Source organism: Hyla sarda, chromosome 2 (genome assembly GCF_029499605.1).
Source record: "Hyla sarda isolate aHylSar1 chromosome 2, aHylSar1.hap1, whole genome shotgun sequence".
Lineage (NCBI taxonomy): Eukaryota > Metazoa > Chordata > Amphibia > Anura > Hylidae > Hyla > Hyla sarda.
Genome location: NC_079190.1, coordinates 475,965,217 through 476,037,305, shown reverse-complemented (window position 1 = coordinate 476,037,305; position 72,089 = coordinate 475,965,217).

Sequence of the window (72,089 nt, the reverse complement as noted above, 5' to 3'; positions counted from 1 at the left end):
TTTAGTGGGTATGCCAGCATGTACGTGTCCTACAATTAACAAGGTGTGCAGTGTGTATTTTTAACCATAAAATAATAGAGTTGTTATATAATACATTTTTTCTATAATTAACATTAAGCTTTGTGGTGTCCCGGTACAGGACCTATCCTGTACCATCCTTAAGTCCCCTCAGGAAGAGTCCCTTAGGTTCATAGGGCTCTCCTGCAGGGCTCCCCTCTTGTCTTATAAATGCAGTGTATATTCATTATGTGTATTAATTGTTTATATGTATAAAGTTGTACAGTTTGTATAAAATGTATAGGACCTTCATTGGTCATGTGATCTACTGTCATGTGATATACCCAGAGTTCCATCGGCACAGGAACCCCAGGCATTAGCAACCAATGGGCTTTAGTCCAGCCCCCTAGTATATAAGTGGCTGTAGTCTCCATACTCTCTTATTTCTTGGACTCAAAAGGAAGCACAAAGTCCTGTATACTGCAAATTCATCTCATCTAGACCAAAGCCAAAAGAAACACAACCACTTCTAAAACATGAGTTACAATTCTCTCTACAAATCCAGTGACTACTCCTCAGCTAAGGAATATATCAGTAGCACAGTGGTCTACCTAAATATCTCAATAATAACAAGTCCAAGCAAACCTGTGAGGTATCCTGTGTCCCGGTTGCCTCTGAAGGAACTGCATAATTGTAAAGACTGTTCCCTAAACAAGTAAACGTTCCAGTTTATTTAGAATCCTTGCTGTGGACATTCCTTTATTACAAACCGTTCTTGGGTTGATTGATGGCGATTACCATACCAGAATAACCACATCCTGGCGTCACGAACACTAAGGGGTTAACAACATCTTGCTCCCAGGGTTTATACAACCAGACCCTGTTACATACTGCTACACCCCAGTCACCACATCTCAATGTAGTAGCAGCAACAGTGAGATAATGTAGAGTATGTATAACCATTGCAGACATCATGCATACCATACAGTGGGGATCAAAAGTTTGGGCACCCCAGGTAAAAATTTGTATTGATGTGCACAAAGAAGCCAAGGAAAGATGGAAAAATCTCCAAGAAGCATCAAATTACAGATTAGACATTCTTATAATATGTCAACAAAATTTAGATTTTATTTCCATCAATTACACTTTCAAAATAACAGAAAACAAAAAAATGGTGTCTGCAAAAGTTTGGGCACCCTGAAGAGTTAATATCTTGTACTGCCCCCTTTGTCAAGTATCACAGCTTGTAAACACTTTTTGTAGCCAGCCAAGAGTCTTTCAATTCTTGTTTGAGGTATCTTTGCCCATTCTTTCTTACTAAAGTTTTCAAGTTCTTTGAGATTTCTGGGCTGTCTGTCACGCACTGTTCTTTCAACATCTATCCATACATTTTCAATTATGTTGAGGTTGGGAGATTGTGAAGGCCATGGCAAAACCTTCAGTTTACGCCTCTTGATGTAATCCCCCGTGGATTTCAAGGTGTGTTTAGGATCATTATCCATTTGTAGAAGCCATCCTCTATTTAACTTCAGCTTTTTCACAGATGGCATCAAGTTATCATCCAAAATTTGCTGAAGTTTTATTGAATCCATTTTTCCTTCTACTCGTGAGATGTTCCCTGTGCCACTGGCTGCAATACAACCCCAAAGCATGATTGATCCTCCCACCCATGCTTAACAGTTGGACAGAGGTGCTTTTCATTAAATTCTGTTCCCCTTCTTCTCCAAACGTACCTTTTGCTCATTCCGGCCAAAAAGTTCAATTTTAACCTCATCGATCCACAGAACTTGTTTCCAAAACGGTCAAACGCTAATTTTTGTGGTGAGGATGTAAAAGAGGTTTTCTTCTGATGACTCTTCCATGAAGACCATATTTGTACAAGTATGTTTTTATAGTGGAATAGTGTACCACAACTCCAGTGTCTGCCAGATCTTTCTGGGTTTTTAATTGTTTTTCTCACAATCCTGCGAGCTGTTCTGTTTGATATTTTTTTGGTCTTCCAGATCTTGTTTTAACTTCCACTGTTCCTGATGACTGCCATTTCTTAATTACATTCCGAACAGAGGATATTGACATCTGAAAACGTTTTGCTATCTTCTCATAGCCGTCTCCAGCTTTGTGAGCATCAACTATTTTCAGTTTCAGATTTCTAGACAACTGCTTAGAAGAACCCATGGTGCTGATTGTTGGGGCAAGGTCAGATGAGTCTGGGCATTTAAAACCTTTGAGATTCACATCACCTGGTCTTCCCAGATGATGATTGAGAACAATCCATGACACTGGCAGGTCTCAGCTGTGCAAAGGGGGCAGTGCATGCTATAAATTCTGCAGGGTACCCAAACTTTTGCAGACGCCATCTTTTTGTTTTCTGTTATTTTGAAAGTGTAAATGATGGAAATAAAATCTAACTTTTGTTGACGTATTATAAGAATGTCAAATCTGTAATTTGATGCCTTTTGGAGATTTTTCCATCTTTCCTTGGCTTCTTTAATACAAATTTTTACATGGGGTGCCCAAACTTTTGATCCCCACTCTATATAGCAGTCAAATGTCAGTAAGATTGTCAGTCAGTCAAATATGATAGTACTAATAATATGTGCATAGTCACTAGAGATGCATAATAATATGTAGGTATATCTCTATAAAAAAAAAATAATAAAAATAAATAAAGGTATTGTTGTAAAATGTAAAAGTATTGTTACCATATTCATGGCTGTGTTCTTAAAGGGGTACTCCGCTGCCCTGTGTCCGATGCTCCGCTTCCCAGCGTCCGGAAGTTTATTGTTCCGGACGCTGTGTGCGGGCTTCCGTGTTCAGGGCTGCCCCTCGTGACGTCACGCCCGCCCCCTTCGTGATGTCACGCCCTCCCCCTCAGCGAAAGACTATGCGAAGGGGGGCACGATGGCCATCATGCCCCCTTCCCATAGACTTTCATTGAGGGGGCGGGCATGACATCATGAAAGGGGCGGGCGTGACGTCACTAGGGGCAGCCCTGAACACAGAAGCCCGCACACAGCGTCAGGAACAATAAACTTCCGGACGCTGGGGAGCGGAGCTTCCGACACAGGGCAGCGGAGTACCCCTTTAAGGAACCTTGTCTCAACCATTAAATGGTAAATTATATCCAGCAAGTACTAAAATTAACCAATATCCTCCTGTTCCCAAGTTACAGAGCATGTATGGACATTTTAATGTGTACTGAAATTGGACGTTATAGTTAAATGCTTCAGGACTACATTCGGCCCAATGGCCATTTCGCTCCTCTCCCTAAGGGGACAGACGTTGAGGGCGACTTTCATTAAACAAGGGGGTTTGAGGTGTCCCGGTACAGGACCTGTCCCCTCAGGAAGAGTCTCTTAGGTCCATAGGGCTCTCCTGCAGGGCTCCCCCCTTGTTGTCTCATATAAATGCAGTGTATATTCATCATGTGCATCTATTATTCATATGTATAAAGTTGTAGTTTGTATAAAATGTATAGGACCTTCCTTGGTCATGTGATCTACTGTCATGTGATATACCCAGTGTTCCATGGGCACAGGAACCCCAGGCATTAGCAACCAATGGGCTTTAGTCCAGCCCCCTAGTATATAAGGGGCTGTAGTCTCTATTCTCTCTCTCTTATCTCTTGGACTTAAAAGGAAGCACAAAGTCCTGTATACTGCAAATTCATCTCATCTAGGCCAAAGCCTAAAGAAACACAGCCACTTCTAAAACGTGAGTTACAATTCTTTCTACAAATCCAGTGACTACTCCTGAGCTAAGGAATATATTAGTAGCACAGTGGCCTGCATAAATATCCTCAAAACTACAAGTCCCAGCAAACCTGCAAGGTATCCTGTGTCCCGGTTGCTTCTGAAGGAACTGCATAATTGTAATGACTGTTCCCTAAACATTTCAAGTAAAAGTTCCAGTTTATTCAGAATCCTTGCTGTGGACATTCCTTTATTACAAACCATTTCTGGATTGGTTGACGGCGGTTACCATACCGGAATAACCACATCCTGGCGTCACGAACACTAAGGGGTTAACAACATCTTGCCCCCAGGGTTTATACAACCAGACCCTGTTACATACTGCAACACCCCAGTCACCACATCTCAATGTAGTAGCAGGTAAACTCAGACTTACAAGTGGGTTGAGTTCAGTTCACATTGGGTGAGATATTAAAAAATTACTGTAATTTCTGTTCCAGCGATATTAATCACACCATTTTTTTCTCCTCACATTTTTAAAGGTCTCTTGTGCTGCTTTTAAAATATTTACCCCTTAAGGACGCAGGGCGTATCCATATGCCCCCATTTCCGAGTCCTTAAGGACTCAGGGCATATAGGTATGCCCTGCGTTCTTCCAGCTCCTGCCGATCGCTGGGCATGGACCGGGATGCCTGCTGATATCGTTCAGCAGGCATCCCGGCATATTGCCCAGGGGGGTCCAGAGGTCCATTCAGATGTGCGATTTGTGGTTATTCCGTGTCAATTGGGTCTCTGGTGACCCGGTGACCCGGAAAAAAAGGGTGAATGGGGCTGTCCGAGACAGCCCCATTCCCCCTTACTCTGCAGGAGTGAGGTGGCATGGGTGCCACCTCACGATCACGTGATTGATCGGTCGAAGCAGCAGCAGGATTGGGCCCGGCGGCAGGATACAGTGCGGCGGTCCCGGCGGCAGGATACAGCAGGAGGTGAGGCCTGTTCACCTCCTGATGTTGCTTAGCAACAACTCTCGGCATGCAAAGCCAAAGGGAATGCTGGGAGTTGTAGTTTTGCAACAGCTGGAGTTCCAACTACAATTCCCAGCATGCCCTTTGGTAGTCTGTGCATGCTTGGAGTTGTGGTAATGCAACAGCTGGAGGCACATTTTTTCTATGAAAAAGTGTGCATCTAGTTTTTCATAACTACACCTCCCAACATGCACAGACTACCAAAGGGTATGCTGGGAGTTGTAGCAATGTGCCTCCAGCTGTTGCAAAACTACAACTCTCAGCATGCCCTTCGGCTGTCAATGCATGCTGATTGTTGCAGTTTTGCAACAGCTGGAGACACATTGGTTGTGAAACATAGTTTGTTACCTACCTCAGTGTTTTGCAACCAGTGTGCCTCCAGCTGTTGCAAAAATACAACTCCCAGCATATATGGTCTGCCAGTGCATGCTGGGAGTTTTTCCAAATTTTCCATCGCAGCTCAAACTTACTGTAAATCTCCGCCCATGTGAATGTACCATAAAAACACTACACAACCAATGCCGTTACTGAGACATGGTTTAATGAATGGAATAACTGGGACATATCCATACCAGGGTACTCTTTATACAGAAGAGACAGAGAAGGCAAGAAAGGAGGAGGAGTGGCCCTGTATGTGAAAGATAGCATAAAATCTAACCTAATACAAGTTAGTGAGGAAACCACAGAGTCAGTTTGGGTTACGTTGCAGTTTGGTAACCATGCAGTAACTCGTGTAGGTGTGATATACAGACCACCTGGCCAAGTTAAAGAAGTAGATGATCTACTAGTTGAAAAAATATCTAAAATGACAATGAAAGAAGTTATCATTATGGGAGACTTCAATCTTCCGGATATAAACTGGAAAACCAAAATAGCTAGTTCTGCCAGGAGTACAAATATTCTAAATTACCTACTGGGATTATCTCTACAACAAGTGGTTGAGGAGCCAACGCGGAAGGAGGCCATTTTGGATTTGGTTTTCACAAATGGGGATTTGGTATATGATGTTATTGTTGGCGAAAGCTCTGGATCTAGTGATCACCAGTCAGTGTGGTTTAATATAAGAACAGTGAAGGAGTCACACCACACAAAAACAAAAGTTTTAGATTTTAGAAAAACAGACTTTTCAAAAATGAGATTAGTCATAAATGAGTCCCTATCAGACTGGAACAAATTACATGGAGTTCAGGAGAAATGGGACTACTTAAAAGACGCTTTATTGAAGGCAACAGAAAATTGTACAAGACTTGTCAGTAAAAGCAGAAAAAGGAAGAGACCACTGTGGTACTCAGCAGAAGTGGCCAAAATCATAAAAAACTAAAAACTAGCATTTAGTAATTATAAAACAACCAGAGCAATGAAGATAGGGAATTCTACAAGACTAGGCAGAAAGAGACCAAGCAAGTTATAAGAACTTCTAAAGCACAGGCAGAAGAAAAACTAGCTCAGTCTGTGAATAAAGGGGATAAGACATTCTTCAGATATATAAATGAAAAAAGGAAATCAAAAAAAGGAATAACTAAATTAAAAACAAAGGAAGGAAGGCATGTAGAAGAGAATAAGGGGCTAGCCGACTGCCTTAAGTGAAGACAAATAAATCACAGGGGCCTGATGGGATACACCCAAAATTATTAAAAGAGTTTAGTGGTGAGCTAGCAAAACCGTTAGCAGATTTATTTAACCAATCAATGGTAACAGGAGCCGTGGAAAGATTGGAAATTAGCAAATGTTGTGCCCATTCACAAGAAAGGTAGTAAGGAGGAATCAAGCAACTATAGGCCAGTAAGTCTGACATCAATAGTGGGGAAATTAATGGAAACCCTACTAAAGGATAAGATTGTGGAACATCTAAAATCCCATGGATTGCAAGATGAAAAACAACATGGGTTGACTTCAGGGAGATCATGTCAAACAAATCTTATAGATTTTTTTTGACTGGGTGACTAAACTAATAGATGGCGGAGGGGCAGTAGACATCACATATCTAAATTTTAGAAAGGTTTTTGACACTGTCCCACATAGAAGACTTATCAATAAACTACAGTCATAGAGCTTGGACTCCAATATTGTTGAGTGGATTAGGCAGTGGCTGAGTAACAGACAACAGAGGGTTGTAGTCAATGGAGAATATTCAGAGCAAGGTCTTGTCACCAGTGGGGACCTCAGGGATCTGTACTGGGACCAATATTGTTTAATATCTTCATTAGCGATATTACAGAAGGTCTCGATGGTAAGGTATGTCTTTTTGCTGATGACACAAAGATATGTAACAGGGTTGATGTTCCTGGAGGGATCCGCCAATTGGAAAAGGATTTAGGCAAACTAGAAGAATGGTCAGAACTCTGGCAACTGAAATTAAATGTGGATAAGTGCAAGATAATGCACCTGGGGCGTAAAAACCCTCAGGCAGAATATAAATTATTTTACACTGCCCTGACCTCAGTATCTGAGGAAATTGATTTAGGGGTAATTATTTCAGAAGACTTAAAGGTAGGAAGACAATGTAAAAGAGCAGCAGGAAACGCTAGCAGAATGCTTGGCTGTATAGGGAGAGGTATAAGCAGTAGAAAGAGAGAAGTGCTCATGCCGCTGTACAGAACACTGGTGAGACCTCAATTGGAGTATTGTGCGCAGTACTGGAGGCCGTATCTCCAGAAGGATATAGATACTCTAGAGAGAGTTCAGAGAAGAGCTACTAAACTAGTACATGGATTGCAGAATAAAACTTACAAGGAAAGGTTAACTCCTTAAGGACCAAGGGCGTACAGGTACGCCCTTGGTCCTGCTCTCCTGATATAACGTGGGGTTACACAGTAACCCCGCGTCATATCACGGCGGGCCCGGCGTCATAGTGAAGCCAGGACCCGCCTCTAATAGCGCGCAGCGCCGATCGTGGCGCCGCGCGCTATTAACCGTTTAGCCGCGCGCTCAGAGCTGAGCCGTGCGGCTAAAAGTGAAACCGAAAGTGGCCGGCTAGCTCAGTCGGGCTGTTCGGGATAGCCGCGGCTAATCGCGGCATCCCGAACAGCTGACAGGACAGCGGGAGGGCCCCCACCTGCCTCCTCGCTGTCCGATCGCCGAATGACTGCTCAGTGCCTGAGATCCAGGCCTGAGCAGTCATGCGGCAGAATCGTTGATCACTGGTTTCTTATGAGAAACCAGTGATCAATGATGATCAGTTTGTGCAGTGTTATAGGTCCCTATGGGACCTATAACACTGCAAAAAAAAAGTGAATAAAGATCATTTAACTCCTCCCCTATTAAAAGTTTGAATCACCCCCCTTTTCCAATAAAAAAAAAACACAGTGTAAATAAAAAAAATAAATAAACATATATGGTATCACTGCGTGCGGAAATGTCCGAATTATAAAAATATATCATTAATTAAACCGCTCGGTCAATGGCGTGCGCGGAAAAAAATAGTGCATTTTTGGTCACTTGTTATATCATTTAAAAATGAATAAAAAGCGATCAATAAGTCCTATCAATGCAAAAAAATGGTATCGTTAAAAACTTCAGATCACGGCGCAAAAAATTTGCCCTCATACTGCCCCACACGGAAAAATAAAAAAGTTATAGGGGTCAGAAGATGACAATTTTAAACGTATTAATTTTCCTGCATGTAGTTATGATTTTTTCCAGAAGTCCGACAAAATCAAACCTATATAAGTAGGGTATCATTTTAATCGTATGGACCTACAAAATAAAGATAAAAAATGTAGTACGTAGAAACGGAAGCCCCCAAAAGTTACAAAACTGTGTTTTTTTTTTCAATTTTGTCGCACAATGATTTTTTTTTTCGTTTCACCATAGATTTTTGGGCAAAATGACTGATGTCATTACAAAGTAGAATTGGTGGCGCAAAAAATAAGCCATCATATGGATTTTTAGGTGCAAAATTGAAAGAGTTATGATTTTTTAAAGGCAAGGAGCAAAAAACGAAAATGCAAAAACGGAAAAACCCCCGGTCCTTAAGGGGTTAAAGGACCTTAACATGTATAGTTTGGAAGAAAGAAGAGACAGAGGGGATATGATAGAGACTTTTAACCCCTTAAGGACCGAGCCCTTTTTCACCTTAAGGACCGGAGCGTTTTTTGCAATTCTGACCACTGTCACTTTAAACATTAATAACTCTGGAATGCTTTTAGTTATCATTCTGATTCCGAGATAGTTTTTTCGTGACATATTCTACTTTAACTTAGTGGTAAAATTTTATGGTAACTTGCATCCTTTCTTGGTGAAAAATCACCAAATTTGATGAAAAAAATGAAAATTTTGCATTTTTCTAACTTTGAAGCTCTCTGCTTGTAAGGAAAATGGATATTCAAAATATATTTTTTTGGGGTTCACATATACAATATGTCTACTTTATGTTTGCATCATAAAATTTATGAGTTTTTACTTTTGAAAGACACCAGAGGGCTTCAAAGTTCAGCAGCAATTTTGACATTTTTCACAAAATTTTCAAACTCGCTATTTTTCATGGACCAGTTCACGTTTGAAGTGGATTTGAAGGGCCTTCATATTAGAAATGCCCCATAAAAGACCCCATTATAAAAACTACACCCCCCAAAGTATTCAAAATGACATTCAGTAAGTGTATTAACCCTTTAGGTGTTTCACAGGAATAGCAGCAAAGTGAAGGAGAAAATTCAAAATCTTCATTTTTTACACTCGCATTTTCTTGTAGACCCAATTTTTTAATTTTTACAAGGGGTAAAAGGACAAAATGTTTACTTGTATTTGTAGCCCAATTTCTCTTGAGTAAGGACATACCTCATATGTCTATGTTAATTGTTCAGCGGGCGCAGTAGAGGGCTCAGAAGGGAAGGAGCGTCAAATGGTTTTTGGGGGGCATGTCACCTTTAGGAAGCCCCTATGGTGCCAGAACAGCAAAAAAACACATGGCATACCATTTTGGAAACTAGACTCCTCAGGGAACGTAACAAGGGGTAAAGTGAACCTTAATACCCCACAGGTGTTTCACGACTTTAGCATATGTAAAAAAATTATATATTTTTTACCTAAAATGCTTGGTTTCCCAAAAATTTTACATTTTTAAAAAGTGTAATAGCAGAAAATACCCCCCAAAATTTGAAACCCAATTTCTCCCGATTCAGAAAACACCCCATATGGGGGTGAAAATTGCTCTGCTGGCGCACTACAGGTCTCAGAAGAGAAGGAGTCACATTTGGCTTTTTGAAAGCAAATTTTGCTCTGGGGGCATGTCGCATTTAGGAAGCCCCTATGGTGCCAGAACAGCAAAAAAAAAAACACATGGCATACCATTTTGGAAACTAGACCCCTCGGGGAACGTAACAAGGGGTAATGTGAACCTTAATACCCTACAGGTGTTTCACGACTTTTGCATATGTAAAAAAATTTTTTTATTTTTTACCTAATATGCTTGGTTTCCCAAAATGTTAACATTTTTAAAAAGGGTAATAGCAGGAAATACCCCCCAAAATTTGAAGCCCAATTTCTCCCGATTCAGAAAACACCCCATATGGGGGTGAAAATTGCTCTGCTGGCGCACTACAGGTCTCAGAAGAGAAGGAGTCACATTTGGCTTTTTGAAAGCAAATTTTGCTCTGGGGGCATGTCGCATTTAGGAAGCCCCTATGGTGCCAGAACAGCAAAAAAAAAACACATGGCATACCATTTTGGAAACTAGACCCCTCGGGGAACGTAACAAGGGGTAATGTGAACCTTAATACCCTACAGGTGTTTCATGACTTTTGCATATGTGAAAATTTTTTTTTTTTTTTTACCTAAAATGCTTGGTTTCCCAAAATTTTTACATTTTTAAAAAGGGTAATAGCAGAAAACACCCCCCAAAATTTGAAGCCCAATTTCTCCCGATTCAGAAAACACCCCATATGGGGGTGAAAAGTGCTCTGCTGGCGCACTACAGGTCTCAGAAGAGAAGGAGTCACGTTTGGCTTTTTGAAAGCAAATTTTGCTCTGGGGGCATGCCGCATTTAGGAAGCCCCTATGGTGCCAGGACAGCAAAAAAAAAAACACATGGCATATCATTTTGGAAACTAGACCCCTCGGGGAACGTAACAAGGGGTTAAGTGAACCTTTATACCCCACAGGTGTTTTATGACTTTTGTATATGTAAAAAAAAAATTATTTTTTTTACCTAAAATGCTTGTTTTCCCAAAAATTTTACATTTTTAAAAAGGGTAATAGCAGAAAATACCCCCCATAATTTGTAACACAATTTCTCCCGAGTACGGCGATACCCCATATGTGACCCTAAACTGTTGCCTTGAAATACGACAGGGCTCCAAAGTGAGAGTGCCATGCGCATTTGAGGCCTAAATTAGGGATTGCATAGGGGTGGACATAGGGGTATTCTACGCCAGTGATTCCCAAACAGGGGGCCTCCAGCTCTTGTTAAACTCCCAGCATGCCTGGACAGTCAGTGGCTATCTGGCAATACTGGGAGTAGTTGTTTTGCAACAGCTGGAGGCTCCGTTCTGGAAACAGTGGCGTACCAGACGTTTTTCATTTTTATTGGGGAGGGGGGCTGTGTAGGGGTATGTGTATATGTAGTGTTTTTTTACTTTTTATTTTATTTTGTGTTAGTGTAGTGTAGTGTTTTTAGGGTACAGTCACACGAGCGGGGGTTCACAGTAGTTTCTCGCTGGCAGTTTGAGCTGCGGCAGAAAATTTGACGCAGCTCAAACTTGCAGCCGGATACTTACTGTAATCCTCCGCCCATGTGAGTGTACCCTGTACGTTCACATTGGGGGGGGGGGACATCCAGCTGTTGCAAAACTACAACTCCCAGCATGGACGGTCTATCAGTGCATGCTGGGAGTTGTAGTTTTGCAACCGCTGGAGGCTCCGTTTTGGAAACAGTGACGTACCAGACGTTTTTCATTTTTATTGGGGAGGGGAGGGGGGCTGTGTAGGGGTATGTGTATATGTAGTGTTTTTTACTTTTTATTTTATTGTGTGTTAGTGTAGTGTAGTGTTTTTAGGGTACAGTCGCACGGGCGGGGGGTTCACAGTAGTTTCTCGCTGGCAGTTTGAGCTGCGACAGAAAATTTGCCACAGCTCAAACTTGCAGCCGGATACTTACTGTAATCCTCCGCCCATGTGAGTGTACCTGTACATTCACATTGGGGGGGGAAACATCCAGCTGTTGCAAAACTACAACTCCCAGCATGTACGGTCTATCAGTGCATGCTGGGAGTTGTAGTTTTGCAACAGCTGGAGACACACAGGTTGTGAAACACGGAGTTTGGTAACAAACTCAGTGATTTGCAACCAGTGTGCCTTCAGCTGTTGCAAAAGCTACAACCCCCAGCATGTACGGACAGCGGAAGGGCATGCTGGGTCTTGTAGTTATGCAACAGCCGGAGGCATACTACATTGGCTGGGGATGCTGGGGATTGTAGTTATGCAACAGCTGGAGACACACTGGTTTACTACTTAACTCAGTGTGCCTTCAGCTGTTGCAAAACTACAACTCTCAGCAGTCACCGACAGCGAACGGGCATGCTGGGAGTTGTAGTTATGCAACCACCAGATGCACCACTACAACTCCCAGCATGCACTTTAGCTGATTGTGCAAGCTGGGAGTTGTAGTTACACAACAGCTGAAGGTACACTTTTCCATAGAAAGAATGTGCCTTCAGCTGTTGCAAAACTACAAGTCCCAGCATGCCCATAAGGGCATGCTGGGAGTTGTGGTGGTCTGCCTCCTGCTGTTGCATAACTACAGCTCCCAGCATGCCCTTGTTGCATGCTGGGAGCTGTTGCTAAGCAACAGCAGGAGGCTGTCACTCACCTCCAACGATCCAGCCGCACAGGTCAGTCCCTCGTCGTCTCCGCCGCCGCCGCTGCTCCTGGGGCCCCGATCCCAACAGGGACGCCGGGGATCGGGGTCCCCAGCACCGGGGGTCGTCTTCCCGCACCCGCTCACGTCCTCCGGAAGAGGGGCGGAGCGGGTTGCGGGAGTGACACCCGCAGCAGGCGCCCTGATTGGTCGGCCGGTAATCCGGCCGACGAATCAGGGCGATCGTGAGGTGGCACCAGTGCCACCTCACCCCTGCTGGCTCTGGCTGTTCGGGGCCGTCTCTGACGGCCCCGATCAGCCAGTACTTCCGGGTCATCGGGTCACTGGAGACCCGATTGACCCGGAATCTGCCGCAGATCGCTGGACTGAATTGTCCAGCGATCTGCGGCAATCGCCGACATGGGGGGACATAATGACCCCCCTGGGCGATATGCCGGGATGCCTGCTGAACGATTTCAGCAGGCATCCGGCTCCGTCTCCCCTCTGGCTAGTGGTGGGGGCCGGAAATGCTCAGGGCGTATCCATACGCCCTCGGTCCTTAAGGACTTGGAAACGGGGGCGTATGGATACGCCCTATGTCCTTAAAGGGTTAAATACATAAAGGGAATCAACAAGGAAAAGTAGGAGAGCATATTTTAAAGAAGAAAAACTACCACAAGAGGACATAGTTTTAAATTAGAGGGGCAAAGGTCTTTGCATTAATATCAGGAAGTATTACTTTACTGAGAGAGTAGTGGATACATGGAATAGCCTTCCTGCAGAAGTGGTCGCTGCAAATACAGTGAAGGAGTTTAAACATGCATGGGATAAGCATAAGGCTATCCTTCATATAAGATAGGGCCAGGGACTATTCATAGTATTCAGATTATTGGGCAGACTAGATGGGCCAAATGGTTCTTATCTGCCGACACATTCTATGTTTCTATGGTTCTACAAGAACATGCGAGTGTAAAAAATGAAGATTTTGAATTTTCTCCTTAACGTTGCTGCTATTCTTGTGAAACACCGAAAGGGTTAACACACTTTCTGAATGTCAGTTTGAATACTTTGGGGGGTGCAGTTTTTATAATGGGATCATATATGGGGTATATCTAATAAGAAGACCCCTCAAACGCACTTCAAAACTGAACTGGTCCCTGAAAAAATTTTGTGGAAAATTGGAAAATTGCTGCTGAACTTTGAAGCCCTCTGATGTCTTCCAAAAGCAAAAACATATCAAATTCATGATGCAAATATAAAGTAGACATATTGTATATGGGAATCAATATATAATTTATTTGCAATATCCATTTTCCTTAAAAGCAGAGAGTTTCAAAGTTAGAAAAATGCAAAATTTTCAACATTTTCATGAAATTTGGGGATTTTTCACCAAGAATGGATGCAAGTAACAATGAAAATTTACCACTGTGTTAAAGTTGAATATGTCGCGAATAAACAATCTCGGAATCAGAATAATCAGTAAAAGCATCCCAGAGTTATTAATGTATAAAGTGACAGTGGTCAGAATTGCAAAAAAGGGCTGAATCCTTAAATGGGTACTCTGCCCCTACACATCGTATCCCCTATCCAAAGGATAGGGTATAAGATGTCCGATCGCCGGGGTCCCTCTGCTGGGGACCCCCGGGATCGCCGCTGCGGCACCGCACTATTATTACTGCACAGAGCGAGTTCACTCTCTGCGTAATGACGGGTGATACAGGGGATGGAGCAGCGTGACGTCACAGCTCCGCCCCTTGTGACATCACGGCCCAATCCCTTAATGCAAGTCTGTGGCAGGGGGTGCCCATAGACTTGTATTGAGGGGGCGGGTCGTGACGTCACGAGGGGGCGGAGCCGTGACATCACGATGCTCCATCCCCTGTATCACCCGTCATTACGCGCAGAGCAAACACGCTCTGTGCAGTAACAATAGAGGTGTGGTGCAGCAGAGATCCTGGGGGTCCCCAGCAGCGGGACCCCGGCAATCTTCCATCTTATCCACTATCCTTTGGATAAGGGATAAGATGTCTAGGGGCAGAGTACCCCTTTTAGGTGAAAAAGGGCTCTGTCCTTAAGGGACTAAAATATGTGAGAGTTCTTTTTCGCAACCCTTTTTTTTTCCATCAAAATTGCTGAGTTTGGCACCAAATTTTGAATCATGGAAAATTCTGGCGGAGCATCTCATATAATATTCCATGATTACCAGTGCCCATATAAGCAATTACTATAGGAATACAACATGTCGTGGGGTTAAATGTGAGTGCAAGTGCAGTGACCATAAAACATTTATTTATTTAGTTTTAGCAGTTTGGGGACAGGGGGGGGGGGGGTTAACTTTCGGTTTCCCCATCCTGCCCACCCACAATAGGTGGGTCAGAACGGGGAAACCGTCAGGGACCGTCACCGAAGTCCACTTACCCATCGGTGGCAGCAGCGGGCAGCGATCGGCGGCAGAAGAGGATGGCGGTACGGCTCCCTGGATCCTACGGAAGCTGGTGAGTTGCCTAGCAATATCTGGAGGGCCACAATTTGGAGATCACTGTGCAGTGGTCTCTAAACTGTAGCCCTCCAGATGTTGCAAAACTGCAAATCCCAGCGTGCCCAAACAGCTGTCTTGGCATGCTGGGAGTTGTAGTTGCGTACCTCCAACTGTTGCATAACTGTAGGGTGGGCCATTTATATGGATACACCTTAATAAAATGGGAATGGTTGGTGATATTAACTTCCTGTTTGTGGCACATTAGTATATGTGAGGGGGGAAACTTTTCAAGATGGGTAGTGACCATGGCGGCCGTTTTGAAGTTGGCCATTTTGAATCCAACTTTAGTTTTTTTCAATAAGAAGAGGGTTATATGACACATCAAACTTATTGGGAATTTCACAAGAAAAACAATGATGTGCTTGGTTGTAATGTAACTTTATTCTTTCATGAGTTGTTTACAAATTTCTGACCACTTACATAGTGTTCAATGTGCTGCCCATTGTGTTGGATTGTCAATGTAACCCTCTTCTCCCACTCTTCACACACTGATAGCAACACCGCAGGAGAAATGCTAGCACAGGCTTCCAGTATCCATATACACTGCTATATACTACTATATACACCGCAGGAGAAATGCTAGCACAGGCTTCCAGTATCCGTAGTTTCAGGTGCTGCACATCTCGTATCTTCACAGAATAGACAATTGCCTTAAGATGACCCCAAAGATAAAAGTCTAAGGGGGTCAGATCGGGAGACCTTGGGGGCCATTCAACTGGCCCACGACGACCAATCCACTTTCCAGGAAACTTTTCATCTAGGAATGCTCGGACCTGACACCCATAATGTGGTGGTGCACCATCTTGCTAGAAAAAACTCAGGGAACGTGCCAGCTTCAGTGCATAAAGAGGGAAACACATCATCATGTAGCAATTTCGCATATCCAGTGGCCTTGAGGTTTCCATTGATGAAGAATGGCCCCACTATCTTTGTACCCCATATACTACACCATACCATCAATTTTTGTGTTCCAACAGTCTTGGAGGGATCTATGCAATGTGGGTTAGTGTCAGACCAATAGCGGTGGTTTTGATTGTTAAAGGGGTACTCCACCCCTAGACATCTTATAGCGAGATGTCTGATCGCGGGGGTCCCGCCGCTGGGGACCCCCGCAATATAGCATGCGGCACCCACCTTTTTTCTGCTCGGGAAGCGCTGGAGGGTCTGAGTCCAGACCATGGGAACAGAAGTTTGTGATGTTATGACTCCTCCCTCATGTGAAGTCACGCCCCGTCCCCTCAATGCAAGTCTATGGGAAGGGGCGTGACGGCCATCAGGCATCTTATCCCCTATCCTTTGTATAGGGGATAAGATGTCTAGGGGTGGAGTACCCCTTTAACTTCACCATTCACATAAAAGTATGCCTCATCACTGAACAAATCTTCTGCGTAAACTGAGGGTCCTGTTCCAATTTTTGTTTTGCCCATTCTGCAGCACCTGAAACTACGGATACTGGAAGCCTGTGCTAGTATTTCTCCTGCGGTTTTGCTATCAGTGTGTGACGAGTGGGAGAAGAGGGTTGCATTGACAATCCAACACAATGGGCAGCACATTGAACACATTTTAGAAGTGGTCAGAAACTTCTAAATAACTCATGAACATTAAAACCAAGCAAATCATTGTTTTTCTTTTGAAATTCGCAAAAAGTTTGATGTGTCACATGACCCTCTTTCTATTGAAAAAACAAAAGTTGGATTCAAAATGGCCAACTTCAAAATGGCCGCCATGGTCACCACCCATCTTGAAAAGTTTCCCCCCTCACATATACTAATGCGCCACAAACAGGAAGTTAATATCACCAACCATTCCCATTTTATTAAGGTGTATCCATATAAATGGCCCACCCTGTACATCTCCCAGCATGCCCTTTGGCGATCAGTACATGCTGGGAGTTGTAGTTTTGCAACAGCTGGAGGCACAATGGTTGGAAAATACTGAGTTAGGTAACAGTACCTAACTGAAGGTTTTCCAACCAGTGTGCCTCCAGCTGTTGCAAAAGTTCAACTCCCAGCAGGCACGGTCTGTACAGGGTACATTCACACGGGCGAGTTTACAGTGAGTTTTCCGCTTCAATAAAGAAAAATGAAAAATGTATCGTATGGCAGTGTTTCCAAAACGGAGCCTCCACCTGTTGCAAAGCAACGACTCCCAGCATTTCCGGACAGCCAAAGACTGTCCAGGCATGCTGGGAGTTTAGCAACAGCTGGAGGCACCCTGTTTGGGAATCACTGGCGTAGAATACCCCTATGTCCACCCCTATGCAATCAATAATTTAGTCCTCAAATGCACATGGCGCTCTCTGACTTTGGAGCCCTGTCGTATTTCAAGGAAACAGTTTAGGGACACATATGGGGTATTTCCGTACTTGGGAGAAATTGCAATACAAATTTTGGGGGGCTTTTTCTCCTTTTACCCCTTATGAAAAGGAAAAGTTGGGGGCTACACCAGCCTGTTAGTGTAAAAAAATTTAAATTTTTACACTAACATGCTGATGTTGTTACGCCTAGCGCTCCGGGTCCCCGCTCCTCCCCGGAGCGCGTACGGCGTCTCTCTCTCCGCAGCGCCCCGGTCGGTCCCGCTGACCGGGAGCGCTGCACTGTCATGGCCGTCGGGGATGCGATTCGCACAGCGGGACGCGCCCGCTCGCGAATCGCATCCCAGGTCACTTACCCGTTCCCGTCCCCTGCTGTCATGTGCTGGCGCGCGCGGCTCCGCTCTCTAGGGCGCGCGCGCGCCAGCTCCCTGAGACTTAAAGGGCCAGTGCACCAATGATTGGTGCCTGGCCCAATTAGCTTAATTGGCTTCCACCTGGTCCCTGACTATATCTGACCTCCTCCCATGCACTCCCTTGCCGGATCTTGTTGCCCTTGTGCCTAGTGAAAGCGTTTTGTGTGTCCAAAGCCTGTGTACCAGAACTTCTGCTATCCACCCTGACTACGAACCTTGCTGCCTGCCCCGACCTTCTGCTACGTCCGACCTTGCTTCTGTCTACTCCCTTGTACCGCGCCTATCTTCAGCAGCCAGAGAGGTTGAGCCGTTGCTAGTGGATACGACCTGGTCACTACCGCCGCAGCAAGACCATCCCGCTTTGCGGCGGGCTCTGGTGAAAACCAGTAGTGACTTAGAACCGGTCCACTAGCACGGTCCACGCCAATCCCTCTCTGGCACAGAGGATCCACCTCCTGCCAGCCGGCATCGTGACAGTAGATCCGGCCATGGATCCCGCTGAAGTTCCTCTGCCTTATATCTCTGATATCACCACGGTGGTCGCCCAGCAATCCCGACAGATCGCCCATCTAACCCACCAGCTGTCGGAAGTGTCCACCATTGTGCAGCAACTTCAGTCGCAACTTCTGCAGCAATCATCTCCTCCGCCAGCTCCTGCACCCCTTCCGCAGCGAGTGGCCACTCCTAGCCTCCGCCTGTCCTTGCCGGACAAATTTAATGGGGACTCTAAGTTTTGCCGTGGCTTTCTTTCGCAATGTTCCCTGCACTTGGAGATGATGTCGGACCAGTTTCCTACTGAAAGGTCTAAGGTGGCTTTCGTAGTCAGCCTTCTGTCTGGAAAAGCCCTGTCATGGGCCACACCGCTCTGGGACCGCAATGACCCCATCACTGCCTCTGTACTCTCCTTCTTCTCGGAAATTCGAAGTGTCTTTGAGGAACCTGCCCGAGCCTCTTCTGCTGAGACTGCCCTGCTGAACCTGGTCCAGGGTAATTCTTCCGTTGGCGAGTACGCCATACAATTCCGTACTCTTGCTTCTGAACTTTCCTGGAATAATGAGGCCCTCTGCGCGACCTTTAAAAAAGGCCTATCCAGCAACATTAAAGATGTTCTGGCCGCACGAGATACTCCTGCTAATCTGCATGAACTCATTCATCTAGCCACTCGCATTGACATGCGTTTTTCTGAGAGGCATCAAGAGCTCCGCCAGGAAAAAGACTTAGATCTCTGGACACCTCTCCCACAGTCTTCATTGCAATCTGCGCCTAGGCCTCCCGCCGAGGAGGCCATGCAAGTGGATCGGTCTCGCCTGACCCTGGAAGAGAGGAATCGCCGTAAGGAAGAGAATCTTTGTCTGTACTGTGCCAGTACCGAACATTTTTTGGTGGATTGCCCTATCCGTCCTCCACGTCTGGGAAACGCACGCTCGCACCCAGCTCTCGTGGGTGTGGCGTCTCTTGATGCTAAGTCGGCTTCTCCACGTCTCACGGTGCCTGTACGGATTTCTTCTTCAGCCAGCTCTTCCCTCTCAGCCGTGGCCTGCCTGGACTCTGGTGCCTCTGGGAATTTTATTCGGGAGTCCTTGGTGAATAAATTCCGCATCCCGGTGACCCGTCTTGTCAAGTCACTCCACATTTCCGCGGTCAACGGAGCCAGGTTGGATTGCACCGTGCGTTTCCGCACGGAGCCCCTCCTAATGTGCATCGGACCTCATCATGAGAAAATTGAGTTTTTGGTCCTCTCCAATTGCACTTCTGAAATTCTCCTTGGACTACCCTGGCTTCAACACCATTCCCCAACCCTGGATTGGTCCTCAGGGGAGATCAAGAGCTGGGGTACCTCTTGCTTCAAGGACTGCCTTAAACCGGTTCCCAGTACTCCCTGCCGTGACCCTGTGGTTCCTCCTGTATCCGGTCTCCCTAAGGTCGTTATGGACTATGCCCGCCTTAAGAAGTGCCTCTCCCCCCCTCCCAGTCCAGTCAGTCAAGCCTCGGTGCCTCCTCGTGGCCCTCGTCCTGGTGTCACACTGCCCCGTGCCAGGCCTCGCCCTCTGCCCTCCCTCCCCATTCCCACTCCTGCTGTACTGCCTGCCGTTGAGGAATCCCTCCATCCTTTCCCGGTGTCCTCATTCCAGGGGGGGCAGTTCCCGGACAAAGAGAAGGGGAGACCTAAGGGGGGGGGGTACTGTTACGCCTAGCGCTCCGGGTCCCCGCTCCTCCCCGGAGCGCGTACGGCGTCTCTCTCTCCGCAGCGCCCCGGTCGGTCCCGCTGACCGGGAGCGCTGCACTGTCATGGCCGTCGGGGATGCGATTCGCACAGCGGGACGCGCCCGCTCGCGAATCGCATCCCAGGTCACTTACCCGTTCCCGTCCCCTGCTGTCATGTGCTGGCGCGCGCGGCTCCGCTCTCTAGGGCGCGCGCGCGCCAGCTCCCTGAGACTTAAAGGGCCAGTGCACCAATGATTGGTGCCTGGCCCAATTAGCTTAATTGGCTTCCACCTGGTCCCTGACTATATCTGACCTCCTCCCATGCACTCCCTTGCCGGATCTTGTTGCCCTTGTGCCTAGTGAAAGCGTTTTGTGTGTCCAAAGCCTGTGTACCAGAACTTCTGCTATCCACCCTGACTACGAACCTTGCTGCCTGCCCCGACCTTCTGCTACGTCCGACCTTGCTTCTGTCTACTCCCTTGTACCGCGCCTATCTTCAGCAGCCAGAGAGGTTGAGCCGTTGCTAGTGGATACGACCTGGTCACTACCGCCGCAGCAAGACCATCCCGCTTTGCGGCGGGCTCTGGTGAAAACCAGTAGTGACTTAGAACCGGTCCACTAGCACGGTCCACGCCAATCCCTCTCTGGCACAGAGGATCCACCTCCTGCCAGCCGGCATCGTGACAGATGTTTCCCCATACTTTTTATTTTCACAAGCGGTAAAAGGAAAAGCACGGAAATACCCCATATGTGGGTGTAAAATGCTCTCAGACGCACAACAAGGCTCAGGAGTGAGAGCCCATTTGAGGCCTAAATTGGTGATTTGCACAGGGGTGGCTGATTTTACAGTGGTTTTGACATAAACGCAAAAAAATAAATACCCACATGTGACCCCATTTTGGAAACTACAACCCGCACAGAACATAAGGGGTATAGTGAGCCTTAACACTAAAGAATTTTCATTAAAGTTGGATGGGAAAATGAAAAAAACAAAAAAAAATTCACTAAAATGCTGGCATTACCCTAAATTTTTCATTTTCACAAGGGAAAATAGGAAAAAAAGCCCCCCAAAATTTGTTCTTCTGATTAAGAACATACCCCATATGTGGATGTGAAGTGCTCTGCGGGTGAACTACAATGCTGAGAAGAGAAGGAGTGTCATAGGGCTTTTGAAGATAAATTTTGTCCGGAATTGAAGGCCACGTGTGTTTACAAAGCCCCCATAGTACCAGAACAATGGACCCCCCCCCACATGTAATCCCATTTTGGACACTACACCCCTCATGTAATGTAATAAGGGGGTACAGTGAGCATTTACACCCCACAGGTGTCTGACAGAATTTTGGAACAGTGGTCCTTGAAAATGAAAAATGCATTTTTTCATTTGCACAGCCCACTGTTCCAAAGACCTGTCAAACGCCAGTGGGGTGTAAATGTTCACTGCACCCCTTATTAAATTCTGTGAGGGGTGTAGTTTCCAAAATCGGTTCACATGTGGGGGGTCCACTGTTCTGGCACCACGGGGGGCTTTGTAAACGCACATGGTCCCTGACTCCCATTCCAAACAAATTCTCTCTCCAAAAGCTCAATGGCGCTCCTCCTCTTCTGAGCATTGTAGTGCGCCATCTCCAGAGATCTTGAGACCAGAGAAGTAGATTGTCGATATTACTGATCAGTATTAAAAATCAAAAGATAGCTATTAACAGTTATAATTTAATAATGGGAATAAGTATCTCCTCCAATAAAAAAATTAATTCCCCCTCTTCCCATTTTACAAATAAAAATTTGTAAAAAAAATAAAATAAATCAACATATTTGGCATAACAATGTCCAGAAAAGTCAGAATTATTAAAATATAGTGTTAATGATTCCATATGGTGAACGGCATAAAACGTAAAAATAAAAAAAGTCCAATGCTGAATTGTGATCACATCCCAGAAAAAAATAAAATAAAAAAAAGTCAGCAAAAATCACATGTACGCAAATGTGGTACCGACAAAAACAGCAAATCACAGATTAAGTGCCAGTACAAGCATAACCATATGAATAAAACATGTCCAGGGGTTAAATGTGAGTGCAGGTGCAGTGAACATGAAAAATTCAGGACAACAGGTTTTCATTTTTGCGCTTAAGTTTTTTCCTCCTCACCTTCTTAAAATCATAACACAGACTCCTATAAGGGCTGTTTTTTTGCGCCACATATTGTACTTTGTAATGACATCAATCATTTCACCACAAAATCTACAGCAAAACGAGAAAAAAAATATTAGTGGGGCAAAATTGGAAAAAAAACAAACACCATTTTGAATTTTTTTTTAGGGACTTCCGATTCTACACAGTGCACTTTTCGGTAAAAATGACACCTTGTTCTTTAGATCCATACAATTAAATTGATATCCAGCTCATTAAGGTTTGATTTTGTTTAACATTAAAAGTTATAACTTTTTGCACCAAAATTAGTACGTTTAAAATTGTCCTCTTCTGACCTCTATGACTTTTTCCTTATGCAGGGATGTATACGGAAAAAAATTAGCCCTCGTACAATTTAAAACGTACTTACATTGTTCAAAAAGTTTGATTTTTTTTTTTAAACAGTACAAAAAGAGTAAAGCGTGTACCCAAACATTGACCCACAGTATAAAAAGAACATGTCGGTGTTATCATACACTTCACTGTGTAAAAATAAAAACTCTCAAAAGTTGCAAAATTGCCGTTTACTTCTCAATTTCCTGCCGCAAATAATATATATACATTTTTATAGTACCATATATTCTATGTTAAAATTAAAGGTTTCATTACAAAGTACAGTTGGTCGCAAAAGAAACAAACCCTCATATTGGTCTTTAGGTTGAACATTTTAAGATTTATGGCTCTTAGAAGGGGAGGAGGAAAAATTTTAAACATAAAAATGAAAATTTCCTGTGTCCTCAAGACCAAAAAGGGCTGTGACCCGGAAGGGGTTAAAGCTGTAATCTTCAAATCCTTTGTAAACCCCCAGTATATAACTGTACATAGTGTAAGTAAAGTACAGTACAGCCATTACAATGGATACACATACACGTGATGTCATCTGCTGTGACATCACACATCAAAGAGACTTTCTCCAGGGTAGAATCCAATCCCTAACACTTATTTCCTCGGTTCGGCGGGTGAACACGTTCTCCTACTAGACCTGCGCTTATTTTGCAAATTGAAGAGAATTTTGTCTATTTAGGCAAAAGGATCCTGTAGGGACGGCGACCATGAAGCTAAGAGGTAGGAATAATGAAAACTTCCAAAATTTCAGTTTATAAATGGATTTAACATGAATGTATTAGTGTAAAGTTAATATAGTAGAGTTCTGAATGCTTGGAGCGGGCGGTGGGGGTCGTGACATCACGGCCACGCCCCCTCAATGTAAGTCTATGGGAGGGGGTGTGGTGTGATGTCACGAGGGGCGCGGCTGTGACATTACGACCCTGTCACCCAGTGTTCTGAATAAAGGCTGGGTGCTGCACAGAGATCGCTGGGGTCCCAGCTGCGGGACCCCGGCGATCAGACATCTTATCCCCTATCCTTTACATAGGGGATAAGATGTCTAGGGGCAGAGTACCCCTTTAAGTTTCTTACAGCAATTGGGTAAAGGTTTTTACTCCTGTGAGAAAAATGATTTTGTGTGAACACACACACACAGACATATATATATATATATATACATAAATACATGAATGAATATAGGTCTAATATATTGTATCCTGTCGCTATTTTGCAGATATCCCAGTTCTCTCTGTGCCTGTCGTGTGTCTCATACATTACGTGACGAGTTTCCTTTGGCGGTATACTAACCTATATCATTATAAGGTCACTCCACCATATTATGAGATCCATAAAATACCTGGGAAGAAGATTAAGCACCGTGGTCAGCGAGCAGATGTGGCTATTGACATGGCTTTAGGTGACAATTCAGACCCACATGAATCCAGGCACAGCGATCATGTGACAGTCACCATGGCGGATAACCAGATGGATTTACCAACAACCTCTGAAGATGCCTCGGAGCCCAAAGTGTCTTGGCTGCAGCGGACTTGGCAATATGCTAAAAGCAAACTGAAGTGGCCCCATTATGTATCCAATGTTTGGGTTGGAGCATGGGCCATGGCCAACCGCACACTAACCGGCATGATGACCACATTCAAGATGCCATTTTACTTCCTACATACAAAGCTAAGAAGTATTACAGCAAAGGCCATTGACGATCAATGTGAACCAGTTTAACAAGACGGCTGATTGGGTCACACAAGATCTACATATGGTTGGGGGTGGGGGTGGGGAGGAGCCCGAAATGCAGCCACCTCCACGTGGTGGGCTCTGGGTCACTTGATACATTAACAAGTGAGCGAGGAGCTGCATAATTCAAGGCACATTTCCCATATAGGACATACAGCTTGTAATGGAGACAGAAGATATTGTCCACATGGATTTTGCACATAAGTGGGAAAACAAGCCCCCCTATTGGATGATTAAGGAATCAGAGATCTGTAGAAGGGGAGAGGTGGATTCCCAGGAATGGAGGATGACAATATAACTCTAGCATAATATCTCTGGATGAGTGGATATGGTAGAAACAATATCATTATTTTAATTACTATTATTATTAACCCCTTAACTCTTTGCGGACCCAGGGCGTATGGATACACCCTGGGTTTTTGATCGTTAAGTACCCAGGGCGTATACATACGCCCATGGGAATTCAAGTCCCCGCCGCGCACCGGTTGGGGACTGAACCGGGATGCCTGCTGAAATCATTCAGCAGGCATCCCATGCAACATGTCGCCAATTCTGGGTCATACGGGTCTATGGTGACCCGGAATATAAGGGGGATATCGGTTGTCCGAGACACCCACGATCCCCCTGAAGGAATAGGAGTGAGGTGGCAGGGGTGCCACCCCTCCTATCCCTACTATTGGTCATCAAGAAGCGACAACCAATAGCAAATCGGGGGCGGGGGGTTAACTTTTGGTTTCCCTGTTCTGCCCACCCACAGTAGGCTGGGCAGAATGGGGAAACTGACAGGGACTGCCGCCGAAGTTTAATTACTCATGGGCGGCGGTAGCAGGCGGCAATCGATGGGGGTGATCGGCGGCAGAAGAGGAGAAAGGCGATGCGGCTCCTTGGATCCTACGGAAGCTGGTGAGTTGCCTGGCAACATCTGGAGGTCTACAGTCTGAGACCACTATACAGTGGTCTCTAAACTGGAGCCCTCCAGATGTTGCAAAACTACAACTCCTAGCATGCCTACACAGCAGTTTGCTGTCTGGGCATGCTGGGATATGTAGTTTTGCAACATCTGGAGGGCCACAGTTTGGAGATCACTGTACAGCGATCTCTTAAACTGTGACCCTCCAGCTGTTGCAAAACTACAAATCCCAGCATGCCCTTTGGTGATCAGTACATGCTGGGAATCGTAGTTTTGCAAAAGCTGGAGGCACACTGTTTGGAAAGTACTGAGTCAGGTCACAGAACCTAACTGAAGGTTTTCCAACCAGTGTGCCTCCAGCTATTGCTAAAGTACATCTCCCAGCATGCATGGACTGTCAGTGCATGCTGGGAGTTGTAGTTTTGAAACAGCTGGAGGTTTGCCTCCCCATGTGAATGTACAGGGTACATTCACATGGGCGAGTTTACAGTGAATTTTCTGCTTCAAGTTTGAGCTGCGGCAAATTTTTCGCCACAGCCCAAACTCCTAGTGGGAAACTCAACGAAAACCTCCGCCAGTGCGAATGTACCCCAAAAACACTACACTACATAATAAAGGGTAAAACACTACATATACACCCCTTACACTGTCCCCCTCCCCCCCAATAAAAATGAGAAACTTATCGTATGGCCGTGTTTCCAAAACAGAGCCTCCAGCTGCTGCAAAACAACAACTCCCAGCATTTCCGGACAGCCACTGACTGTCCAGGCATGTTGGGAGTTTAGCAACAGCTGGAGGCACCCTGTTTGGAATCACTGGCGTGGGGGTCTTTTTCTCCTTTTACCCCTTATGAATAGGAAAAGTTGGGGGTTACACTAGCCTGTTAGTGTAAAAAAAAAAAAAAAATGTTTACACGAACCTGCTGGTGTTGCCCCCTACTTTTTATTTTCACAAGCAGTAAAAGGAAAAAAAGACCCCCAAAATTTGTAACGCAATTTCTCCTGAGCACGGAAATACCCCATATGTGGCCGTAAAATTTTCTGCGGACGCACAGCAGGGCTCAGGAGTGAGAGCGCACTATGTACATTTGAGGTCTAATTTGGTGATTTGCACAGGGGTGGCTGATTTTACAGCGGCTCATTTTGGAAACTACACCCCTCATGGAACGTAACAAAGGGTACAGTGAGCCTTAACACCCCACAGGTGTTTGAAAATTTTTCATTAAATTTGGATGGGAAAATGAGAAAAAAAAACTAAACATAATATGCTGGTGTTAACCTAAATTTTTCATTTTCACAAGGGAAAATATGAAAAAGCCCCCCAAAATTTGTAACCCCATTTCTTCTGAGTAAGAACATACCCCATATGTGGATGTAAAGTGCTCTGCGGGTGAACTACAATGCTCAGAAGAGAAGGAGCACCATTGGGCTTTTTAAAGATAAATTTTGTCCGGAATTGAAGGCCACGTGTGTTTACAAAGCCCCCATAGAGCCAGAACAATGGACCCCTCCCACATGTGACCCTATTTTGGAAACTACACCCCTCACATAATGTAATAAGGGGTACAGTGAGCATTTACGCCCCACAGGTGTCTGACAGATTTTTGGAACAGTGGTCCTTGAAAATGAAAATTGTAATTTTTCATTTGCACAGCTTACAGTTCCAAAGATCTGTCAAACGCCAGTGGGGTGTAAATACTGGGTCTTCAATTTTCTACTTAAACTTACAGCTATTCCTGTGAAACACCTAAAGGGTTAGCAAACATTCTGAATATAATTTTGTACACTTTGATGGGTGCAGTTTTTATAATGGGGTAATTTATGGGGTATTTCTAATATGAAGACCCCTCAAATCCACTTCAAATCTGAACTGGTCCCTGAAAAATTCAGATTTTGAAAATTTTGAGAAAAATTTGAAAATTGCTGCTGAACTTTGAAGCCCACTGATGTCTTCCAAAAGTAAAAAAAAAAAAAAACATGTCAACTTTATGATGCAAACATGAAGAGATTGTATATGTGAATCAACATATAATTTATTTGGTATGTCTATTTTCCTCACAAGCAGAGAGCTTCAAGGTTAAAAAAAAGCAACATTTTCAAATTTTGGAATTTTTTACCAAGAAATGATGTAAGTATCGACGAAAACTTACCACTATGATAAAGTAGAATATGTCACGAAAAAACTATCTCTGAATCAACTTCATAAGTAAAAGCATCCCAGAGTTAGTAATGCTTAAAGTGACAGTGGTCAGATGTGCAAAAAATGCTCTGGTCCCATCCACCGTCCTCAGAAATAAAAAAAGTATTAAAAACATACTATGCCGCACCATGAATATCCGTACTCTGGGGGCTTTTTTGCTCAATTTTGAGCCCACATTTTGTGACGTTGTCAGACCAGAGAAGTAGATTGTCGATATTACCGATCAGTATTAATTGATCGTCCTAATCAGCGAGTACTTGCCACGTTAGATGAGCCGGCTCGTCCTGAAGCTAAACTGTCACAGCATGTAAACATGGAAACATGCTGTGACATTGAAGTGACTTCAGCTTTCATAGACAGCTGATCATCACAGACATCGTCCGCGGGTCTCCCCATGGCTGGCCTGGCCCCCTGATTGTTGTGATTGGTCAATCAATCCAGATTGACCAATCACAGCAGAGGCAGTTGAAAAAAACTGCCTTTCACAGCTCCGATCTCCTCAGTGTAGGGAGATCTGTGAGGAGATTGGAGCTGTGTGAGCTCTGTGTGAAATAAAACATCAAACAGACCCCTATAACCCCCCCATACCCATCCTAGTGCTCCTGTCTAGGGGACATCAGCTGTCTTGGACATCTGATTGTCACCATGCAGTGATTTCTGTAAACTGTAAGCCTCCTTATGTTGCTAAACTACAACTCCCAGCATGCCCAGACAGCTGTTGGCTGTCAGGGCATGCTGGGATTTGTAGTTTTGAAACATCTGGAGGGCCACACTTTGGAGATCACTGTGCAATGATCTCTAAACTGAGGCCCTCCAGATGTTGCAAAACTACAACTCCCAGCATGCACGAACAGCAAACTGCTGACTTGTCATGCTGGAAGTTATAGTTGCGTGTGTGGTAAGTCTCAGGGGTAGGGGTAGTACAGTCAGGGATTTGATTTGGTATATCAGGGGTTAATGATAACCCTATAGTTGGTGACGCCAGGCTGAGGGCTTGTATGTTGAGATGACTCTCCGGCCTATCGCCGCCCTTCCCAGTAACGATAGGTGCATAAGAATAAAGACTGAAGGTCCACAGAGTCCTAGGGACTCTGGCTATGGGGACCTATAAACAGGTACCGTATAGGATGCGGTACCGGGACACCACACGCAGTGGCGTCTCCAGCTTTCAAATTTTGGGGGGGCACACTGGGGGCCAGGACAAAAGTAGGGGGGGCAATTATAACAACACCACATTTATACATTGCACGTGCAAATTATATCCAAGCCAAGGGCAGCATCGGGGGACCATGAAGATCTCATTGACTTTAAAGGCAGCTTCAGCAGGTGTCTACGTGGAGAAGAAGTGACATGTCACTTATTTTTTGGCCAGTTCCCTGTCAAACATTAACATAAGTAATATATGTGTAGATAGAAGCGTGCTGGCACTACCTGTATTGTGTGGTTCACAAAAAATACGTTGGTCCTATAATCCGGACTCTAAAGTATCAGACAGCACAGGCTTGTAATATGGTGGTGCTCACGTAATATAGGTAAAGACAGTTCATCCAATCACAATGATGTAGAAAAATTACAGGCAGCTCACCAATCTTTTGCAAGACTTCATGCTTAAGGGTGCATTCCCACACGGCGTATTTTGCTGCGTATTTGCTGCGTATTTTCCTACCCATTGACTTCAACAGGGAAAATAAAATACGCAGCAGCAAATACGCCGTGTGGGAACGTACCCTTAATTCCAGGGTGTGCAGGCAAAGCGGCTCCATGACGCACCGGTGAGCTAGACGCTAGTGCGAACAATGACCTGTATACTGAGACTAATATTACAAATAATATCAGTATACAAGGAGGAATATTATCACCATACATATTACCATCATGCTGTAACTGACCAAATCCTGTATACTGAGACCAATATTACCAATAATACCAGCATACAGGGAGGAAATATTGTCATCATACATATTATGGTCATTCTGTTACTGACACCAATATTACTGATAATACCAGTACAAAAAAATAAAAATAGTCAGCATCTCCAGACAAAAGGTGCTTACTGTTAGTTGTGAGCGTTACTAGCAAGAAACAAATGATACTGCCACACCATGACCACGACTACCATTGTGACTGACTAATGACCGACTAACACCAATTGACACTGTATAAAATTCATTTTACAAATACCAATACTCCCACATACACTGGCCTTATAGTGGTAGATACCAGCTGTACACATCACAGTGTGTATTATCCCTGTACTGTGACATCACTGTGTATATCATCCCTGTACTGTGACATCACTGTGTGTATTATCCCTGTACTGTGACATCACAGTGTGTATTATCCCTGTACTGTGATATCACTGTGTATTATCCCTGTACTGTGACATCACTGTGTATTATCCATGTGCTGTGACATCACTGTGTGTATTATCCCTGTACTGTGACATCACTGTGTATTATCCCTGTACTGTGACATCACTGTGTATTATCCCTGTACTGTGACATCACTGTGTATTATCCATGTGCTGTGACATCACTGTGTGTATTATCCCTGTACTGTGACATCACTGTGTATTATCCCTGTACTGTGACATCACTGTGTGTATTATCCCTGTACTGTGACATCACAGTGTGTATTATCCCTGTACTGTGACTTCACTGTGTATTATCCATGTGCTGTGACATCACTGTGTATATTATCCCTGTACTGTGACATCACTGTGTATTATCCCTGTACTGTGACATCACTGTGTGTATTATCCCTGTACTGTGACATCACTGTATGTATTATCCCTGTACTGTGATATCACTGTGTATTATCCCTGTACTGTGACATCACTGTGTATATTATCCCTGTACTGTGACATCACTGTGTATATTATCCCTGTACTGTGACATCACTGTGTATTATCCCTGTACTGTGACATCACTGTGTGTATTATCCCTGTACTGTGACATCACTGTGTGTATTATCCCTGTATTGTGACATCACTGTGTGTATTATCCCTGTACTGTGACATCACTGTGTGTATTATCCCTGTACTGTGACATCACTGTGTGTATTATCCCTGTACTGTGACATCACTGTGTGTATTATCGCTGTACTGTGACATCACTGTATGTATTATCCCTGTACTGTGACATCACTGTGTATATTATCCCTGTACTGTGACATCACTGTGTATATTATCCCTGTACTGTGACATCACTGTATGTATTATCCCTGTACTGTGACATCACTGTATGTATTATCCCTGTACTGTGACATCACTGTGTATTATCCCTGTACTGTGACATCACTGCATGTATTATCCCTGTACTGTGACATCACTGTGTATTATCCCTGTACTGTGACATCACTGTATGTATTATCCCTGTACTGTGACATCACTGTGTATTATCCCTGTACTGTGACATCACTGTGTATATTATCCCTGTACTGTGACATCACTGTATGTATTATCCCTGTACTGTGACATCACTGTGTGTATTATCTAGGGATCGACCGATATCGTTTTTTAAGGGCCGATACCGATAATCGGTGCAGGTTAGGGCCGATAGCCGATAACTTATACCGATATTCCGGTATAAGTTATCGGCTATTTAACCCCCTGCGACACCGCTGCAGATCATTGATTTAAAGCGGGCGCTTTAAATCAATGATCTGCAGTGGCTTTTGCGGGGCCGCTGCCATAGGCCGCCGCCACAACCCGCTTCTCTCCCCCTACCTGTCAGGGTGGTCCGGGCCATCCATCCTTCCTTCCTGTAGTGTCCGGGGGCGTTCCGGGTGAAGAGTGAACCGGTCCGGGCTGTCCTTCTTCTCCGGCGGTCATCTTCTCCACTCCGGGCAGGCTCCGGCCTAGTACGCTGCATAGACGCCGCTGCGCAGTGACGCCCGTGTGCAGCGACGCACCTGACGTCACGGCGTAGCTGCGTCTATGCAGTGTACTAGGCCGGAGCCTGCCCGGAGTGGAGAAGATGACCGCCGGAGAAGAAGGACAGCCCGGACCGGTTCACTCTTCACCCGGAACGCCCCCGGACACTACAGGAAGGAAGGATGGATGGCCCGGACCACCCCCATTACGGGTAAGTTTAATTTTTTTATTGACTCGGAGGGTGGGGGAGGGGCCCAACCGGTATAGCGGTATGGGCAAAAATCCATACCGGTATACCGCCCAGCATCACGGTGGGGGGGGTGCGACGCGGTGGGTCGGGGGTGCGGTGCGGCGGGTCGAGGGGGTGGCAGTCGCGGTGCGGGGAATTATCGGCTTATCGGCAAGGTAATTGCCGATACCGATAATGCCCAAAATCGTGATTATCGGCCGATAATATCGGCCATACCGATAATCGGTCGATCCTTAGTATTATCCCTGTACTGTGACATCACTGTGTGTATTATCCCTGTACTGTGACATCACTGTGTGTATTATCCCTGTACTGTGACATCACTGTGTGTATTATCCCTGTACTGTGATATCACAGTGTATTATCCCTGTACTGTGACATCACTGTGTGTATTATCCCTGTGCTGTGACATCAATGTGTGTATTATCCCTGTACTGTGATATCACTGTGTATTATCCCTGTACTGTGACATCACTGTGTGTATTATCCCTGTACTGTGACATCACTGTGTGTATTATCCCTGTATTGTGACATCACTGTGTGTATTATCCCTGTACTGTGACATCACTGTGTGTATTATCCCTGTACTGTGACATCACTGTGTGTATTATCCCTGTACTGTGACATCACTGTGTGCATTATCCCTGTACTGTGACATCACTGTGTGTATTATCCCTGTTCTGTGACATCACTGTGTGTATTATCCCTGTACTGTGACATCACTGTGTGTATTATCCCTGTACTATGACATCACTTTGTGTATTATCCCTGTACTGTGACATCACTGTGTGTATTATCCCTGTACTGTGACATCACTATGTGTATTTTCCCTGTACTGTGACATCACTGTGTGTATTATCCCTGTACTGTGATATCACTGTGTATTATCCCTGTACTGTGACATCACTGTGTGTATTATCCCTGTACTGTGATATCACTGTGTGTATTATCCCTGTATTGTGACATCACTGTGTGTATTATCCCTGTACTGTGACATCACTGTGTGTATTATCCCTGTACTGTGATATCACTGTGTATTATCCCTGTACTGTGACATCACTGTGTGTATTATCCCTGTACTGTGACATCACTGTGTGTATTATCCCTGTACTGTGATATCACAGTGTATTATCCCTGTACTGTGACATCACTGTGTGTATTATCCCTGTGCTGTGACATCAATGTGTGTATTATCCCTGTACTGTGATATCACTGTGTATTATCCCTGTACTGTGACATCACTGTGTGTATTATCCCTGTACTGTGACATCACTGTGTGTATTATCCCTGTATTGTGACATCACTGTGTGTATTATCCCTGTACTGTGACATCACTGTGTGTATTATCCCTGTACTGTGACATCACTGTGTGTATTATCCCTGTACTGTGACATCACTGTGTGCATTATCCCTGTACTGTGACATCACTGTGTGTATTATCCCTGTTCTGTGACATCACTGTGTGTATTATCCCTGTACTGTGACATCACTGTGTGTATTATCCCTGTACTATGACATCACTTTGTGTATTATCCCTGTACTGTGACATCACTGTGTGTATTATCCCTGTACTGTGACATCACTATGTGTATTTTCCCTGTACTGTGACATCACTGTGTGTATTATCCCTGTACTGTGATATCACTGTGTATTATCCCTGTACTGTGACATCACTGTGTGTATTATCCCTGTACTGTGACATCACTGTGTGTATTATCCCTGTACTGTGACATCACTGTGTGTATTATCCCTGTACTGTGACATCACTGTGTGTATTATCTCTGAACTATAACATCACTGTGTGTTATCTCTATACTGCAACATCACTGTTGATACTTACACTGCACTGTGACATCACTGTATATATTAAGCCTGTATACCCTAATGTCACTGTACATATTTACATTGCACTGCGAGTGACAATACAGGGTAAATATGCACAGTGACATCACAGTTCAGAGTTAATATATACAGTGACATCACAGTTTAGAGTTAATATAAACAGTAATGTCTCTGTACAGGGACAATAAACAGTTTTGCCACTACAGGGTTAATAAACGCAGTGTTGTCACAGTAGAGGGTAACTATACAGTGATGTCATTGTACCGGGAAAATACCGATAATCGGTGCAGGTTAGGGCCGATAGCCGATAACTTATACCGATATTCCGGTATAAGTTATCGGCTATTTAACCCCCTGCGACACCGCTGCAGATCACTGATTTAAAGCGGGTGCTTTAAATCAATGATCTGCAGTGGCTTTTGCGGGGCCATAGGCCGCCGCCACAACCCGCTTCTCTCCCCCTACCTGTCAGGGTGGTCCGGGCCATCCATCCTTCCTTCCTGTAGTGTCCGGGGGCGTTCCGGGTGAAGAGTGAACCGGTCCGGGCTGTCCTTCTTCTCCGGCGGTCATCTTCTCCACTTCGGGCAGGCTCCGGCCTAGTACGCTGCATAGACGCCGCTGCGCAGTGACGCCCGTGTGCAGCGACGCACCTGACGTCACGGCGTAGCTGCGTCTATGCAGTGTACTAGGCCGGAGCCTGCCCGGAGTGGAGAAGATGACCGCCGGAGAAGAAGGACAGCCCGGACCGGTTCACTCTTCACCCGGAACGCCCCCGGACACTACAGGAAGGAAGGATGGATGGCCCGGACCACCCCCATTACGGGTAAGTTTAATTTTTTTATTGACTCGGAGAGTGGGGGAGGGGCCCGACCGGTATAGCGGTATGGGCAAAAATTCATACCGGTATACCGCCCACCATCACGGTGGGGGGGGGGTGCGACGCGGTGGGTCGGGGGTGCGGTGCGGCGGGTCGAGGGGGTGGCAGTCGCGGTGCGGGGAATTATCGGCTTATTGGCAAGGTAATTGCCGATACCGATAATGCCCAAAATCGGGATTATTGGCCGATAATATCGGCCATACCGATAATCGGTCGATCCTTAGTATTATCCCTGTACTGTGACATCACTGTGTGTATTATCCCTGTACTGTGACATCACTGTGTGTATTATCCCTGTACTGTGACATCACTGTGTGTATTATCCCTGTACTGTGATATCACTGTGTATTATCCCTGTACTGTGACATCACTGTGTGTATTATCCCTGTGCTGTGACATCAATGTGTGTATTATCCCTGTACTGTGACATCACTGTGTGTATTATCCCTGTACTGTGACATCACTGTGTGTATTATCCCTGTACTGTGACATCACTGTGTGTATTATCCCTGTACTGTGACATCACTGTGTGTATTATCCCTGTACTGTGACATCCCTGTGTGCATTATCCCTGTACTGTGATATCACTGTGTATTATCCCTGTACTGTGACATCACTGTGTGTATTATCCCTGTACTGTGACATCACTGTGTATATTATCTCTGTACTGTGACATCACTGTGTGTATTATCCCTGTACTGTGACATCACTGTGTGTATTATCCCTGTACTGTGACATCACTGTGTGTATTATCTCTGAACTATAACATCACTGTGTGTTATCTCTATACTGCAACATCACTGTTGATACTTACACTGCACTGTGACATCACAGTTCAGAGTTAATATATACAGTGACATCACAGTTTAGAGTTAATATAAACAGTAATGTCAATGTACAGGGACAATAAACAGCTTTGCCACTACAGGGTTAATAAACGCAGTGTTGTCACAGTAGAGGGTAACTATACAGTGATGTCATTGTACCGGGAAAATATACACAGTGAAGTCAGCGTTCAAGAATAATAAACTGTGATGTCACTACAGGGTTGTTATACACAGTGACATCAAATTACAGGATGAAGGACAGTGATGTCACAGTTTATTATGAAGCACGGTGATGTCACAGTTTATTATGAAGCACGGTGATGTCACAGTTTATTATGAAGCACGGTTATGTCACAGTTTATTATGAAGCACGGTGATGCCACAGTTTATTATGAAGCGCGGTGATGTCACAGTTTATTATGAAGCACGGTGATGTCACAGTTTATTATGAAGCACGGTGATGTCACAGATTATTATGAAGCACGGTGATGTCACAGTTTATTATGAAGCACGGTGATGTCACAGTTTATTATGAAGCACGGTGATGTCACAGTTTATTATGAAGCACGGTGATGTCACAGTTTATTATGAAGCACGGTGATGTCACAGTTTATTATGAAGCACGGTGATGTCACAGTTTATTATGAAGCACGGTGATGTCACAGTTTATTATGAAGCACGGTGATGTCACAGTTTATTATGAAGCACGGTGATGTCACAGTTTATTATGAAGCACGGTGATGTCACAGTTTATTATGAAGCACGGTGATGTCACAGATTATTATGAAGCACAGTGATGTCACAGTTTATTATGAAGCACGGTGATGTCACAGTTTATTATGAAGCACGGTGATGTCACAGTTTATTATGAAGCACGGTGATGTCACAGTTTATTATGAAGCACGGTGATGTCACAGTTTATTATGAAGCACGGTGATGTCACAGTTTATTATGAAGCACGGTGATGTCACAGTTTATTATGAAGCACAGTGATGTCACAGTTTATTATGAAGCACGGTGATGTCACAGTTTATTATGAAGCGCAGTGATGTCACAGTTTATTATGAAGCACGGTGATGTCACAGATTATTATGAAGCACAGTGATGTCACAGTTTATTATGAAGCACGGTGATGTCACAGATTATTATGAAGCACAGGGATGTCATAGTTTATTATGAAGCACAGTGATGTCACAGAGACTAAAGAATGTACGTATGATAAAGATGGCGGGATGCTATTGAAACGTCACACATACATGGGGGAAGAAAACACTTGGATAATGTAGATTAATAGATAGATTTGAGATAGATAGATATGAGATAGATAGATAGGTGTATCCCAATCAGGGGGCCTCTAGCTATTCCAAAACGACAACTCCCAGCATGTCTTTGGCTGTATGGGCATACTGGGAGTTGTAGTTTTGCAACAGCTGGAGGCCCCCTGGTTGGGAAACACTGATCTATCTATCTATCAATCATCTATCTATCTATCTATCTATCTATCTATCTATCTATCTATCCAGACAAAGAATAAGTCAGCCAGCACTTTAGTTGATACCAAACTATTATATGGACCTGGCCTACAGGCCTACTAGGCTAGATATACAGCAACAGAAGAATGCAGCAGCACACTGCCAGCACAAGGATATAGGTGAAACATGAACATGCAGATAAAACCTGTAGAGCTATACAGCTATGGTGTAATAGATGCAAATGTGAAACTATGAGATAGTGAGGCACTTAGCTCGCAAATAGCTGTATAGCTCTCCATGTTTTAACTGCATGTTCATGTTTCACCTATATCCTTGTGCTGGCAGTGTGCTGCTGCATTCTTCTGTTGCTGTATATCTAGCCTAGTAGCGTGCACCTGTAGGCCAGGTCCATATAATAGTTTGGTATCAACTAAAGTGCTGGCTGACTTATTCTTTGTCTGTATTGCACATACGGGGGAGTGGCTACCTCCATGTTGGCCTTGCACCCCACCCACCTCTATCAGGTGTGTATATAAGGTGTCTTGGATGTTCCAGACCCTGCCATGCTTACTGAACTGTTCACACAGAGGCATATTCACAGTGTAGGGTCCATCCCAAGGAGGCCACCTTATCGCGGTGGGACGGTCCAAGCTATTTGACCGCCGGCGGAGACAAATTTGCGAGCTAAGTGCCTCACTATTTCATCGTTTCACATTTGCATCTATTACACCATAGCTGTATAGCTCTCCATGTTTTATCTGCATGTTCATGTTTCACCTATATCCTTGTGCTGGCAGTGTGCTGCTGCATTCTTCTTTTGCTGTATATCTATCTATCCATCTATCTCCTATCTATCTATCCCTCCATCTCTCTATATCCATCTTTCTATTTATCTATCTATCTATCTTTCTATTTATCTATCTATCTTTCTATTTTTCTATCTATCTTTCTCATATCTATCTCATATAGATGAGAGATAGATGAGATATAGATAGATAGATACATAAATAGATGGATATATAGATAGATATGAGATAGATAGAAAGATACATAAATAGATGATAGATAGATAGATAGATACTATCTCTTTCTATCTATCTATCTAAAACAAATAAAAACGGCACAAACAAAATCCAGAGATTAGAGAGAAGTCGGGGTGCCCGCATACTTGGAACCTGGGTCCACTGGTTCTTCAATCCAGACAAAGAACAATGGGGGAGATTTATCAAAACCTGTCCAGAGGAAAAGTTGCCCAGTTGCCCATAGCAACCAATCAGCTCACTTCTTTCATTTTTGAAAAGGCCTCTGAAAAATGAAAGAAGTGATCTGATTGGTTGCTATGGGCAACTGGGCAACTTTTCCTTTGCACAGCTTTTGATAAATCTCCCCCAATATGATGCAGCATAGTCTATGCACATGATGGAATAAACCACCATTTTCTGCAAACCTGTGGCGTGCTGCATCATATTGTTCTTTATCTATCTATCTATCTATCTCCTATCTATCTATATCATACCCATCTATCTATATCATATCCATCTATCTCCTATCTATCTATATCATATCTATCTATCATCTATCTATCATCTATTTATCTATCTTTCTATCTATCTCATATCTATCTATATATCCATCTATTTATGTATCTATCTATCTATATATCATCTATCTATCTCTCATATCTATCTATCTTTCATCTATCTCTCATCTATCTGAGATAGATATGAGATAGATAGATAGATAAATAGAAAGATAGATACATAAATAGATGGATAGATAGATAGATATGAGATAGATAGATATTAGATAGATATGAGATAGATAGATATTATATAGATAGATAGACATGAGATAGATAGATAGATAAATAGGAGATAGATGGATAGATAGATAATAGACGATTGATTGATAGATAGATCAGTGTTTCCCAACTCGGGGGGCCTCCAGCTGTTGCAAAACTACAACTCCGAGTATGCTCATAAAGCCAGAGGAATGCTGGGAGTTGTAGTTTTGCAACAGCTGGAGGCCCCCTGGTTGGGAAACTGATCTATCTATCTATCTATCTTTCTCCTATCTATCTATATCATATAAATTTATCTATATCATATCCATCTATCTATATCATATCCATCTATCTCCTATCTATCTATCTATCTATCTAATCTTTCTATCATCTATCTATCTGTCTATATCATATCTATGTATCTATCATCTATATATCTATCTGTCTATCTATCATCTATCTATCTATATCATATCTATGTATCTATCATCTATCTATCGATCTGTCTATCTATCATCTATCTATCCATCTATTTATGTATCTTTCTATATATCATCTCTCTATCTATATATCATCTATTTATCTATCTATCTATCTATCTCATATCTATCTATCTATATATATATTTATGTATCTATCTATATATCATCTATCTACCTATCTATCTCTCATATCTATCTCTCATCTATCTGAGTTAGATAGATAGATATGAGATAGATAGATATGAGAAAGATAGATAGATAGATAGATAGATAGATAGATATGAGAAAGATAGATATGAGAAAGATAGATAGATAGACAGATAGATAGAAAGTTAGATGCATGGATGGATGGATAGATATGAGATAGATAGATGATAGATAGATAGATTGATAGATAGATAGATAGATAGATAGATCAGTGTTTCCCAACCTGGGGGCCTCCAGCTGTTGCAAAACTACAACTCCCAGTATGCTCATAAAGCCAAAGGAATGCTGGGAGTTGTAGTTTTGCAACAGCTGGAGGCCCCCTGGTTGGGAAACACTGAACTACCTCCCACTGTCTCCCGAACTACAACTTTCCCCCTCTCCCCCAAGCAAGTTACTTACTTTAAAAGGGCAGCATGAGCAGTGGGCACTGGGCAGGTAAGTCTTCCATACTGGTGGTGTCCGGGCCTGTATACACACAGCGGGCCTGCTCCACAAGGTCCAGTATACAGGGGAGTGAGAGAGGGGGAGGAGCTTCCTGTCTGCTCTTCCCAGTCTGCATAGCGCGGCCCCTGCGTGGTGACAGGGCTGCAGGCTGAAGGTTTATTTAAAAAAAGGATGCCCCTTACTGGTGAACTAGCGGTACCCCCCTGATGGCCATGAGAGCTGCTAGTGACCTACTGCTGCTAGGGGGGCACAAGGGGGGGCCAATCATGATGTAGGGGGGGCTGTGGCCCCCTCTGCCCCCCCCTAGCGACGCCACTGAACACGTGCCTCAAGCTGTTGCATAACTAGAACTCCCAGCATGCGCTTTAGCCATCAGTGCATGCTGGGAGTTGTAGTTTTGCCACAGCTGGAGGCACACTGGTGAGGAAACACAGTTAGGTAACAGAACCTAACTCAGTGGTTCCCCACCAGTGTGCCTCCAGCTGTTGCAAAACTACAACTCCCAGCATGCACTGACAGACCATGCATGCTGGGATGTTCGTTTTGTAACAGCTGGAGGCACCCTGGTGAGGAAACACAGTTAGGTAATAGAACCTAACTCAGTGGTTCCCCACCAGTGTGCCACCAGCTGTTGCAAAACTACAACTCCCAGCATGCACTGACAGACCGTGCATGCTGGGAGTGTTCGTTTTGTAACAGCTGGAGGCACCCTGGTGGGGAAGCACTGAGTTTGTCTGTTCCCTAACACGGTTTTCCTCACCAGTGGGCCTCCAGCTGTGGCAAAACTACAACTCCCAGCATGCACGGTCTGTGAGTCCATGCTGAGAGTTGAAGTTTTGCAACAGCTGGAGGTTTGACCCCCCCCCCCCCTAATGTGAACGTACAGGGTACATTTACACGAGCTGGGGTTTACAGTAAGTTTCCCGCTACAAATTTGAGCTGCATAAAATTTTCCACCGCAGCTCAAACTCCCAGCGGAAAACTCACTATAAACCCCTGCCCGTGTGAATATACCCTAAAAACCCTACACTACGCTACCACAAAATAAAGAGTAATACACTACATATACCCTTACACAGTGTAAACCCCTCCCCCCCCTATAAAAATTCAAAACGTCTGGTACGGCACTGTTTGCAAAAAGGAGCCTCCGGCTGTTGCAAAACAACAACTTCCAGCATTGCCGGACAGCCATTGACTGACCAGGCATGCTGGGAGTTTTGCCACAGCTGGAGGTACCCTGTTTGGGAAACACTGCTGTAGGGTATTTATGGTAGCAGAGTCAATTGTAATGCTTGCATCCGGGTCCTCCCCTATGCAAATCCCTAATTTAGTCCTCAAATGCGCATGGCGCTCTCTCAGTTTGGAGCCCTGTCATATTTCAAGGAAACGGTTTAGGGACACATATGGGGTATTTCCGTACTCGGGAGAAATTGCGTTACAAATTTTGGGGGCTTTTTCTAATTTTACCACTTATAAAATGGAAAAGTTGGGGTCTACACCAGTATGTTTTTTTACACTAACATGCTGGTGTCGTCCCATACTTTTTATTTTCAAACAAGACCCCCAAAATTTGTACGGAAATACCCCATATGTGGGCGTACAATGCTCTGCAGAGGCACGAAAAGGCTCAGTAGTGAGAGCGCATTATGTACATTTAAGGCCTAAATTGGTGATTTGCACAGGTGGCTGATAGTTGCAACGGTTCTGACATAAACACACAAAAAAAAAAAACACCCACGTGTGACCCCATTTTGGAAACTGCATCCCTCATGGAACATAACAAGGGGTATAACAATCTAATTTTTCACTTTCAAGTCCAACTTCAATGCAAACCTGTTAAACACCTGTGAGGTGTTAAGGTTCGCTGTACCCCTTGTTACGTTCCTGGAGGGGTGTTGTTTCCCAAATAGTGTGCCATGTGTTTTTTTTTTTTTTTTTTTGCTGTTCTGACACCATGGGGGCTTGCTAAATGCAACATGCCCCCCAAAAACCATTTCAGCAATATTCACCCTCTAAAATCCCACAGTTGCTCTTTCCCTTTTGAGCCATGTTGTGGGCCCACAGAGCACTTTGCGTCAATATATGAGGTATTTCCATACTCAAGAGAAGTTGGGCTACAAATTTTGTGGGACTTTTTCTCCTAAGAACCCTTGCAAAAATGGAAAAAAAAATGGGCTACATGAACATGTTAGTATAAAAAATGGAAATCTTAATTTTTCTCCTCCACTTTGCTGCTGTTCCTGTGAAACACCTAAAGGGTTAACAAACTTTGTTAATGGCATTTGAATACTTTGAGGGGTGCAGTTTCTATAATGGGGTCATTTGTGGTATATTTCTCACAGAAAGGCCCCTCAAAATCCACTTCAGACTTAACTGGTCCCTGAAAAATTCTGATTTTTAATTTTTCGTGAAAATTTTGTAAAAATGCTGCTATACTTTGAAGCCCTCTAATGTCTTAAAAAAATAAAAACATGAAAACTTTACGATGCAAACATAAAGTAGACATATTCGGGGACATTTATCATTGTTGCTTTGGTAATCGAGTTCTGTTGGCATTTTTTTCTTGCTTTTGGTTTTGCTTTTGTGTGACACATTATTAAACTACCACAGGGGGTTGATAAATTTGGCTTACATAAGCAAAAACCAATAAATCACTTTTGAATACCATTTTTTTTTTGCACACATAAGCAAAAACTAATAAATGACTACAGAACACAATTTTGCAGCTTTGAATTTTTATATATATATATATATATATATATATATATATATATATATATACACACACACACACACACACACACACACACACACACACACACACACACACACACCGTATATACTCGAGTATAAGCCGACCCGAATATAAGCCGAGGCCCCTAATTTCACCCCAAAATCCCAGGAAAAGTTATTGACTCAAGTATAAACCTAGGGTGGGAAATACATCATCACCGCCTGTCATCATCCCCCCTTCATCATCACCGCCTGTCATCATCCCCCCTTCATCATCACCGCCTGTCATCATCCCCCCTTCATCATCACCGCCTGTCATCATCCCCCCTTCATCATCACCGCCTGTCATCATCCCCCCTTCATCATCACCGCCTGTCATCATTCCCCCTTCATCATCACCGCCTGTCATCATCCCCTCCTTCATCATCACCGCCTGTTATCATCCCACACCCCCCCTTCATCATCCCCTTGTCATCATCCCCACCCCCTTCATCATCCCCTTGTCATCAGCCCCACCTTCACCATCACCGCTTGTCAATGTCTGATACAGTGGTCTTCTGCGGACCTCCAGAGGTTTCAAAACTACAACTCCCAGCAAGCCCGGGCAGCCATCGGCTGTCCGGGCTTGCTGGGAGTTGTAGTTTTGAAACCTCTGGAGGTCCGCAGGTTGAAGACCACTGCGGCCTTCAATATCATCTAGCCCCCCCTCTCACCCCCTTTAGTTCCGTACTCCGGGCTGCCATCTTCACTGGGGGGGCCTCTTCTCCGCGCTTCGGGCCCGAAATAGAGGCGTTGCCTTGATGACGACGCAGACGGACGTTGGTAATGAACGTCCCCCTGCATTGTCGTCAAGGCAATGTGACTATTCCGGGCCCGAAGCGCGGAGAAGAGGCCCCCCCCCCCCGGTGAAGATGGCAGCTCGGAACCACTATCCCACCAGACGACCTCCCACCGGACAGTCCTGCAGCACTGGACCAGCGGAGCACCGTCCCACCGAGCGGAGGTGAGTACAGAACTAAAGGGGGTGAGAGGGGGCGCTGGATGATGTCGAAGGCTGCAGTGGTCTTCAACCTGCGGACCTCCAGAGGTTTCAAAACTACAACTCCCAGCAAGCCCGGACAGCCGATGGCTGCCCGGGCTTGCTGGGAGTTGTAGTTTTGAAACATCTGGAGGTCCGCAGGTTGAAGACCACTGAGGGCGGAGAGGTCACTCGAGTATAAGCCGAGGGGGGTGTTTTCAGCACAAAAAATCGTGCTGAAAAACTCGGCTTATACTCGAGTATATACGGTATGTATGTTTTTTTTTTTTTACCCTTTTTACCACTTTTTTTTTACCCTTAATGTACTAACTAATTTTTTTTCTTCTCATTTCAGATACGTGTATCTTGTGGATTACTTTAGATTCAGGGGAGTGCAGTGATTAGCATTTTTTTGGTTTAATGTTAATAAAATGGTGAATGAGGACTTTTGGGGGAGTGTTTTTTTGGAATACATTTTTTTTTAAATGTGTTGTTTTTTTTTATTTACTTGGCAGGCTTAGTAGTGGAAGCAGTATTATAGACAGAGTCCATTATTAAGCTGAAGCTTAGCATTAGCCCCCAAAACAGCTAGCGCTAACCCCCAATTATTTCCCCGTTACCCACCACCACAGGGGTGCTGGGAGGAGCCGGTACCACCAGGCCCAGAGGCTCAAATATGGCGCTCCTGGGCCTAGGCGGTAACAGGCTGGTGTTATTTAGGCTTGGGAGGGCCAGTAACAATGGTGCTTGCCCACCCTGGTAACATCAGGCTGTTGCTGCTTGGTTGGTATTTGGATAAAAATAGGGGGAACCTTATCTTTGTTTTGCATGAATAATTATAAAAAAAAAAAAAAACGCATAGGGTTCCCCCTATTTTTATTTTCAGCCAAATACCAACCAAGCAGCAACAGCCTGATGTTACCAGGGTGGGCGAGGACCATTGTTACTGGCCCTCCCCAGCCTAATTAATGCCAGCCCATTACCGCCTAGGCCCAGGAGCGCCATATTTGATGCTCCGGGCCTATTGGTACCGGCTCTTCCCGGCACCCCTGTGGCGGTGGGTACCGGGGTAATAATTGAAGGTTAGCGCTAGCTGTGTTGGGGGCTAACACTAAGCATAGGCTTAGTAATGGATTCCGTCTATTAGACTAAGCCTTTCAAGTAATAAAAAAAATAAAAACACAACACGTTTCAAAAAATTTTATTCCAAAAAAACACTCTCATTAACATTAAACAGGTTTAAAAAAGACGCTGGTCATTGAAGCAGTCCACCAAATCCGCAATAGTCCACAGGATACATGGATCTGAAATGAGGAGAAAAAAAGAAAAATAGGTTAATACATTTATTGTCACCCGTCCGCGCCTGACTACAACTCCCAGCATGCCCTTACAGTAAGAGCATGCTGGGAGTTGTAAGGGGGGGGGGTGACAATCTCCCGCCCCACATGACTACAACTCACAGCATGCCCTTACAGTAAGGATATGCTGGGAGTTGTAGTGTGTGTGTGTCGGGGGGGGGGGGCGAGGGTAACAATCTCCCGCACCACATGACTACAACTCCCAGCATATATTTACTATAAGGGCATGCTGGGAGTTGTAGGGGGGCAGGTGAAAAGCCTGTCACCTGCCACACAACTACAACTCCCAGCATGTCCTTACAGTAAGTACACCTACACATCTCCCTGACGGCTGTGGGAGTCCCGTGGGGGGCTGCTGAGTGAGGTTAGCCCGGGCACCTTACCACGGCGCCGCAGGATATCTGAGGAGCCCGGGAGGGTGCAGACTGATGCCAGCCCGTCTCCTTTTAACATCTAGCGGAACCGCGGAGCTTTTAGTCCCTAATGTAATATCAAATTTCCCGTGATTGGCTGCTCGGTCCTGGCCAATTACGGGACCCAGCGGGAAATATGAAATTACATTAAGGGAAATAGAAACTCCACTGCGCCGAGGTTTGTTAAAAGGAGCCCAGGCTGGAATCAGTCTTCAGCCGCCCGGGTTCCTCCGATTCTATCCCCGCTACCCTAATACAATGATGGGGATGGGGACACTGCTTTATATAACCCCCACCCCCCTTGTCTTCCACCCGCCCGCGCCGCACATTGTCCGCCCGCTACAATACTACAACTCCCAGCATGCCCTCACTGTATGGACATGCTGGGAGTTGTAGTCTTGCAACAGGTAGCAGACAGATGGGAGATGTGCAGCGCAGGCGGGTGGGAAACGAGGGGGGGATGTCATTATGTTAGGGTAGCGGGGTTAGAATCAGACAGAGCTGGGCGGCTGCAGAGTGATGCCAGCCCGGGCTCCTTTGTACAGTTGCAATATATTTCCCGCTGGAGCTGTGATCACGGCTGCCAGCGGGAAATATAAAATTTGCTCTCAAAAGCCGTTTTGTGTGCCAGCTCCGAGCTGGCTTATATTTATGCAGTTTTTGAGGGCTTGCGACTTTTTATGCGAGTTTCGCACTTGATAAATCCCTGACCATTGCAAAGTAAAAAATAAAATTTACTTTCGTACGCTCTTTTGTAGCTTTTTGCTTACAGCCAAAAGTCGCACAAAAAATTGCTTAAGTGCTAATGCGACTTTTTCTGCGACTTTTGTAAGCAAAAAAAGAGCTCTAAATCCCTTGATAAATGTCCCCCATTGTATTTGTGAATCAATATATAATTTGGAATGTCCATTTTTCTTACAGGCAGAAAAATGCTAAATTTTCAAAATTTTGGGATTTTTGACCAAGAAAAGATGCAAGTAACGACAAAAATTACCACTATGTTAAAGTAGAATATGTCACGAAAAAACAATCTCAGAATCAGAATGAAAAGTAAAATCATTCCAGAGTTATTCATATATAAAGTGACAGTGGTCAGATTTGCAAAAAAGGGCCGTGTTGTTAAGGTGAAAATGAGCTGCATCCTTAAGGGGTTAAAAATCTAAATATAGCTATTAACTGTTACAGTTTAATAAAGGGAATAAGTGCCTCCTCCAATAAAAAATGAATTCCCCCTCTTTTCCCATTTTATAAAATTTTTTTTTTTATTTAAATAAAATAAATCAACATATTTGGTAGAATAGTCTGAATGACTAAAATATAACGTTAATGACTCCATACGGTGAACGACATAAAACATAAAAATAACAAAGTCCAATGCTGAATTGTGATCACATCCCGGAAAAAAAAAAAAGGAATAAAAAGTCATCAAAAATCACATATACACAAATGTGGTACCGATGAAAACAACAAATCACAGATTAAGTGCCCATACAAGCATAACCATATGAATAAAACATGTCCAGGGATTAACCCCTTGGGTACGGAGGGTTTTCCCGTTCTTGCACTTTAGTTTTTTCCTCCATATGATGGCTCCATATGATGGCTTATTTTTTGCACGTATACCATTGACTGTGCGGTTTAATTTACTATATATTTTTATAATTCCGACATTTCTGCATGCGGCTATACCATATATGTTTATTTACACAGTTTTTGGATTTTTTTTTTTACGGGAAAAGGGGGGTGATTCAAGCTTTTTTCACTTTTTTTTTCAATGTTATAGCTCCCATAGGGACCTATAACACTGCACACACTGATCTTTTACATTGATCAATGGTTTCTCATAGGAAACCATTGATCAATGATTCTGCCGCTTGACTGCTCATACCTGGATCTCAGGCACTGAGCAGTCATTCGGCGTTCGGACAGTGATCAAGTTGAACGTTGCATCTAAAGGGTAAATAGCGCGCAAAACCACGATCAGTGCTGCTCGCTATTAGCCTCGGCTCCCGGCTGTTGTTAGGGGCCTGGCCCGACCCGCTATGACGCTGGGCCACGGCGTGGCCCCGCATTATAGAAAGGTGGTGGGCGGAGGGCGTATAGGTATGCCCTCCGTCCCCAACAGGTTAAAGGAGATCTTTAGTGCTTATAACTTATACCCCAACCTAAGGATAGGGGATGAGTTATAGATCGCGGGGGGGTCCGAGCACTGGGGCCCCCCACGATCTCCTGTATGGGGCCGTGGCAATGAACAGGAAAGGGGGCATTCTGTTCCCGCATGACGCGGCAGCCGGCACGCCCTTCCATGACTTCCATAGAAATACATGGAGGGGTGTGCCCTCTGCCACGTCAAGCGGGGACGGAATGCCCCCTTTCCTGTACATAACTGTGGCCCCGTACAGAAGATGGCGGGGGGCCCGATCGCTCGTACCCCCCCGTGATCTATAACTTATACCCTATCCTTAGGATGGGGGATAAGTTATAAGCACTACAGATCTTCTTTAAATGTGAGTGCAGGTGCAGTGACCATGCCGGCGTATAAGATGACTTGGCGTATAAGACGACCCCCAACTTTGCCGTGCTGGGAGTTGTAGTTTCACAACAGCTGGAGGCACCCTGGTTTTTAGTATACAGTATTAGTTTTTACTTGCTCTGGCCGGCCCCCGCCTGCAGCTACACACAGGAGCCGGCCCGGACAGATAATCCGAAGTTTTCCTATCCCGGACCTCAATACCCGGCGTATAAGACGACCCCCGGCTTTTCAGAAGAAAATTTGGGGTTAAAAAGTCGTCTTATACGCCGGGATATACGGTATTTATATATTTTTAACCCCTTCAGGACAGGTTTTTTCATTTTTGCACTTAGTTTTTTCCTCCTCACCTTCTTAAAATTATAACACTTTCAATTTTCTACATACAGAGTCCTATAAGGGCTGTTTTTTTGTGCCAACTATTGTACTTTGTAATGACAACAATCATTTCACCACAAAATCTACGGCAAAACTAGGGGGGAAAAAAAAACTCCATTCTGATTTTTTTTTTTCGGGGCTTCAGATTCTACACAGTGCACTTTTCGGTAAAAATGACACCTTATATATATTCTGTAGATCCATACGATTAAATTGATACACAGCTTATTAAGGTTTGATTTTGTTTTACTTCTGTTAAAAAAAAATTATTACTTTTACACCAAAATTAGTACGTTTAAAATTGTCCTCTTCTGACCTCTATAACTTTATTTTTTATTTTTCCGTATACAGCAAACAATTAGCCCTCATACAGTTTAAAACATACTCATATTGTTCAAAAAGTTAGATTTTTTTGAAGCAGTACAAAAAGAGTAAAGCGTTTACCCAAGCATTGACCCGCAGTATAAAAAGAACATGTCAGTGAATAAAAACGAAAACCCTCAAAAGTTGCCAAATTGTGGTTTTCTTTTCAATTTCCAGCCGTAAATAATATATATATATTTTTTTTATAGTACCGTACATTTTATGTTACCGTACATTACAAAGTACAGTTGGTCGCAAAATAAACAACAACTCATATTGGTCTTTGGGTGGAAAATTAAAAGATTTATGGCTCTTAGAAGGGGAGGAGGAAAAAATGAAAATGTAAAAATGAAAATGTCCTTTGTCCTCAAGACCAAAAAGGGCTGTAACCCTGAAGGGGTTAAAACTGTAATCTTCAAATCCTTTGTAAACCCCCAGTATAACTGTACATAGTGTAAGTAAAGTACAGTACAGCCATTACAATGGATACACATACACGTGATGTCATCTGCTGTGACATCACACATCAAAGAGACTTTCTCCAGGGTAGAATCCAATCCCTAACACTTATTTCCTCGGTTCGGCGGGTGAACACGTTCTCCTACTAGACCTGCGCTTATTTTGCAAATTGAAGAGAATTTTGTCTATTTAGGCAAAAGGATCCTGTAGGGACGGCGACCATGAAGCTAAGAGGTAGGAATAATGAAAGCTTCCAAAATTTCAGTTTATAAATGGATTTAACATGAATGTATTAGTGTAAAGTTAATATAGTAGAGTGCAGTAAAGTTACTGATGTTCTCTTGTACAGTCTATCCTGGGTGGCTTTAAAGGGGGGCTTCCCCAGCGTTCGGCACATTTTGTTCCAAACGCTTGGAGCGGGCGGCGGGGGTTGTGACATTAGGGCCACACCCCCTCAATGTAAGTCTATGGGTAGGTTGTGGTGTGACCTCACGAGGGGCGTGGCCGTGAAGTTGCGACCCTGTCGAATGCTGAACGAACGCTGGGTGCTGCACAGAGATCGCTGGGGTACCAGCTGCGGGACCCCTGCAATCAGACATCTTATCCCCTATCCTTTGGGTAGGGGATAAGATGTCTAGAGGCAGAGTACTCCTTTAAGTCTCTTACAGCAATTGAGCAAATGTTTATTCCTGTGAGATAAATGATTTCAGTTTGTGAATCAATGCTTTAAGTATTTTGCCTTCTAAAAGAAAACATGGGAAGCTACTCTGATATTAGTGAAATAATATAATAATAGTAGTAATATAATTATAATAACAATGTTTTAGTCACACATAAGTTTAAAAAAAGCTTCATACAGTGATCCATGACATCTAATCTTCTAGCATATAGCCTATAAAATATTTATAGTTTGCTGTATAAATTACAGTTTTAACAAAAAAAGTATATATATATATATATATATATATATATATATATATACATATATATATATGAACATATGTATTTACATATATATATATATATACATAAATAAATGAATGAATATAGGTCTAATATATTGTATCCTGTCGCTATTTTGCAGATATCCCAGTTCTATCGGTGCCTGTCGTGTGTCTCATACATTACGTGACGAGTTTCCTTTGGCGGTATACTAACCTATATCATTATAAGGTCACTCCACCATATTATGAGATCCATAAAATACCTGGGAAGAAGATTAAGCACCGTGGTCAGCGAGCAGATGTGGCTATTGACATGGCTTTAGGTGACAATTCAGACCCACATGAATCCAGGCACAGCGATCATGTGACAGTCACCATGGCGGATAACCAGATGGATTTACCAACAACCTCTGAAGATGCCTCGGATCCCAAAGTGTCTTGGCTGCAGCGGACTTGGCAATATGCTAAAAGCAAACTGAAGTGGCCCCATTATGTATCCAATGTGTGGGTTGGAGCATGGGCCATGGCCAAATGGACAGTAACCGGCATGATGACCACATTCAAGATGCCATTTTACTTCCTACATACAAAGCTAAGAAGTATTACAGCAAAGGCCATTGACGATCAATGTGAACCAATTTAACAAGATGCTGATTGGGTCACACAAGGTCTGCATATGGTTGGGGGTGGGGGTGGGGAGGAGCCCGAAATGCAGCCACCTCCACGTGGTGGGCTCTGGGTCACTTGATACATTAACAAGTGAGCGAGGAGCTGCATAATTCAAGGCACATTTCCCATATTGGACATACAGCTTGTAATGGAGACAGAAGATATTGTCCACCTAGAAACATAAGTGGGAAACAAGCCCCCCCCTATTGGATGATTAAGGAATCAGAGATCTGTAGAAGGGGAGAGTTGGATTCCCAGGAATGAAGGATGACAATATATCTCTAGCATAATATCTCTGGATAAGTGGATATGGTAGAAACAGTATAAATATTATTATTACTATTACTATTATTAACCCCTTAACCCCTTAAGGACCCAGGGCATATGGATACGCCCTGGGTTTTTGATCGTTAAGGACTCAGGGCGTATCCATACGCCCCTGTGAATTCCGGTCCCCACCACACGCCGGGCGGGGACCGGACCGGGATCCCAGCTGAAATCAGTCAGCAGGCATCCCATGCAACATGTCAGCGATCGCTGCAAATCGCCGGTGTATTTACACCGGCGATTTGCGCCGATTCCGGGTCATACGGGTCTATGGTGACCAGTATATAAAGGGGATCGCGGTTGTCAAAGAAACCCACGATCCCTCTGAAGGGATTGGAGTGAGGTGGCAGGGGTGCCACCCCTCCTATCCCTGCTAATGGTCATCAAGAAGCGACAACCAATTGCAGATCGGGGGCAGGGGGGTTAACTTTCAGTTTCCCCTTTCTACCCACCCACAGTAGGCTGGGCAGAACGGGGAAACCGACAGGATCCGGCATCGAAGACCAATCACTAACCGGCGGCGGCAGCAGGCGGCAATCGATGGGGGTGATCGGCGGCAGAAGAGGAGGACGGCGATGCGGCTCCCTGGATCCTACGAAAGCCGGTGAGTTGCCTAGCAACATCTGGAGGTCTACAGTCTGAGACCAATATACAGTGGTCTCTAAACTGTAGCCCTCCAGATGTTGCAAAACTACAACTCCTAGAATGCCCACAAAGCAGTTTGCAGTCTGGGCATGCTGGGATTTGTAGTTTTGCAACATCTGGAGGCCCACAGTTTGGAGATCAATGCACAGTGATCTCCAACCTGTGACCCTCCAGCTTTTGCAAAACTACAAATCCCAGAATGCCCAAATAGCAAACAGCTGTCTTGGCATGCTGGGAGTTGTAGTTGCGTACCTCCAGCTGTTGCATAACTACATCTCCCAGCATGACCTTCGGCGATCAGTACATGCTGGGAATTGTAGTTTTGCAACAGCTGGAGGCACACTGGTTAGAAAGTGCTGAGTTAGGTAACAGAACTTAACTGAAGGTTTTCCAACCAGTGTGCCTCCAGCTATTGCAAAAGTACAACTCCCAGCATGCACGGTCCGTTAGTACATGCTGGGAGTTGTAGTTATGAAACAGCTGGAGGTTTGCCCTCCCATGTGAACATACAGGGAAAATTCACACGGGCGAGTTTACAGTGGGGTTTATGTTTCAAGTTTGAGCTGCGGCAAATTTTTCGCCACAGCGCAAACTCCTAGCGGGAAACTCGCTGTAATCCGCCAGTGCGAATGTCCCCTAAAAATACTACACTAACACATAATAAAGGGTAAAACACTATATATACACCCCCTTACACTGTTCCCCCCCAATAAAAATGAAAAACGTATCGTACGGCAGTGTTTCCAAAATGGAGCCTCCAGCTGTTGCAAAACAACAACTCCCAGCATTTCCAGAGAGCCACTGACTGTCCAGGCATGCTGGGAGTTTAGCAACAGCTGGAGGCACCCTGTTTGGGAATCACTGGGATAGAATACCCCTATGTCCACCCCTATGCAATCCCTAATTTAGTCCTCAAATGCGCATGGCGCTCTCTCACTTCAGAGTCCTGTCATATTTCAAGGAAACAGTTTAGGGCCACACATGGGGTATTTCCATAATTGGGGGAAATTGTACTACATATTTTGGGGGGCTTTTTCTCCTTTTACCCCTTATGAAAAGGAAAAGTATGGGGCTACACCAGCCTGTGTAAAAAAATAAAAATGTTTACACTAACATGCTGGTGTTGCCCCATACTTTTTATTTTCACAAGCAGTAAAAGGGAAAAAATACCCCTAAAATTTGTAACGCAATTTCTCCTGAGCACGGAAATACCCCATAGGTGGGCGTAAAATGCTCTGCGGAAGCACCACAACGCTCAGGAGGGAGAGTGCACTATGTACATTTAAGGTCTAAATTGGTGATTTGCACAAGGGTGGCTGATCTTACAGCGGTTCTGACATAAACGCAAAAAAAGAAATACCCACATATGACCCCATTTTGGAATCTACACTCCTCAAGGAATGTAACAAGTGGTATAGTGAGCCTTAACACCCCACAGGTGTTTGAAGAATTTTTCATTAAAGTTGGATAGGAAAATAAAAAAACAGAAAATAGGAAAAAAGCCCCCCAAAATTTGTAACCCCATTTCTTTTGAGTAAGAACATACCCCATATGTGGATGGAAAGTGCTCTGCGGGCGAACTACAATGCTCAGAAGAGAGGAGCACCATTGGGCTTTTGAAGGTAAATTTTGTCCGGAATTGAAGGCTACGTAAGTTTACAAAGCCCCCATAGTGCCAGAACAATGGACCCCGCCCCACACATGTGACCCCATTTGGGAAACTACACCCCTCACATAATGTAATAAGGGGTACAGTGAGCATTTACACCCCACATGTGTCTGACAGATTTTTGGAACAGTGGTCCGTGAAAATGAAAAATGTAATTTTTAATTTGCACAGCCCACTGTTCCAAAGACCTGTCAAACATCAGTGGGGTGTAAATACTCACTGCACTCCTTATAAAATTCTGTGAGGGATGTAGTTTCCAAAATGGGGTCACATGTGTGGGGTCCATTGTTCTGGCACCACGGGGGCTTTGTAAATGCACATGGCCCCTGACTACCACTCCAAACAAATTATCTCTCCAAAAGCTCAATGGCGCTCCTTCTCTTCTGAGCATTGTAGTTCACCAGCAGAGCACTTGACATCCACACATGGGGTATTTCCACACTCAGAAGAAAGGGGGTTACAAATTTTGGGGGTCATTTTCTCCTATTACCCCTTGTAAAAATGTAAAATTTGGGGGAAAAACAGCATTTTAGTGTAAACATTTTTTTTTCACTTACACATCAGACTTTTTTTTTCCAAACAAGTTTTTATTTTATTTTAAAGTCATTAACGCACAATACAAAGAGATAAGGAACAAAGGTAGGCGAGGGGGTCGCTGTCGCAGCAGCGCCTTCTCCATCATAGTATAGATAACAGTACAGATCTGGCATCAAAACATTGACCTGCACTTATTAACTTCTGAGTTGTAACATAAGGAGGAGGGAGTGGGGATAGGGAGGTGTGGAGTAGGGTGGGGGGGGGGTGAGGGGAGAAGGTGTGGGTAGGGGTGGGGGGGAGGCATGTGACAGGGAGTGACAGTCATAATGCTGTAAGACCACGTAACGTATAATACATTTCCCTTGCATTGAAATCATACAAAAAAAAGGGTAGAGGAAAACTTCTTTGTAGTTCTCCTCCATCCATCAGTTTAGTGAGTATGCTCGCCATGGTCCCCAGACAATGCGGTGTGCATCTAACGTTCTAATAGCTCTACTGGACATCTCTTCAAATACATGGATCTGTTGGACTTTCGTCAGCCACTCCGCAATTGAAGGGGGGAAGGACTGCAGCCATGTAAGGGGAATCAGTTGTTTGGCTGCCATGATCAAATGTGTGATCAATGAGGACTTGTCTGGGGAATACGTAACGGTTGGGCATCCCAAAAGCGCAGACGCCGGCGATAGTGAGATTTTCTTGCCAATGATTTTGGAGCATGTGTCCTCCACCTCCCTCCAATGTGGGGCAATAAGCGGACACGTCCACCAGATGTGGAAATGGGTACCGGTGTGAAGCTTACATCTCCAGCAGAGAGCGGAGTCTGTTAACTTGTGAAATCAGGCGTCCTGTACCATCTCGAGGTTAGTCTGTATTGTGATTCCTGAAGTCGGACACATCTCGAGAATCCCCTACTGGGAGTCAGTATGAACTTCTGCTCTTCTCTCGTAAAAGATATGTCTAACTCTCTCTCCCAAGACAGCAGAAAACCTGGGGGACGGAACGGGGAGCAGGCATCATATAGTGTGCGTAAGGCCGAGAGTTTCCTATGTTTCACGTCAAGGGAGGCTACATCTGACTCAAAGTCTGTAAGTTCCCTGAGGGGTAGAGAGCCCTCTATAAAGAGTCTACTGCATTTCTGAAAGTGAGCTATGTGCAGAAAAGTCAAACTGGTATCTGGGAAAAGCATCCTGACTTCTGTCTCTGTTAGAATCCTTCCGTTCGGGAACAGTTGTGATAAGGGTATGTGGGCCAATTTATTCCATATATCGGGGTGATCCACCACCCCACCGCCCACGACCACAGGCAGCACAGAAGAAGGTAGTAGAGGGGAAAGAGAGGGGGAAAGTGAGGGAAGCAGGAGACGAGCAGTACATAAAACACCAGAGAACAGGACGTCTTTGTTACGCGCGAGGCTACATGATGTAGGAGGGAGCCATAAGTCTGTCAATAGATCACCAGAGTAGTCGATTGATGCCACCTCTAGAGTGATAGGCGAGTTCGGTAGGGGACTAATTAAATCTATCCATCTGCGGAGCTGTATCAGGTTGTAGAGTTTCTCCACATCTGGCGCATCCATTCCCCCCTGGGCGCTTGTGCGAGAGAGTAGCGAATATGCTGACCTAGGCCTCTTTTGCTTCCAAATAAAGTTAGAAAAGAGAGACTTGACGCTGGAGAAGAAGGAGGCAGGTAATGTGATCGGTAGCATCTGTAATGTGTATCTAACCTTAGGGAGCACATAGCAGTTAATCAGGTTTTTCCTACCCATCCATAGGATCAGGGGAAGATCATATCCAGCCAATGTCTCTTTAATCTCTGCTAGTAGGGGTTTAAAGTTAAGTTGAAAAATGCTTGTGAGCGAGCTAGGTATTTTAACCCCTAGATACGTGAGTGACGATTTGGCCCAGGGGAAAGGGGACAGGGAGTCGATCTCCTTAATCTTAGCTGCAGATAAAGTAATGTTTAATAATTCCGACATAGAAACGTTTACTTTAAAGTACGACAGCGAGCAAAAGTCTACGAACAGGTCTAATAAACTAGGCAGTCCGTGTGCAGGGTCACTTAAGAGAAATAGTAAATCATCTGCGAAGGCTAGTGCTTTAAGCTCTCCCCTCGGGGTTTTGTATCCTGAGATACTGGTCAACTGTCGAACTCTCTGTAAAAGCGTTTCCATTGTTAGTATAAAAAGGGTTGGGGACAGAGGCCATCCCTGCCTGGTCCCGTTTGTGATCCGGAACGGGGGGATATGTCATCGTTGACCATCAACGAAGCATACGGTTGTGTGTAAAGGGACATAAGAGCTGTTATAAACTGCGGGGGAAATCCGAAGCGGTGTAGTGTCTCCTTCATATACTCCCAATTGACCCTATCAAATGCCGTCAACGCCAAGAAGGACAAGGGGCAGTCTTTTCATGTGAGCATGTTGGATCGCAGTTAGCAGTCTCAATGTGTTCGTGCGACCCTCCCTACCTGGTACAAATCCCGACTGGTCCACGTCTACTAAGTGGGGAAGATGACTCTTGATTCTCAAGGAGAGCAGTTTAGCCCAGATTTTGAGGTCTAAGTTCAGAAGTGATATTGGTCTGTAGCTCCCACAGTCTTCTGGGTTCTTGCCTTCCTTGTGAATGAGAGTGACATGTGCTTCAAGGGACTGTTTAGGGAGAGGAGACCCACGGAATAAAGCCTCGCAAACAGAGGTGAGGTGGGGGATCAGAACGTCTGCATATTTACGGTAGTATTCCAGTGGAAGACCGTCCGGGCCCGGATTCTTCCCCGGTGGGAAAAAAGAGACCACTCTCTGCACTTCTTCAGGGGTAATAGGTAGCATGAGTTCTCTCTGCATGTGTTCGTCCAAAGTAGGGAGATTTAGTGATGTCAGAAATCTTTTCGTCGCCTCTCTACGGCCGGAAGCAGAGTCCGGGGACTCTCCCTCTGATAAATTATACAGAGAGGTGTAAAACGTCTGGAAAGCTTTAGCAATGTAGGGCGTGTCTGTATACCGGTGGCCTCTCTCATCTCTCACTGCATGAATGTGTTGTTTTGTTCTCGCCTTCTTTATAAGTGTGGACATGAGCTTACCTCCCTTGTCCCCGTGTGCATAAATACGGTGCCTGTGGTGGAGGTAGGCCTTCGCTGATTTTTCGGTGAGGAGAGTATTAAGGGTGGTGCATAGGGATTTAAGTGTCTCCTGAATCGCTATCGCCCCGGTAGGCTTGTGTATCCTCACCAGGGTGGAGATTTCAGACAGAATGTCAGTGATCTTGCGCTGCCTCTCTTTCTTCAGTTTGGAACCCCAGGAAATGAATATCCCTCGCATGAAGGCCGTTCCTGACTTAGAGTTTAAATCAAAGTATAAGGATAACTGTTGCGTAATGTCAGCTAGAGCAGTCTGATTAGAAAGGATGCCTTCATTCAATCTCCAGCACCAAGAAATGGAGGGGAAAGGGGACAGAGACAAAGAAAGATGTACAGGAGCGTGATCGGAGATAGTAATAGAGTCAATACCTGTGGTCATGAGCGTCGGGAGGAGAGACTTGTGGAGCAGCAAATAGTCAAGTCTGTGGTAGGATCTGTGTACTGACGAGTAATGGGAGTAGTCCCGGATGGAAAGATTCCTCTGTCTCCTTGCATCTATAAGAGATAAATCAGTTAGTTTGGAGTGTAGTTTGGCAAGTGTTCTCTGGGGAACAGCAGTACGTGCTTGAGAAGTGACTAAAAGCGGATTAAGTGAAACATTCAAATCACCACCTAATATCACCGGACCATCTGCAAACGCCCGGAGGTCTTCCAGTGCCCCCAAAAGCCATGACACCTGGGCATTGTTAGGGGCATATAGATTCACCAGAGTTAACTTGCGATTGTACAATAGGACATTTAGGAAAAGATATCTTCCCTCAGAGTCAGAGAGAGTCTGTAGAACCTTAATCGGGCAACTTTTGTGTATGGCTATAGATACACCTTTAGATGCCGAGGTGTGATGGCAGGAGTGGAACCACTGGTCATAGTAGCGGCGAGGTAAATTCGGTATCTTGTGCAACTTAAAATGAGTTTCCTGAAAATAAACTACTGACGGTTTCAATCTATGGAGAATCCTCAGTGCATGGCTTCTCTTGTGAGGAGTGCTCAGTCCCCGTACATTGAAGGAGACAAAGGTTGTGAGAGCTCTGTCAGACATAGTGAACACTCGGGGATGTATAGAAAATATTTAACTATTTCTGTCTGAGGAAGTGTCCAGATCTAAGCTGCAGCAAAGGGAAGTCTTACGTAAGGCTGGGGGGGTTGGAGTATGTATGTTTGAAGGAGAGCAGATGATAGAGGTGAAGTGTAGGCGAGTCCGGAGTATGGGGCTGAGGGAAGAGGAAAATGGAAATAGTAGACTGTGATGAGGAGGAAAAGGGTGGGGGGGTGAGGGAACGGAAGGTGTAGTGAGGGTATATGGAAGAAAGAGGATAAGCAAGTGGAGCAGGAAGAAGCAGTGGAGAAGAAATGGGAGATGTGGGGGGGGAGGTAAGGTGAAGTAGTAGGCAGGTGAGAAGAGTGGATCAGAGGGAAATGTTGGAAGCGGAGTGGAGAGGGAGGGCGGGAGAAGAGAAAGGAAGATAAAAGAAAATAATGAGAAAAGAGAAGGTGGGTAAGGAAATACAGGTGAGAAAAGGAAGATTTAGAAAAGGTCAGTGATTCAATATGTAAGAGTGGGCAGTTGTTCAAATGACCTGAGGGTGAAAGTCGTTACAGGTAACAGGTGCACTCAGGTACCTAGCACCTAATGTGGTAGGGAGAGTGCCAGTGGGGGGGGGGGGGGAGAAGTAGGAAATGATAGGAAATCCTAGCCTGAGGCGCACACTAATACACTCTTAACATTAAGATAACATGAAACATCCTAACCAGGTGGGACAATCTTGTGGAAATACAACCACTAAAAACATTGCGAACATTGAGGATCAGCTACTATGCACGATAGTAAGAGTAATAACCCAATCAACACCCCCAAATAGCACACAGTAACCGAATACAGGAGAGACGGAGGCAAACATCAAAAGTCTCGTCGTTGAGATAAAGGTAAGGGCATATGTGAGTACCGTAGATCCGGGTGTAGTCGCTGGTTCACCTGGCCACAGGAGGGGGGGGGGGGGAGGGGGAGAGATGGGACCAGAGGACTGGGGTTATCAGGGTCCTTGCTTGGAGCAGTAGTTGAGGGGGGGGGAGGGAGTCTCAGATTACGCTGGCTCGCTGTGAAGACCTCAACCCGTTGTGAAGGCGATCGGAGTCCAGTATGCAGTCCAAACAAGTCCCAGTAGCTATGGAACCTAAGAATGGGAGAGTGAAGGGGCGGATTCGGGTGGCAGGGTAATTGAGGGGCGCATGGGCAACATCCTGTCTCTAAATGGCAAGCGGGACTAGTCATCCTCCTTCCATAGCACATGGGGTTAGAGAGATGGGCTAAGAGAGTTTACCTAGTCCGTGGAGGTGCCGTCTCCGCTGGAGAGTCTAAGGGGTGGACCGTAATCCCATCTCAACAACGAGTAAGCTCCGTCCACGAACTCTAGCGATGTCCTGTGGCTCCAGGGGCATCATACAGGTAAATTCCAGGACCGCACATCTTATGTGCTTGAGGCAAGGGCCTGTTTCTTTGCCTTGGGAGTACGGGGTCTGGCTACCCTCTTCCATTCGCCGATGACCGGGAGCGGCGGCAGTGGTTCCGCCACCGCAGCCAGGAGCCATGAAGGTATCTCTACTGGCTCGATACCGATCTGCAACCCAGGCACCAGCTAGATCAGACGGTGTCCGTATCGCAATCCTCTTGCCGTCTTTGATCACCGACAGTCCAAACGGGAACAGCCATGCGTATTGTATACCAGCGTCCCGTAGCTTATCCAACAGGGGTCTCATCAGGCGTCTTTTCAGTAAGGTCGTGGGCGCAATGTCCTGGTACAGTGTAACTTCTAGACATGTGCAATTCGGTTCAGCACGAATGTCTAATTTACCGAATTTTACCGTTTTCGGGCATTCGGACCGATCCGAATGCACGAAAACATATTTTGAACATTCCCGAATAGCCACGATAATACGAATAGCTGTAAATAACGAATGCATTCGTTATCCCTAAATGACTTAAATAATTCATTCTGATAACAAAGATAATAAAAAGGATACAGATACAGTTTGATTTTTCGAATACATTCGGTATTCGGGTACATTCGGTAAATCTTTTTATTTTTTTTTGGACTTTAGCGATCCTAAAAAAATTATGGAGATACCTTTTTTATAAAAATTTCGTAGGGTACCATAAAAAAATCATAATAAAATAGATACAGTAGTGATGGAAAAAATTGTATCTAATGAAATGTATCTTTTTTATTATGAAATGTTTATTCATTTTTAAACAGGGATCATTTTTTGTGAGCGGGTAAAGCACTAAAAATGTAGCCGACAATAATAAAAATGTAGTGTGTGCGTGTTTTTCACTTTTTTTAAAAACATTTTTTAGGTAGTACTACTACTCCCAGCATGGAACACACTCTTCCATGATGGGAGTAGTAGTTACCTGTACTAATTGACAGATCGCAGGGGTCCCTTGCAATCCTCTTGTATAACGTATAGATGCGGTGGCCGCTCTTCTATGGTCCCCTGCACTCACGTATATATACACATATTCATATTTCCCGCAGAGCTGTGATTGGCCAGATGGTTCCAGCCAATCACAGCTCTCTGTGAGAAATAGGAATATGTGTATATATACGGCCGTGCAGGGGTCCATAGGAGAGCAGCCGCTGCATCCATACATTATACAGGAGCATCACAGCGGGTGTCAGGAGTGATACCTGCAGTGATCTTTCCTTTACTACAAGTACTACTACTCCCAACATGGAGTACACTCTGCCTCATGCTGGGAGCTGTAGTACCTGCGTTAATAGACAGATCGCAGTGGGTGTCAGAAGTTACACTCGCTGCGATATGTCTATTAATGCAGGTACTACAGCTCCCAGCATGGAGCAGAGTGTGCTCCATGTTGGGAGTATTAGTACCTGCAGTAAGGAACAGATCCCAGGGATGTCACTTCTCCTGGCACCCGCTGCGATCCTCCTGATGTGAATGTCAGGATCAGCTGTTCTCAGGGCTACAGAGCCGGGAGAACAGCTGACGCTGAGCCGTAGGTATACATCGTATATCTACTGCCCAGCAAGAACTTACAGTGAGCTTGCAATGTGTATACAGTATACACATTGCTGGCTCACTTAACCCCTTGCTGAGCTGTGCACTATGTGCAAGCCCAGCAAGGGAAGAGTTAACTTACACTGCTGGACAGTGTAGGTTAACCCTTTGGGCGTTATACACTATATACAGCTATCTATAGATAGCTGTATGTGGTATCCCAGTACCGCATTTCATACGGTACTTATTTATCTATGGGTCCCCGTAGCCAGAGTCCCTAGGACTTAGTAATCTCTGTTAGTCAGTTTGCCCCTAGTTGCCTCTATTATATTATATAGATTTCTGATTTGTCCATAGAATAATGTATATAGTATTATTTCTGTATATAAATGGTTAATTACTTGTTTCCATGGTGTCAGAGGGCCCTCGGGTCATGTGATGCGTTCCAAGCCTCATTCTGGATGCGTTCCAGGCCTCACTTTGGTATTTCTAGACTCATTTTGGGTTTTGCAATGTGTATAGATCCTGTGATGTAAGCAATCCCATGATACCATGTAAAGTGAATGGTAGACGTTCGGACCAATCAAAATCGCCACGCCCCCTGCCCATATAAGGGAGCGGCGGCCATCTTATCTCTCTCTTTCTCCTGGCTCTTGATGAGAGAAGACCTATATCGCAGTGAGTTATGCCTGAACCTTGCAGCAACGGCTGAATGATCTAAATTATAGAGTGTGTCATTCCCTAAGCACTCTGCAGTATCACCGGACCCAATATTTCCCCTAAATCCGGATGGATCTGCACATCACTCCCTAAATTCAGAGACAAGTTTAATGCAAGGTCCGCAACTTCTGCCAGTCGCTAAGCAACCTAAGAACTCTTATATGAGACTGTTACTACGCATTGGATATTGCAAGCACTGCAGTAAAGTTATTCAAGTTCAAGGTAAATCTGCTTGTGGACCTTCAGTCATTTCATTGCACCTATCGTTTCTGGGAAGGGCGGCGATAGGCCGGAACATGGATTCAGCATACCAGCCCTGACCCTGGCGTCACGAGTGACTGGGTTAATATTAACCCCTCATATACCAACATTATACCATCCCTACTATACACCCCCCAAGGGCTACCACATGTATGTAGTATATACAGAAGACGAAGTCCGCTTACTTCCCTCGAGTACCGGGCAGGTCCATGTAGCTCCGCCCCTAGTGATGACGTAATTAGAGGACAGAGCTACAGAAGGGAACAAGGCTAGTTAATCTGAAGCTCTGTTCAAATTGTCCGTTTTGCATAATGTTAACAGACCCTTCTGGCAGTGTCTACCCAGACAGGGAGACTCCAGCTGTTGCTAAACTACAACTCCCAGCATGCCCAGAGAGCCAAAGGCTGTCTGGGCATGCTGGGAGTTGTAGTTTTGCACCAATTGGTGGCTCCCTGTTTGGGTAGACATTGCATCATGGGTGCTCTCTCCAGCGGACAGCACCAAAAATGTCATAACCAATTTTTTGTTTTTTTTCTTTCTTCTCGTTTCAGATGCGTGTATGCAGAGGATTACTGCGGATTTGATGGATTACGGCGGATTATTTTTTTCTTTTAATAAAATGGTTAACGAGGGCTGTGGGGGAGTGTTTATAAAATAAAATAATTTTTCCAATGTCTTGTGTTTTTTTTTTATTGAATTTTCAGGCTTAGTAGTGGAAGCTGGTCTTATTGACTGACTCCATTACTAAGACAGGGCTTAGTGCTAGCCCCAAAAACAGCTAGAGCTAACCCCCAATTATTACCCCGGTACCACAGGGATGTCGGGAAGAGCCAGTACCAAAAGGCCCGGAGTGTCAAAAATGGTGCTCCTGTTCCTAGGCGGTAACAGGCTGGCGTTATTTAGGCTGGGGTGGGCCAGTAACAATGGTCCTCGCCCCCCTGGTAACATCAGGCTGTTGCTGTTTGTTTGGTATTGTGTTGAGAATGAAAATACGGGGAACCCTATACGTTTTTTATTTTATTTAAATAAAAAAAATAAAAAAACTTATAGGGTTCCCCGTATTTGCATTCTCAGCACAATACCAACCAAACAGCAACAGCCTGACGTTACCAGGATGGGCGAGGACCATTGTTACTCTCCCTTCCCAGCCTAAATAATGCCAACCTGTTACCGCCTAGGCCCAGGAGCGCCATTTTTGACGCTCCGGGCGTGTTGGTACCAGCTCTTCCCGGCACCCCTGTGGCGGAGGGTACCGGGGTAATAATTGGGGGTTAGCACTAGCTGTTTTTGGGGCTAGCACTAAGCCCTGGCTTAGTAATGGATTCAGTCAATAAGACCGGCTTCCACTACTAAGCCTGAAAATTCAATTAAATAAAAAACACAACACATTGGAAAAATTATTTTATTTAAAAAAACACTCCCCCACAGCTCTCGTTAACCATTTTATTAAAAGAAAAAAAAATTAATCCGCCATAATCCATTGAATCTGCAGTAATCCTCTGCATACACGGATCTGAAACGAGAAGAAAAAAAACACAAAAAATTGGTTATGACATTTTTGGCGCTGTCCGCTGGGGAGAGCAACCATGATGCAATGTCTACCAAAACAGGGAGCCACCAATTGGTGCAAAACTACAACTCCCAGCATGGCTGTCTGGGCATGCTGGGAGTTGTAGTTTAGCAACAGCTGGAGTCTCTCTGTCTGGGTAGACACTGCCAGAAGGGTCTGTTCACATTATACAAAACGGACAATGTGAACAGAGCTTCAGATTAACTAGCCTTGTTCCCTTCTGTAGCTCCGCCCCCCTAATGACGTCATCAATGGGGGCGGAGCTACACGGACCTGCCCGATACTCGAGGGAAGAAAGCGGACTTCGTCTTCTGTATATACTATATACAGCTATCTATAGATAGCTGTATATAGTGTATACCGCCCAAAGGGTTAACCTACACTGTCCAGCAGTGTAAGTTAACTCTTCCCTTTCTGGGCTTGCGCATAACGCACAGCTCAGCAAGGGGTTAAGTGAGCCAGCAATGTGTATACTGTATACACATTGCAGGTTCACTTTAAGTTCTTGCTGGGCAGTAGATATACGATGTATACCTACGGCTCAGCTTCAGCTGTTCTCCCGGCTCTGTAGCCCTGAGAACAGCTGATCCCGACATTCACATAAGGGCGATAGCAGCGGGTGTCAGGAGGAGTGACATCCGCTGGGATCTGTCCCTTACTGCTGGTACTAATACTCCCAACATGGAGCACACTCTGCTCCATGCTGGGAGCTGTAGTACCTGCATTAATAGACAAATCGCAGCGAGTGTAACTTCTGACACCTGCTGCGATCTGTCTATTAATGCAGGTACTACAGCTCCCAGCATGGAGCAGAGTGTACTCCATGTTGGGAGTAGTAGTACTTGTAGTAAAGGAAAGATCACTGCGGGTATCACTCCTGACACCCGCTGTGATGCTCCTGTATAATGTATGGATGCGGCGGCCGCGCTCCTATGGTCCCCTGCACGGCCGTATATATACACATATTCCTATTTCTCACAGAGAGCTGTGATTGGCTGGAACCATCTGGCCAATCACAGCTCTGCGGGAAATATGAATATGTGTATATATATGTGAGTGCAGGGGACCATAGAAGAGCTGCCGCCGCATCTATACAAGAGGATCACAAGGGACCCCAGCGATCTGTCAATTAGTACAGGTAACTACTACTACCATCATGGAACAGTGTGTTTCATGCTGGGAGTAGTAGTACTACCTAAAAAATGTTTTAAAAAAAGTGAAAAACACGCACACAATACATTTTTATTATTGTCGGCTACATTTTTAGTGCTTTACCCGCTCACATAAATTGATCCCTGTTTAAAAATTTATAAACATTTCACAATAAAAAAGATACATTTCGTTAGATACAATTTTTTCCATCACTTCTGTATCTTTTTTATTATTATTTTTTTTATGGTACCCTACGAAATTTTAATAAAATCTCCATAAATTTTTTAGGATCGCTAAAAAAGTCCAAAAAAGAATAAAAAGATTTACCCGAATGTACCGAATACCAAATGTCCGAGACAGCACCAATCACAATTGCCCAGCAGGAGTGAGGTGGCACTGGTGCCACCTCACGATCATGGTGATTGGTCGGCTGAGACCGGCTGATGAATCACTGCGTCTTCTGGGCAGTCCTGACGGCACCCGTTCTGCCCCTAGTCTGGAGGGCGAGAGCGGGTACCGACCATGTAGTGTGCAGCGGCGGGGAAAGCTTACTGTTGGCGGCAGGAAATGACTGGCAGCAGGAGGTGAGGCCTGTGTGCCTCCTACTGTTTCATAACTACAACTCCCAGCATGCACAGCCAAAGGGCATGCTGGGAGTTGTAGTTATGTAACAGGTGGAGACACGCTGGTTGGGAAACACTGTGCTGTACAGATGCAGTGGGGCCGGTATGAGAATAGCTCTTAGTGTAAGATTATATGGGAATGGTCCTAACCTTTGAAGTGGGAACTTGCACTTAATGCAGATTCCATTTTTTTGGAGCCAAAAGCAACACGAGTTGTGTGTCTCATCTTGCTCCTCCGCTGCTGCTGAAGCCGTCTCCAGAGTTTTTGTGATCTGGAGTATTGTTATTGGAAGTCTCCTTGGCAGCTCTGGAAGACGGATATCATGGTAGAGACGTCTGTTCCGAGAAACGAAGTTCCAGAAAAAAACTTTTTGAAAGAGATTTATCATTCTTTTCAAACGTACGGCTTTTATATGACAATTGTTTTTTAACTTACTTTTGCTTATGTGTGACCTATTTATCAAAAAGTCGCACGACTTTGAAAAATAAATCGCACGGAAGCAAAAGCATTTTTTTAAATCAGAAAAGTTTTCCCTTATGTTAATAGCCGAAGTTCTTTATCTACCCTTTATTACCATTAGTGTTACTAGAGAGTGACTGGGAGGGGGTGTACTGCATCAGGTGACACCCTGACTGGCCTCCCTGGCACTAAATAGCTGCACTCCAACTATCCCGCAACATCCCATCCACCCTCCTCTGAAATTAAAAAAGTATTAAAAACACACTATGCCGCACCATGAATATCCGTACTCTGGGGGCTTTTTTGTTTAATTTTGAGACCACATTTTGTGACGTTGGTGGGTGGAGACTTGCGCCACCGCGCTGAGGAAGGAGTTTACATCAGGAAGGAAGGCAGCGCAGCACCAACAGGCACATAAACAATAGTGAAGCCACACAAAAAAAAAGCGGCTCGGTACATTACCCACCCCAAAATGTGCATGAAGCTGCATTACTATGGATTTTTTTTTTTTTTAAAGGAAAATTTTTGTGCCACATATGGGTTATTTACGTAGTCTGTAAAAATCTTACACAATTATTTTGTGCCTTATTCTATTTTAACACAACATTTTCAAATTTAGTGGGTACGCCAGCATGTACGTGTCCTACAATTAACAAGGTGTGCAGTGTGTATTTTTAACCATAAAATAATAGAGTTGTTATATAATAAATTTTTTCTATAATTAACATTAAGCTTTGTGGTGTCCCGGTACAGGACCTATCCTGTACCATCCTTAAGTCCCCTCAGGAAGAGTCCCTTAGGTTCATAGGGCTCTCCTGCAGGGCTCCCCCCTTGTCTTATAAATGCAGTGTATATTCATTATGTGTATTAATTGTTCATATGTATAAAGTTGTACAGTTTGTATAAAATGTATAGGACCTTCATTGGTCATGTGATCTACTGTCATGTGATATACCCAGAGTTCCATCGGCACAGGAACCCCAGGCATTAGCAACCAATGGGCTTTAGTCCAGCCCCCTAGTATATAAGTGGCTGTAGTCTCCATACTCTCTTATTTCTTGGACTCAAAAGGAAGCACAAAGTCCTGTATACTGCAAATTCATCTCATCTAGACCAAAGCCAAAAGAAACACAACCACTTCTAAAACATGAGTTACAATTCTCTCTACAAATCCAGTGACTACTCCTCAGCTAAGGAATATATCAGTAGCACAGTGGTCTACCTAAATATCTCAATAATAACAAGTCCAAGCAAACCTGTGAGGTATCCTGTGTCCCGGTTGCCTCTGAAGGAACTGCATAATTGTAAAGACTGTTCCCTAAACAAGTAAACATTCCAGTTTATTTAGAATCCTTGCTGTGGACATTCCTTTATTACAAACCGTTCTTGGGTTGATTCATGGCGATTACCATACCAGAATAACCACATCCTGGCGTCACGAACACTAAGGGGTTAACAACATCTTGCCCCCAGGGTTTATACAACCAGACCCTGTTACATACTGCTACACCCCAGTCACCACATCTCAATGTAGTAGCAGCAACAGTGAGATAATGTAGAGTATGTATAACCATTGCAGACATCATGCATACCATACAGTGGGGATCAAAAGTTTGGGCACCCCAGGTAAAAATTTGTATTAATGTGCATAAAGAAGCCAAGGAAAGATGGAAAAATCTCCAAGAAGCATCAAATTACAGATTAGACATTCTTATAATATGTCAACAAAATTTAGATTTTATTTCCATCAATTACACTTTCAAAATAACAGAAAACAAAAAAATGGTGTCTGCAAAAGTTTGGGCACCCTGCAGAGTTAATATCTTGTACTGCCCCCTTTGTCAAGTATCACAGCTTGTAAACACTTTTTGTAGCCAGCCAAGAGTCTTTCAATTCTTGTTTGAGGTATCTTTGCCCATTCTTTCTTACTAAAGTTTTCAAGTTCTTTGAGATTTCTGGGCTGTCTGTCACGCACTGTTCTTTCAACATCTATCCATACATTTTCAATTATGTTGAGGTTGGGAGATTGTGAAGGCCATGGCAAAACCTTCAGTTTACGCCTCTTGATGTAATCCCCCGTGGATTTCGAGGTGTGTTTAGGATCATTATCCATTTGTAGAAGCCATCCTCTATTTAACTTCAGCTTTTTCACAGATGGCATCAAGTTATCATCCAAAATTTGCTGAAGTTTTATTGAATCCATTTTTCCTTCTACTCGTGAGATGTTCCCTGTGCCACTGGCTGCAATACAACCCCAAAGCATGATTGATCCTCCCACCCATGCTTAACAGTTGGACAGAGGTGCTTTTCATTAAATTCTGTTCCCCTTCTTCTCCAAACGTACCTTTTGCTCATTCCGGCCAAAAAGTTCAATTTTAACCTCATCGATCCACAGAACTTGTTTCCAAAACGGTGAAATGCTAATTTTTGTGGTGAGGATGTAAAAGAGGTTTTCTTCTGATGACTCTTCCATGAAGACCATATTTGTACAAGTATGTTTTTATAGTGGAATAGTGTACCACAACTCCAGTGTCTGCCAGATCTTTCTGGGTTTTGAATAGTTTTTCTCACAATCCTGCGAGCTGTTCTGTTTGATATTTTTTTGGTCTTCCAGATCTTGTTTTAACTTCCACTGTTCCTGATGACTGCCATTTCTTAATTACATTCCGAACAGAGGATATTGACATCTGAAAACGTTTTGCTATCTTCTCATAGCCGTCTCCAGCTTTGTGAGCATCAACTATTTCCAGTTTCAGATTTCTAGACAACTGCTTAGAAGAACCCATGGTGCTGATTGTTGGGGCAAGGTCAGATCAGTCTGGGCATTTAAAACCTTTGAGATTCACATCACCTGGTCTTCCCAGATGATGATTGAGAACAATCCATGACACTGGCAGGTCTCAGCTGTGCAAAGGGGGCAGTGCATGCTATAAATTCTGCAGGGTACCCAAACTTTTGCAGACGCCATCTTTTTGTTTTCTGTTATTTTGAAAGTGTAAATGATGGAAATAAAATCTAACTTTTGTTGACGTATTATAAGAATGTCAAATCTGTAATTTGATGCCTTTTGGAGATTTTTCCATCTTTCCTTGGCTTCTTTAATACAAATTTTTACATGTGGTGCCCAAACTTTTGATCCCCACTCTATATAGCAGTCAAATGTCAGTAAGATTGTCAGTCAGTCAAATATGATAGTACTAATAATATGTGCATAGTCACTAGAGATGCATAATAATATGTAGGTATATCTCTATAAAAAAAAAATAATAAAAATAAATAAAGGTATTGTTGTAAAATGTAAAAGTATTGTTACCATATTCATGGCTGTGTTCTTAAAGGGGTACTCCGCTGCCCTGTGTCCGATGCTTCGCTTCCCAGCGTCCGGAAGTTTATTGTTCCGGACGCTGTGTGCGGGCTTCCGTGTTCAGGGCTGCCCCTCGTGACGTCACGCCCGCCCCCTTCGTGATGTCACGCCCTCCCCCTCAGCGAAAGACTATGCGAAGGGGGGCACGATGGCCATCATGCCCCCTTCCCATAGACTTTCATTGAGGGGGCGGGCATGACATCACGAAGGGGGCGGGCGTGACGTCACAAGGGGCAGCCCTGAACACGGAAGCCCGCACACAGCGTCCGGATCAATAAACTTCCGGACGCTGGGAAGCGGAGCATCGGACACAGGGCAGCGGAGTACCCCTTTAAGGAACCTTGTCTCAACCATTAAATGGTAAATTATATCCAGCAAGTACTAAAATTAACCAATATCCTCCTGTTCCCAAGTTACAGAGCATGTATGGACATTTTAATGTGTACTGAAATTGGACGTTATAGTTAAATGCTTCAGGACTACATTCGGCCCAATGGCCATTTCGCTCCTCTCCCTAAGGGTACAGACGTTGAGGGCGACTTTCATTAAACAAGGGGGTTTGAGGTGTCCCGGTACAGGACCTGTCCCCTCAGGAAGAGTCTCTTAGGTCCATAGGGCTCTCCTGCAGGGCTCCCCCCTTGTTGTCTCATATAAATGCAGTGTATATTCATTATGTGCATCTATTATTCATATGTATAAAGTTGTACAGTTTGTATAAAATGTATAGGACCTTCCTTGGTCATGTGATCTACTGTCATGTGATATACCCAGTGTTCCATGGGCACAGGAACCCCAGGCATTAGCAACCAATGGGCTTTAGTCCAGCCCCCTAGTATATAAGGGGCTGTAGTCTCTATTCTCTCTCTCTTATCTCTTGGACTTAAAAGGAAGCACAAAGTCCTGTATACTGCAAATTCATCTCATCTAGGCCAAAGCCTAAAGAAACACAGCCACTTCTAAAACGTGAGTTACAATTCTTTCTACAAATCCAGTGACTACTCCTGAGCTAAGGAATATATTAGTAGCACAGTGGCCTGCATAAATATCCTCAAAACTACAAGTCCCAGCAAACCTGCAAGGTATCCTGTGTCCCGGTTGCTTCTGAAGGAACTGCATAATTGTAATGACTGTTCCCTAAACATTTCAAGTAAAAGTTCCAGTTTATTCAGAATCCTTGCTGTGGACATTCCTTTATTACAAACCATTTCTGGATTGGTTGACGGCGGTTACCATACCGGAATAACCACATCCTGGCGTCACGAACACTAAGGGGTTAACAACATCTTGCCCCCAGGGTTTATACAACCAGACCCTGTTACATACTGCTACACCCCAGTCACCACATCTCAATGAAGTAGCAGGTAAACTCAGACTTACAAGTGGGTTGAGTTCAGTTCACATTGGGTGAGATATTAAAAAATTACTGTAATTTCTGTTCCAGCGATATTAATCACACCATTTTTTTTCTCCTCACATTTTTAAAGGTCTCTTGTGCTGCTTTTAAAATATTTACCCCTTAAGGACGCAGGGCGTATCCATATGCCCCCATTTCCGAGTCCTTAAGGACTCAGGGCGTATAGGTATGCCCTGCGTTCTTCCAGCTCCTGCCGATCGCTGGGCATGGACCGGGATGCCTGCTGATATCGTTCAGCAGGCATCCCGGCATATTGCCCAGGGGGGTCCAGAGGTCCATTCAGATGTGCGATTTGTGGTTATTCCGTGTCAATTGGGTCTCTGGTGACCCGGTGACCCGGAAAAAAAGGGTGAATGGGGCTGTCCGAGACAGCCCCATTCCCCCTTACTCAGCAGGAGTGAGGTGGCATGGGTGCCACCTCACGATCACGTGATTGATCGGTCGAAGCAGCAGCAGGATTGGGCCCGGCGGATACAGCAGGAGGTGAGGCCTGTTCACCTCCTGATGTTGCTTAGCAACAACTCTCGGCATGCAAAGCCAAAGGGAATGCTGGGAGTTGTAGTTTTGCAACAGCTGGAGTTCCAACTACAATTCCCAGCATGCCCTTTGGTAGTCTGTGCATGCTTGGAGTTGTGGTAATGCAACAGCTGGAGGCACATTTTTTCTATGAAAAAGTGTGCATCTAGTTTTTCATAACTACACCTCCCAACATGCACAGACTACCAAAGGGTATGCTGGGAGTTGTAGCAATGTGCCTCCAGCTGTTGCAAAACTACAACTCTCAGCATGCCCTTCGGCTGTCAATGCATGCTGATTGTTGCAGTTTTGCAACAGCTGGAGACACATTGGTTGTGAAACATAGTTTGTTACCTACCTCAGTGTTTTGCAACCAGTGTGCCTCCAGCTGTTGCAAAAATACAACTCCCAGCATATATGGTCTGCCAGTGCATGCTGGGAGTTTTTCCAAATTTTCCATCGCAGCTCAAACTTACTGTAAATCTCCGCCCATGTGAATGTACCATAAAAACACTACACAACCAATGCCGTTACTGAGACATGGTTTAATGAATGGAATAACTGGGACATATCCATACCAGGGTACTCTTTATACAGAAGAGACAGAGAAGGCAAGAAAGGAGGAGGAGTGGCCCTGTATGTGAAAGATAGCATAAAATCTAACCTAATACAAGTTAGTGAGGAAACCACAGAGTCAGTTTGGGTTACGTTGCAGTTTGGTAACCATGCAGTAACTCGTGTAGGTGTGATATACAGACCACCTGGCCAAGTTAAAGAAGTAGATGATCTACTAGTTGAAAAAATATCTAAAATGACAATGAAAGGAGAAGTTATCATTATGGGAGACTTCAATCTTCCGGATATAAACTGGAAAACCAAAATAGCTAGTTCTGCCAGGAGTACAAATATTCTAAATTACCTACTGGGATTATCTCTACAACAAGTGGTTGAGGAGCCAACGCGGAAGGAGGCCATTTTGGATTTGGTTTTCACAAATGGGGATTTGGTATATGATGTTATTGTTGGCGAAAGCTCTGGATCTAGTGATCACCAGTCAGTGTGGTTTAATATAAGAACAGTGAAGGAGTCACACCACACAAAAACAAAAGTTTTAGATTTTAGAAAAACAGACTTTTCAAAAATGAGATTAGTCATAAATGAGTCCCTATCAGACTGGAACAAATTACATGGAGTTCAGGAGAAATGGGACTACTTAAAAGACGCTTTATTGAAGGCAACAGAAAATTGCACAAGACTTGTCAGTAAAAGCAGAAAAAGGAAGAGACCACTGTGGTACTCAGCAGAAGTGGCCAAAATCATAAAAAACTAAAAACTAGCATTAAGTAATTATAAAACAACCAGAGCCATGAAGATAGGGAATTCTACAAGACTAGGCAGAAAGAGACC